The following is a 72,089-nucleotide window of genomic DNA, read 5'->3' as shown; positions in this document are numbered from 1 at the left end:
TCCACGCAGCTGAAATCTGCAGAATGAAATTATTCCACAATGATGAGTGATATGTTAATCTTGTTTATGGGACCACATATTTCAAATTTCATCTGTACCCTAAAACATTTACAGTAATAACAGATCATGTGGCATTAAAATGGTTGTTGTGGTTAAAGAATCTTTCCCAATAGGTTTACACAATGGGCAGTAAGACAAGGAATTTTATATTCAACTTATGCGTAAACGTGGGAATAAGCAAGGAAATGCACATAGCTGAAGTAGAAAAGCAGCATTATTACATATTACACAAAATATCAGGGAACTACAAACCCAAGAAGAAGTCTTACATAAGGAAGTAGTAATGATAAAATGGTTGCCATCCATAGAAGACAGTCTTTCAGATAGGCGTAAATTTGCTGCAAGAAGAGCAGTATTTAAAGGGTCTAAAGAAAGTACAAAAGGAACTATCACCAAAGTTGAGGTAGGTTTCGGAACTTGAGCTCAAAGACTTGCCCTTTAATTTGGAGTAGCCACAGCATCAGTGAGAACAGAGGGAAGAAAAGTTTACATTTCCCTTTCTGTAACAGTAGCAAGGAAATAAGTGCATCATGAATGCTACATAATTCGTACGGAATATTGAAGAAATTTGTGAGAGTAAAAACTCAGTGACTGTTATTAACTGCAAAACACACAGGAAGATATGTAGAAATAGAGGAAGTAAAGTTACAAAAATGCCACAGAGAAAATCAGTCTGTCCATATATGCTAATCAAAGTAGGGCACGACTCCTGTGCAGTGAAATTGCTAATGAGACAAAGGAGGTAAGAGAATGCAATGAAGAAGTGGTCTAGCCAGTATTGTACTTTCAGCAGGTCGAGGCACATTGGTTGTACTCTAGCTTTGACAAGATGATAGTAGCAGCTAGTTGTTTCCAGAAGCAGAGAGGTATACCAGCAAAGAGGCTAGAATGAAAGGTGAATGCTTTCTTATTAAATGGAACAGTGTGCAACATAATTGGGTCTACTTTCTGTCTGCGCACCTCATTTTCAGGGAAAAGTCACTCGAGTACTTCCCAGCTGCATTTGTACTGGACAGAGGAACCCATGAAAGTACCACCTCACACAACTCTATCCAGTTTAAATCAAACTCTACGGCCAGAACTAATGCAGTCTATAAATACACTTCTGAACCAACAGGAAGGACCAGTCTCCCTGGAAACATTATAGCAGCATGCAAATTCATATTGTGAAAATTGGCACCAGAAAGAGACGACACCAACTATTGTCATAGCAACCACTGCCGCGACACTTGTTCTGCTGAGCCTGGTGTTCTTTTGGTACATAAAAGACAAAGAACACGACGGACTTCGGAGCCAGCCATAGTTCAGATTTCCACTGGGCTGGATAACCTGAGCATAAAAGCAGCAGAATGAAGCCAAATGCACAGTGATACGGTATGAAGAATAATCGCTTTCAACTTGGGATTAGAGAGTTAGAAATGACTGTGCACGAAGCATGGTAATGAAATTAATTCCATAGTGTATGAGTTAAGGTGCAGGGCAAGAGGCTCTATGGAAATATGTAAGATTCAGTGAAGGGGTTAAGGTAACTAAACTACTGGCCATTAAAATTGCTGCACCAAGAAGAAATGCAGATGATAAACAGGTATTCATGGGACTAATATATTATACTATAACTGACATGTGATTACATTTTCACGCAATTTGCGTGCATACATCCTGAGAAATCAGTACCCACAACAACCACGTCTGGCCGTAATAACAGCCTTGATATGCCTGGGCATTGAGTCAAACAGAGCTTGGATGGCATGCACAGGTACAGCTGTCCATGCAGCTTCAACGTGATACCACAGTTCATCAAGAGTAGTGACTGGCGTATTGCGATGAGCCAGTTGCTCAACCACCATTGACCAGACTTTTCAATTGGCGAGAGATCTGGAGAATGTGCTGGCCAGGGTAGCAGTAGAACATTTTCTGTACCTAGAAATGCCCCTACAGGACCTGTAACATGCGGTTGTGCATTATCCTGCTGAAATGTAGGGTTTCACAGGGATCGAATGAAGGGTAGAGCCAAGGGTCATAACACATCTGAAATGTAACATCCGCTGTTCAAAGTGCCGTCAATGCGAACAAGAGGTGACAGAGACGTGTAACCAATGGCACCCCATACCATCACACCGTGTGATACACCAGTATGGCGATGAGGAATACACGATTCCAATGTGTGTTCACTGCGGTGTCACCAAACACGGATGCGACAATCATAATGCTGTAAACAGAACCTGTAGTCATCCGAAAAAATGACATTTTGCTATTTGTGAACCCAGGTTTGTCATTGAGTACACCATCGCAGGCATTCCTCTCTGTGATGCAGTGTCAAGGGTAACAGCAGCCATGGTCTCTGAGCTGATAGTCCATGCTGCTGCAAACATTGTCAAACTGTTCGTGCAGATGGTTGTCGTCTTGCAAACATCCCCATCTGTTGGCTCAGGGATGGAGACGTGGCTGCACGATCCGTTACAGTCATGTGGATAAGATGCCTTTCATCTCGACTGCTAGTGATACGAGGCCGTTGCGATCCAGCACAGCATTCCCTATTATCCTCCTGAACCCACCGATTCCATATTCTGCTAACAGTCATTGGATCTCAACCAACGCGAGCAGCAATGTCATGATACAATAAACTGTAATCATGATAGGCTACAATCCAACCTTTATCAAAGTTGGAAACGTGAAGGTATGCATTTCTCCTCCTTACACTAGGCATCACAGCAACGTTTCACCAGGCAACGCCAGTCAACTGCTGTTTGTGTATGAGAAATCAGTTGGAAACTTTCCTCATGTCAGAAAGTTGTAGGTGTCACCACCGGCGCCAACCCTGTGTGAATGATCTGAAAAGCTCATCATTTGCATATCACAGCATCATCTTCCTGTCACTAAAATTTCGTGTCTGTAGCACGTCATCTTCATGGTGTAGCAATCTTAATGGCCAGTAGTGTATTTGTTAGAATCATAATTAAGAGGTGAAATAAGGCCGGAAATACTGGTCACCATTAACTCTCCTGTAATGGGTAGTATAGCTTGGTCACAATGAGGGACAGAGTCTTGATAAATAGGTCAATGTAGTGTATCAACCATAATTGGTATAAAGAATATGCCAGAGAAAAAGTGAGTTGATACAGAGCCAGCTGCAGACAGGTGAGAGTGTTATGCATTGCAAAGCAAAACATGGCCAACTTCCTTTGCAAAGCAGAGCCAGCTCAGCTCACCATAGTATAACAACGGCCACTGCTGCAACATGCTAGTGGAAAGACAGAAGCTTTTCCTCACTTGCCGCCAGAGAAGTATTTATATTACATGCCTTAAACCCTAAACATAGTCTGGAATGTAGAAGTACTCAGGACTTCGTATACTACCTGATTCTTGTCCCACTATCACAGCCTGCACCACACGCCTGCCCTGAGTCACAAGTAAGCTGTCTGCTAACTCTAGACATTGCCTTCTGTGAAGATGTGTCAGAGGTAGACGTACAGCAGGTCTCCGACAATAAAGGCCACTCTACCAAAGCCATCTGCCCACAGTTTACATTGATACAACATGTCCAGTGGATGGTGCAACCACACATGCCAGTTGACGTGCAGTACTAAGGCGGTCTGTTGTGACCTTACAGCAAAAGAATGGTCCTCTCTTTTGAATTCACACTTGGGCAACCCTGCCCTGGACTTTGGGATATAGTTTCCATCTCTATGAACTGTCACCACATCCAAGGAACAATGGAACAATTCAAACTAAGCCATCAGCCCACATTAATTTTTTACTGTGCTGCTTCTTTTCTTCTGACAGCCCTCCACTGCTGAGTCTGGTAGGCATTTTTTCTGCGTCATACTGCACTGTCTGTATCTGTGTACACAGTGCTTGTGGATGTGCGGATACCCAACAAACACTACCTGATTTCATGTGTGCCCTGACATCATTGGCATAGTTGTCACTTGACCAGAATGCCATCTTCCATGCAGAACATGATCTTACGGACATCTGGTTGTCAGTTTGTATCAGTGTCTTGTGAGTTAAACACAGGACAAGGGAGTTGTCATTTGTTGCTTCAATTTTGAATACCAATATAGTTTTTGCCAGCTTGCATTCAGTCTTCAATTTGTGCATGTAGTCTTCTTCATTTTTTCAGTTCTTCCTTACTGGCAAGCCAATCATGAATAGCTCTTTTTGATGGAGGAGGAAAAAAATGCCACTCAGATGCTCTGTTTCCATATTGTTTTGCATATGCTATTTTCTTCAATTTATAGTCTACATCAGATGAAACCACTTTATTTTTTTCCACTATGAAACTATTAAAGAAAATGCTATTCTGTTACCGATAACACAAATCTCTTTCAGTTCGAGTTCATAGGCACTATAGACTGCAGTGACACATCATAGGCTAGACATGGATCTGGGTTTGTGTTGGCAGGGCAGGAGCAGGACAGTGTTAGCAAGCTTGTGAAGCCCTACTAGTAATGTTTGTTGCACAAGTGCACTGCTGCCAGCAGCTGAATCCAGTGTTGCCAGGTAGAGAGAGTTTTCCCCACAGTATTGAATATATGGACTGTTTTAAGCCTGGCAGGAATTTTAAATCAAACAGTCGGCATCTTTACAATAATTTTGAGTATAAGACACCTGAATGTCATGGGGAATTTTTTGAAGAAAAAAGTGTCATACTCCACAAAAATGGTATGCTTTTGTTCTTTCTAAAATATAAGGTCAAATTGATGTTGTTTCCTTGTGAGTAACACTCTTTGGGACTCAGTGACCTGCCCTCCTTTTCTAACCTTCCTGTACGTATTAGTAACTCTTTCCATATGAAGGAATTATAATTCCAAAAGCTAGGAAGTTCCTTGTACTTTAGTGTTTATTTATTGTCAGTACTAGTGATTTAACCTCCTGAAATTAAGTGAAGGGCAGCCATTTTGTCTGACAAATTTGTAGTTTTAGGCCATTCCAGAATGTAAGCTTGAGAGTAAAATATAATTTTATAATTTTCGAAGCTTTACTTTTTTTTCTGCCTCAGGCTTCATCTGTAGTACCTATTTTCCTGTGTGAGGAGGAAAAATGTAATCATTTCCCACATATATCTTTTTAAAGTTACAAGTAGAGGTTATAGTGTTAGCAAGCTTGTGAAGCCCTACTAGTAATGTTTGTTGCACAAGTGCACTGCTGCCAGCAGTTGAATCCAGTGTTGCCAGGTAGAGAGAGAATATGAAAAATGTTTGTCTTCACATTACACACATCTGTATGACACTTCCTGTGTGCTGATTTGAGCTGCATAGACAATGTTACAAAATACATTTTGTTTGGCTACAGTGTTAGAGGCATTTTAAGTTTAAAGTCATAATGTTTGATGTCAGATATGGAACTAAAAAAAATACTGATTAAGTTGTGATATCCAAAGAAGAATTTAACATCAAGGATTGTTAGTACACAGAAGGTAGGTCAGGAAGAAAGTTTACATTTTTTGTTAGTTAACTTCAAACAATTTGTTAATGGTGCTGTAAAGCAATGATTTTATAGGGGAATTATTCTGTGGATGGAACAATGAAAGTTTCATTCGCTGAATACTTTACATAGTAATACATCTGTATATGAAGACTGGAGATTGTTACACAATATTAATACTAGGTTTCTGCTAAGGATAATGGATAGCAAATTAGAGAGAGAGAGAGAGAGAGAGAGAGAGAGAGAGAGAGAGAGAGAGAGAGGAGAAATATAGCAAAACTATAAGCAAATCAATTACAATTGGTTCAATGTAGAGAAAAAGAAGAAAATATCACAAGACTTCAGAAGAAAGGGAAGAGAACAACTTCTCAAATGTCTAGATTTAAAATAAAGGTAAAGAGGAAGAAAGAGGTGTGAAGAGTATGTACAAAAAAAGTAAATGCAAAACCACTCTTGTCACTGGAGTGTAATCTTCAGAACCCTATTTAGGTTCATGCTAATCCCATAAATGTAAGGAAAACCAGTGGAATGATCAGAATAGTTACATCCTGACAGACCAACTTAGAAATACGCAGTAACAAACAAATTAATTGTTCCAGTGCAACAACTTCCATCATGTTTAAGTGAACAGTAGCAACACAAACTGAATAACAAGGTTTCAGAAGAAGAAAAGCAACCAGTTGAATTTTTTTACAACAGAGATGACAATCTGTCAAGCACCTGACAGATGGGATACTAAATTATTTTAAGATCCCAAGACTAAGCAGCACAGAGTTTTGCAAAAAACACTACATATTATTTTCAGCTCAGGGAGCTTAAAAGCAAATTTATGCAGACACAGAAATGGGGCAAATAAAAAATTCTTGCATTCATAACACTTTTTGTTGGTTTTGAATACACCTCAATGTATGTATGAAGGTATCATGCCAACTCTGATTATCTGGTGAATGCACTGAAAAATGACACTGAAAAGAGCATTTTTTTATGAGGTAAGGAGTTACTGGAATGTGTAGTCTACTGTAAATGAATGTGTACTATGAACTCATGTATAAAGTGTAAAAAATGTAACTCCTAAATTTCACTCCACATTAAATAATGAAGTTGACTGACAAAGAACTAAAATGGAAAAAATGGATTGATGTCGACAGGCAACTAAAATATGCAGAAGTTAATGGTACCGTTGCTGATGTAGAGTCAGAAATTGATAAGCAAATTTTATATTTCACTGCTTCATTAAAAACTCACAGTCCACTGAATTGGGGATATGTGCAAAATGGATCTCTCAAATCTGGAGATCTACAGACAGACTTTGTAGATAATTTTTCTCTGATTAATGAAGACAATATTCGAAGTGCTCATTCATCACATGAACAAGTACAGGCTTCACAGGTCATCCCTGGATTCTGTGGAAACATTTTATCATGTTCTGTGGAAACATTTTATCATGCCATAATCACTAATGAGATCTAACACTTGTTGCTGTGTTCTTGTACAAATTATAGCTGATGTAAAAAAGAACATCTCATGTTTCAAACAAGTTGACAATCTGTTGAGATGGCTGTACTTCGCTATTTTAAAACAAGTACACATTATCCAGTTTTTGTTTGAAAGTATTTGAAGTGGAAATGGACTGCTATTCTTCGCTGCGTGTCATAGTAAAGTTTTGATGGATGCAACTGGTGGTACAAAGAGGTGAGGAGTGTGGAACCAGATGAAACACAGAAAATGGTATGCTGGCTGAGCTACAGAGTTTTATGAATCCGCACAAATTCAGATTGAAGCAAGAACCATCTTGTATGGTAATGGAAGATGGTTTCTGGAGAACTGTGTGATCATAACTTACATTCAGGTCAAACTTTTTGCTCATATTCAAAACTATTATTCTTTTCTACCTTGAGCTATCATAATATTCTTGTAACAACAACCCTGAAGTTTGAGAAAACCAAACATCTCATAACTGAGGATGCAACCCATCAAAGATGTTTTGTTTTGTTTTAGGATGCGAAACACAAGTGGGGTCATACGTGCCCCAGTCAAAACTATAGAACACGAACACAGAAGTACAGTGGTTGTTCAGCAGCTTCAACATACAGACTCTCAAACTGGGCTGGTGTAAAAGGTGGCCATGGCCAAATGGATGCCATTATGGTGAATAGTGTTGAGATGGCATAAGAGACTGGTACAAATGGAGGAGGATGGTTCAATCGACACCCCAGGATGTACCATTGAGGACATGTAGGATATTGAGGGATCGCATACAGTGGGCAGCCAGGTAAGGCACCCAGAGTGTTTCCTATTGAGCCTGAGCCCAGGAAATTTCGTAGTTTCAATGAACAGAGAGGCAACATGCCAAAGATTGAGAGATGGTGGGAGAAACCATTTGCAAAGCCAGAAATTCATACACACTGTTCTGTCAGGGGATAGGCGAAAGCCATAATCGATGCTCCACGAGTAAAGACGATTAAGACAGCTCTGAAGATGCCGTTCAGCGAGGCAGGTGCATGGAGAACTGCAATAGATGGCACAATCGTCAACAAAAAGAGCCAGAGATGCCCAGTGGGAGACAGGCCATTATAGGGTTAATGGCGATAGCAAATAGGACAATGCTCAGGATGGAACCCTGAGGCACACCGTTTTACTGGATAAAGGTGTCCGATAAGGCAGAACCCACATGCACCTTGAAAACTGTCTTGTGAAAATATCTGAAGAAAACAGGACAGACACCCGTAAAGAGTACGGAGGATACCAGTTCTCCAGCAGGTGTCGTAGGCCTTCTCCAAATTGAAAAACATGGCCACAATCCAGGATTTCCGCAGAAAACCATTCATGATATGCGTGGACAAAGTAATGAGATGGTCAAATGCAGAACGCCATGCTCAAAATCCATACTGTGCATTTGTCAGTAAATTGCGAGACACAAATTTGCCCTCTGCCCAAATGGGGTTGTACGTGTTAAGCAGAAAGTGATTGCCCACAAGAGAAAGGAGCTGCAACTTCTGAATGTGGATGGCATCTGGCCCTGGGGTGGAGGATCAGGATGAACTGAGAGCATGGTCTTGCTTCCTCATAGTATGGCATTATAGCACCCAAGATTCAGCGAAGAGAAGGGTATCGTCCAAGCCTCCTCTGCTTGCTTCTGATGGAGGAAGGCTGGGTGATAGTGTGAAGAGCTCGACACTTCCAAAAAACGGCGGCCCAAGGTGTTGGAGATAGCAATAGGATCCACGACAACATCGTCAGGTACTACCAGGCTGAAAATAGGGGAATGGATCTTGGTTTTCGAGAGTCATTGGAGGTTGCCGACACAACAGAGGAAGGTGGAACTGTTAAAAGACCTAGTGAATGAAATCCAGCTAGCTCTTTTGCTACCCCGAAGAACCCGATGACACTTTGCATGTATCTGTTTATAATGAATGCAGTTTTCTAGCCTAGGGTGGCATGTCTCCATGAAAAGTTCCATTGCAGCATGCCTCAGTCCACCAAGGGGCTGGGACACGATGTGGTAGAGAGGAAGTGCAGGGGATGGAATGTTCTGGAGCAGTAAGGATAACAGGTCCTGAGAGAACCCCAAAGGGGTTTCTGTGCACTGAAGTCACCGAGTAGCAAAAACGGGGGACGTAGCTGCCCAATAAGTTGAAGGAAGTCTGCCTTGGTGACATCAAATGACAGAGGTACATAAATGGAGGGAGAAAGTCAGGTATTGAAAGAAATGGAAACTGCTACAGCTTGAAGATTGGCAGTCAGCAAGATGGATTGACTATGAATGTCATCCCATATAAGCACCATTACGCCCCCATGAGATGGAATGTCAACCTCAGGGGGGAAGGTCAAAACGAATCAATAAGAAACGTGGAAGCTCAAAGCGGTCATGAGGGCACAATTTTGTTGCCTGAAGGCAAAGTACAAGGGGACATTGCGATGAATGAAGCAGCCGTAAATCCTCTCTGTAGGACCAAAGGCTGCGAATGTTTCATTGGAAGAGTGTCATGATGAAGAGACGTGGGGGTGTCACCTTGGTGGCTGCCGAGTGGCAGCTGGGGAAGAGGCGCTGCTATGGGGCACAGAAGCAGGAGGATCCTGATCCAAGGGATTCATGGAAGCATCAGCTTCCTTGTGCGGTCGGTCTGTGGAGTCTAACTACAAAAAATAGTTGTTGGCATGCACCGGTGACACAGAAGCTGTCTAGGCTAAGGAACCACATGCCAACACCATCAAAGACGATCCTCGAGGTGGCGAAGGAGAAGACTGTTTGTCTTTGGTGGACTACTTCAAGTCTTTCCAGTTAGATGAAGACTAGGGTGTTGTTTGGCTGGAGGGATGGAGAAAGTCTTCACAGGAATACTCCTTCTGTCCTTTCCTGCCTGCTGGTTGTGTAGTAGGTGGCTTCGCCCCTTTAGGGCAGAGTTTGACAGTTTGTTGCACAGTGGGACGGAGGGACAGCAATGCTACCTTGACACTGAGCGATTTCACAACCTCAAGCCAAATTTGAGGTCACATGTCTGTGTGGCCATGTCCTTCATGGAGCGAGAGGTAAGAAGAACAGAACTATAGGTACCAGATGGGAGAACACAGGGTTTGCGACTAGTCAGTAACATGAAAGCAATTGGATAAGGTACCTTTTCCTTTATCTGGATATCTTGAACAGCCCACTCATCTAGTTACACAGGAGACTCCCGAGAGGCAGAGGCATGGCCACCATTGAAGTTGATACAGCGCATCCGTACCACAGGTGACATATGTGGCTAGGTGTGAACTGTTCTAGTGTGGTTAAAGTGATGACACTGGTAGAAATGCATTGGATTCGGAATGTATGGCCGGATGGTGATAATTTCATAGCCTGCTTTGAGCTTGGATGGAAGCACCACTATCAAATGTGAGAAAGAGTGCGTGTGGGCACTAAGGAGGAATTACCTTCTTCATTACACTATGAACGGCAATGACAACCTGATCAGAGAGGTAAGATTGTATTTCAGCCTTTGTTAGACCATCAAGCAGCCTGGCATAAATCACACCACAAAAAGAATTCAAGATTCTGTGGGCCTCGACACAACAGGGTAACCATGGAGAAGCAAGGCAGCAAGCTGTTGTGCTTGAGAATCATAACTGGTCTCTCAAAGCAAAGTGCCATTCCATAAATGAGAGCAGGATTTCACAGGACCAGAAATTGCATCTACACCTTTCTGAATAATAAACTGAGTTACCGTAGCAAAGGACTGACCATCTTCAGAATGTGAGACCATGAGGAACCATGGTGCAGCAGGCAGTGTCTTTGAATCATTAGCCTCACTGCGTTAACATTTTGTAGAAGTTGGGTGGGAAGATGATTGACTCATCATGAGGAAATCCCCCATTGTTGCCAGTGTCTCCAATGCAGTGCTCCATCCAACTGGGGGCCCCCCTTCACAAGGGGGCACACCCACCTTAGATGATTGTTCACACCTCAGGCCACATCTAGAATAAAACAATTTCTATGGCATCTTTGAAGACAAAGAAGCCACTGTAATGTTTCTGAAACCCATTTCAAAGGCTACAATTTATTCACACAATACAAAAGTGATAGCACTTTTTGTTAGAACTAAACCAATTTGAACATTAATAAAATGACCAATGACTGTTCAAAAGAGCAATATATATTATGTCTTTAGAATTGGGACCTATGACTGTGTTGCAAGATGATTTTTTTTTTAGTAATAAAATGTAATATAATAAAAAATTGAAAGACTTATGTATTTAAATTGTATGATTTATGTAGAGTTTTAGTTTTTTAGAGTATCAAAAATTGCATTAAGAATGACACTACTTGTGCAAGTCGTGTACAGAATCCATGGTATCCCAAATGCTATTAGTTTTTGACATCTATCTTCAAGTTTTAGATACAATTATTGCATGGCTAAAGTAACTCATTCTTTATGTATTTGTATTTTAAAGGAAGGGTGTAATTCAAATAATTTATGATTTAAACATAATTTGAAAAAATTCTTTCAGGAGTTACCTTTAATTCCACACAGCCCACTGTGTGAACACATTATCAAATAGAAAAGGAAATGTTAGTATAACAATTAATGAAACTCAGATTTCATATATGTGATTGCCCAAGAGGAAACTTGGAATCACTATTTCCTCAGCTGAATTGTACTTTAAATTCAACTGACAGTTAATGAGTAGGTATACTGTTGTATTCCATTAAGACAGAATTATATCCCCATCCACTGCAACTCCCAGGTATACTGACCATGCAAACAAATTCAAATTATTTCCAACATCAATTGGTGGATATTTAGTGCTTCAGTCATTTCCACAATGAAGTAAACAAATTTACTAACTAATTTATAGGTTCTGACAGTTCTTCATTGCATTTTCTTCATACAAAATTTCTTTTAGAAGCTATGCTCATTTGTTGATAACCAACAAAATATTTCAATCCACCTTTTGTGTTGTTCATTAAAATTATCCAAACCGATAGCTCAAATCAAGAGTAATTAGCTTTTATGTTGGATAACTGTCACAACACAGCTGACCCACACACTACTATCCAAATGTTCTAAGACTCAACAGTGCACAGATTACATTGACCTCTCAACAGAGCCACAAATTTATAGAACCATATTTTCGCGTTTATCTGTAATTTAACTGACTTACTCTCAATAAACTATTACGTTTATCATGAGTTAAAAGTGATTGACTTGCTGTAGAATTGTTAGGTTGGGACTTTGGTGTGACAAGTGCTGTAGTTTTCTCCATGTGGGTGACTGTAGTGGTGTGGAAAAGGGGAAGTAAATGGGACTCATCAGTGGTTTTGTAGGATATGTAGTAGAGATAGGAAGATACTAGAACAGGAGGGGAAAATTGACACCCTTCAGGCTGAGTTAGGCAAGGCCAGGGGAGATCTTGGCAGGTTAAGGAGGGAGAAGGATAAAGATAGGTGGGAAGTGGCAACAGGAGGCACAGGCCTAGAACTTTGACAGTTTCATGGTGAATGTAGAAAATAGATTTGACTGTTGCTTCAGTTAGAAGCTGGTGAGCCTCAAGCAATTGCAGGAGCAGACAGGGCACAACAAACTTTCAGCAGCAAATTGAAAAGTAGGAATGGAGGGAAATCACTAAAGAGAAAGAAAGTGTTGTTGTTAGGTAGTTCCCACCCAAGAGATGTTGGCCAGCTTTTGCAGGATGAACTAGGATCAGAATACCAGGTCACCAATTTTTTTAAACCTAGTGCTGGGTTGGAGCAGGTGACAGGGCTTAGGATCATTTTGCAAAGATTTCACTAAGGAAGGCATTGTGGTTATAGTGGGTGGGGCAGATAATAGTACTGACAAAGATCCTGGGTACAGTATAAAGTGTGACCTGGCAAAGATTGCATCAGCATCAAAGCATACTAGTTTTGAGTTTGTATCTGTCCTGGGTGCCATCACCAACCTCATTTGAACTCTTCTGTCAAGAGAGTTAACTTGGAGTTGGAACGGCTGCTTATGTCAGGTGCAGGGTCACACATTGGTGTGAATCCTGTTGATTCTCTCAATAGGTGGGATTATATTAGGCATGGCCTTCACCTCAACAGGAAAGGGAAGGGTAAACTGGCTGGGAAAATAGCGGGAAAGTTAAAGGGAGGAGGCACTGTCATGACTGATAAAATACCAGTGATTATAGGGTTCAGAAAAGACTCATTTTTAGGTTAGGGAGGACAGAGAGAAACTAAATTTTAAGAGAGGTTAAGACTGAGACAAACATTCAATTTGAGAAAGAAAAAAAAAAAAGGATTCTAGCTTATTACATCAGCATAAACAGCTATTGGTTAAGATTTTCAACAGTTAGCAGATATTTCAACTCTACCCAATTTTAACTCAGTCAATGTGGAATGTCAGCTATCTTTATTGCATCAAAATATTTGAGGACTGATAAATAAAATTAATAAATTAATTATTTGCATAGATGAATTAGAGTTTTCAAACCCAGCTGACATAATCTGCCTCTCTGAACACCATGTGACCACTGGTGTAGAACTTTTAAGGGTTTATGTTAGCATCTCACTTTTGTAGATCAGAAATGGGGAAAGGAGGAGTTGCCACATTCGTAAGAAACTGTCAAATTTAAGAACACAGACATTCATAAATTTTGCCAAGAACAGCATATGGAAGAATGTGCAACAGAAGTAGAATTTCACAAAAAGTCCTTCATAATATTAAGTGTATATCAAGCACCTGCAGGTAACTTTAACCTGTTCATAAACCACCTTGAAGCAGTACTGGCACATTTAACAACCAAAAACAAAGAAATAGTGGTTGCTGGTGATTTCAATATAGATTTCCTTAAAGAGTCTCCCAATAAGAACTTATTTGAGTTAGTAACACTATCATTCAACTTAATTCCCACTGTAAAGTTCCCACTAGGGTAGCCCATTGCTCACAGCCAGCCATTGATAATATATTTGAACTAAATTATATTACAAAACCAATAGTTAATGGCCTCTTGGAATATGACATGCAGTTATTTCTGTTAACTGTTAATACTGAACAGGATATAAAATCTGTTAAATCTGAGCTAAAGAGGGTAATCAATAAGCCAAAAACTGATCCTTTTAGGACACTCCTCAGAGACATTCACTGGAATGATGTTTACAGTGCTCATGGAATGAATGAAAAATATAACACTTTTGCTAATAAAGTGCTTACCTTATTTGAACACTATTTTTCCCCCAAAACTAACCAAGGTTAGAGCAAAGTCTACAAAGAAGCAATGGATTACTCAAGGAATAAAGATATATTTTCAAACAAAAAGAAAGCTATCTGTCGATCTGAAACAGTTCTGATGTTGATGCTATAGCACATTACAAGAAATACTGCAAAATATTAAAGACTGTTATATGGACATCAAAACAAATATATTATGAGGAAAAGACAGTCATATCAGATAACAAAATAAAGACAATATGGGATATAGTGAAGGAGGAGACTGGCAGAACCAGACATGAAGAGGAACAAATAGCATTAAGAGTAAATGATACATTGGTTACAGATGTGTAGAGAGTTGCAGAACTTTTTAACAAACATTTTGTAACTGTTACTGAAAAGATGGCTTTGTCAGGTTCTGTAGATGCTGCTATGGAATACCTCAAACCAGACATTTCAAGTAACTTCCATAATATGAATTTGACCCTCAATACCCCAGCAGAAATAATTTCCATCATAAACTCTTTAAAATCAAAAACATCTAGTGGGTATGATGAAATATAAACAAAGTTAATTAAAGAATGTAATTCTGAGTTAAGTAACACATCGAGCTATCTGTGTAACCAGTTGTTAATGGTGGAATATTTCCTGGATGTTTGAAATATGCTGAAGTTAAGCCACTGTTTAAGAAGAGATGTAAAGAAATAGCATCAAATTTCCGTCCAATTTCTCTTTTGCCAGCATTCTTAAAAATTTTAGAAAAAGTAATGTACAATTGGCTTTATAACCATTTTATCTGAAGTAACATACTGTCAAAGTCACAGTTTGGATTTCTAAAGGGTTCTGATATTGAGAAGGCTATCTACACCTACAGTGAAAATGTGCTTAATTCATAAGACAAAAAATTGCAGGCAACTGGTATATTTTGTGATCTGTCAAAGGCATTCGACTGTGTAAATCAGAATATCCTTTTAAGTAAATTAGAATATTATGGTGTAACAGGAAATGTTGCAAAATGGTTCAAATCTTACATATCTTGCAGGAAACAAAGGGTGTTATTAGGAAAGAGACATGTATTAAGCTATCAGGCATCATCCAACTGGGAACTAATTACATGTGGGGTCCCACAAAGTTCCATTTTAGGGCCCTTACTTTTTCTTGTGTACATCAATGACCTTTCATCGGTAACATTACCAGATGTCAGGTTCGTTCTGTTTGCTGATGATACAAATATTGCAATAAATAGCAAATAAAGTGTAGTCTTAGAAACATCAGCTAATAAAATATTTGTGGACATTAATCACTGGTTTCTAGCCAATTCTTTGTCACTAAACTTCGAAAAAACACACTACATGCAGTTCAGAACTTGCAAGGGGTGTACCACAAGTATATGCCTAACATACGATGACAAGCAGATAGAAGATGTGGACAGTGTTAAATTCTTGGGATTACAGCTTGATAATGAATTCAACTGGGAGGAGCACACTACAGAACTGCTTAAGCGTCTTAACAAATCTCTATCTGCAATGCAAATTGTGTCAGACATAGGAGATATAAAAATAAAAAAGCTGGTATGCTAATTCCATAATGTCATATGGGATTATTTTTTGGGGTAATTCATCAAGCCAAGCTAAAGTTTTCTGGGCACAGAAATGTGCACCAAGAGTTACATGTGGTGTGAACTCAAGAACATCTTGCAGAAGCCTGTTTAGGGAACTAGGGATACTAACTACTGCTTCCCAATATATTTATTCCTTAATGAAATTTGTCATTAAAAATATATCACTTTTTCAAACCAACAGCTCAATTCATGGACTCAATACTAGAAATAAGAATAATCTCCACAAGTATTTAAAGTCACTTACTCTTGTACAAAAAGGTGTGCATTATTCAGGAACATACATTTTCAATAACTTGCCTACAGCCACAAAAAGCGTAACAAGCAATGAAATTCAGTTTAAGAGAAGCCTAAAAGATTTATTGGTGGCCAGCTCCTTCTATTCCGTCTAATTTCTCAGAGTAGAACCAACTGATTTTTGTGTGTGTGTGTGTGTGTGTGTGTGTGTGTGTGTGTGTGTGTGTGTGTGTGTGTGTGTGTGTGTGTGTGTGTGTGTGTGTGTGAGCTCCTTCTATTCCGTCTAATTTCTCAGAGTAGAACCAACTGATTTGTGTGTGTGTGTGTGTGTGTGTGTGTGTGTGTGTGTGTGTGTGTGTGTGTGTGTGTGAAAAATAAGTACAATCTAACTTTGTGTAACTTCTGCACCATTTCAGTGCAGTAATGTGCTCATTGTAAATAAGTATTACAGTAGTTCTATTACATGTTTATTATCTTATAAATAAAAAAACATTTTTATTTTAAATTCAGTGCATTAGTGTTTGTAAAATGATTCTTTCATATAGTGTTCATTAAAAAAAACGCAATTATTCCACCTGGGACCTGTGGAAGGTACATTAGCTTATTTATTTCAGTTGTAAATATTTGTCACATATTATTGTTTTTCTGACATGTTTTGCATCCTGGAGGACCTCCTCACTATGGATTAATTGGAATGAAAGTAGATCTAATCTAATCCAATCCTTTTATGATAAGAAATTAACAATCCTCTGACATTTACTCAGCCATAACCTCACTTGGGGATCAGAATTATTTTGAGAAAATATGAAATTCTTTATAAACTTGACAACTAAAGACAATATGATTCATCATCAAACACTTAGCATGCACCGAGTTAATTGCATTGCAAAAGATACATACAATACCAATCCATGTTTGCAATGTCTGCACTTGGACACTCGGCTTAACAGACCAAGTGTTATTTTGAACATTATACATACTGGTTAGAGATGAAAGGAAACACAGTTTACCAGCAAAATGAAAAAAGTTATGCATATGTACCCATTTGCAGCAAGTATTTGGTTGGTGTATGGTTCATGGCATTTTTCCATAAGTTTAATGGACACAATGGATACAAGCAAGAGAGCCTTTAATAATCAACAAAATGTTCTTCACTATTTACAGCAGTCTCCCAATTGTGGGACGAATTTTTCACTCTGTAACTGTGGAAGTCACGTGGTTTTAAGGCAAAGAACTCATTGAGCATGGCTCAGAATGCATTTTCATCTGGAAAGGAAGTTCCTTGAAGGTTTTTCAATAGAGAGCAAGAAAGAAGAAAATCAGAGGGTGCTACATCAGGTGAATAAGGTGGGTGTGCAATGACGTCAAAACCCAACTCCTGTGTACTGCTTTTTGTCAGTCCAGCAGATTGCAGGCGGGCGTTATCCTGGAGTAGTGTCTTCCTGGTCATTGTTCAAGAAACTTTGTTTACAACACATTGCAGTTGTTGACAAATGTCAGCAGTAATCAGTGGTTACACCTCAAGGAAGCAATTCATAGTAAACCACAAAGGATGTAAAACATTATCTTTTGTGGATGCTTTTTGTGGATACTACTTCTTGCTGTTTTGTTTGCGCTCGACCATTCCTTTCTTTTCCTTATTTTAGCCCAAAGCCATCATTTCTGATCAGCGTAATGATACAGGGCACAAATGATTAGTGTTCTTCAGAAGCATCTGATGACAGGCTAGCAAGGATCCACATATGGCCACCTGTTTTTGTGATTTTGTTTTAGTGCATGTGGTATCCATAGACCCTATTTTTGAGTCATCCCCATTGCATGCAAATTTCAGGTCATGACATGAACACAGTTCATTGAATTTGCTAGTTCTCCGGTACAATGACATGGATAATTGTGAATTAATGCACTTAAATGATCATCAAACCCCAAACATCAGTCAGTAATGGCACAACAATTATCCTTAGAATGACAAAACCATTTTCTTGCCACACTCTGTCCAATGGCTTTAAAGACAAACATGGTGCAAATGAGATTTTCACTCTGCAACGGAGTGTGCGCTGATATGAAACTTCCTGGCAGATTAAAACTGTGTGCCCGACCGAGACTCGAACTCGGGACCTTTGCCTTTCGCGGGCAAGTGCTCTACCATCTGAGCTACCGAAGCACGACTCACGCCCGGTACTCACAGCTTTACTTCTGCCAGTACCTCGTCTCCTACCTTCCAAACTTTACAGAAGCTCTCCTGCGAACCTGCAGAACTAGCACTCCTGAAAGAAAGGATATTGCGGAGACATGGCTTAGCCACAGCCTGGTAGAGCACTTGCCCGCGAAAGGCAAAGGTCCCGAGTTCGAGTCTCGGTCGGGCACACAGTTTTAATCTGCCAGGAAGTTTCATATCAGCGCACACTCCGCTGCAGAGTGAAAATCTCATTCTGGAAACATCCCCCAGGCTGTGGCTAAGCCATGTCTCCGCAATATCCTTTCTTTCAGGAGTGCTAGTTCTGCAGGTTCGCAGGAGAGCTTCTGTAAAGTTTGGAAGGTAGGAGACGAGGTACTGGCAGAAGTAAAGCTGTGAGTACCGGGCGTGAGTCGTGCTTCGGTAGCTCAGATGGTAGAGCACTTGCCCGCGAAAGGCAAAGGTCCCGAGTTCGAGTCTCGGTCGGGCACACAGTTTTAATCTGCCAGGAAGTTTCATGGTGCAAATGTTTCTAGCTGCCTCCACTGCTGTTACCCCACTATAGAACCCAAACAGGTGAGTGTGTCAAAAGTTCTCCTGTTTCTCCATTTTGCACTCCACTTTCTAGTGTCTACTGTTCTACTCAGTATCTCCAAATAACAAAATGACAATATGTAAACTCAAATATATGTGAACTGAATGAGCAAACAGCAAACTACAAATAAAAATGACAATTGATAAATAAACCCTCAGCAACTGGAATATGAACATGAAAACGAAAGTACTATCAACTTATGCACCAGCCTAAAATTTAGAAAAAAAAACTGAAAATATCAGGAAAAGAAAACAATAATTTCTTAACAGTAGCTGAAAACACTGGGGAGAAAAAGTGGCCATTGAAATTAGATCCATCATACTGGGTCAGGAAGTGTATACTTGACCAGACATCAGTTTCATCAGATGACAGAAGCAGGAACTCTTTTTTTATGATTGTAACAATCTAATTACTAAAATATTGTGCTGACCTTACAGCATGACTGAAATATGCAGTGGAAGTGGAGAAAACTTATTGCCATCCCATTACACCCTTCATGAATCTTAGCTTAGGAACAAAACATTGGATCATAGTAATCAATTATATTTGGGAGGAAAACTGAATAAAAATGGGGAAACAATACAGAGGATGTCCCACAAGATTCAGCATTTGATTTATCCTGACCTACATAATTGTTGTGCTAAAACTGTTTGAGAGGCCTTCAAAATCTGCAATGTTTGCTGATGGCAAGTGCACTGATAACTGGCAAATAAATTCATACTAGAAACTGCCAGGAGAATAATGGAACAGGCTTGCAACTGGCTTACAGGCAACAGAACAAAAATTCAACCTTTATACTTGCAAAAACACACATCATGCAATTCCAAAGAAATCCGAATGTCTTAGAGATATCAATGACACCCTGGATGAGGATCCATGAGAAGTTCTTGGGCATTCGGATCAGAAATAGATTAAGGAGGCACCTGCATGAGAATGAGTTAACCAAAAAGCTCCTATCTCTCTGCCTTGCAATTATAAATGTTCCTCCAGAGTGTCAACTTGCAGAAATGCTTCCTAACTTTCTTTCACTCAGTACTATCCTATATGATAACCTTACAGGGCATTGCATCTATGAAAAAATTAGTACTTAACCTATACAACCCTGTAGTAGGATAGTGATGGGAAAACCTTGCATAAACCTCTTCATTGACCTACGGAATCTTGCACCTACATGTCACTATGGAACTCTCTATTGGTTTTTTCATTAAACAACACAAATATTTTATATATTTCTAGTTGGCACGATCAAAGGCAGAGCCACGTGTGAAAGCACCCACGTGATTTACCAACTGACCTGCCTACACTGTGACGCATTCTATGTGGGAATGACCAGCAACAAACTGTCCATTCGCATGAATGGACACAAGCAGACAGTGTTTGTTGGTAATGAGGATCACCCTGCGGCTAAACATGCCTTGGTGCACGGCCAGCACATCTTGGCACAGTGTTACACCGTCCGGGTTATCTGGATACTTCCCACTAACACCAACCTATCCGAACTCCGGAGATGGGAACTTGCTCTTCAATATATCCTCTCTTCCCGTTATCCACCAGGCCTCAATCTCCGCTAATTTCAAGTTGCCGCCACTCATACGTCACCTGTCATTCAACAACTCTTTGCCTCTGCACTTCTGCCTCGACTTACATCTCTGCCCAAACTCTTTGTCTTTAAATATGTCTGCTTGTGTCTGTATATGTGTGGATGGATACGTGTGTGTGTACGAGTGTATACCCGTCCTTTTTTCCCCCTAAGGTAAGTCTTTCCGCTCCCGGGATTGGAATGACTCCTTATCCTCTCCCTTAAAACCCACTTCCTTTCGTCTTTCCCTCTTCTTCCCTCTTTCCTGATGAGGCAACAGTTTGTTGCGAAAGCTTGAATTTTGTGTGTATGTTTGTGTTTGTCTGTCGACCTGCCAGCACTTTCATTTGGTAAGTCACATCATCTTTGTTTTTACTATGTAGACTAAAATACTAACAAGGTAAGAACCAGCAACCTCCTATGGAGGTGGGCAGGTTGATGTGAAGAGAGAAAGGGAAGAACTACAGAGAGAGAGAGAGAGAGAGAGAGAGAGAGAGAGAGGTGGCAGGAACAGATGGACAGAGAGAGGGTAGCAGATGGACAGAGGTCGTTGGCTGAATGAATAATTGGAGGCACCAAACTTCTAGGTCATCCACCCCTTCTTCTTCCTCCAACAGGCAGGCTGGCCTACCTGACTGCTGGTAAAAGAGCCCACCACACACAACCAGAGGAAGAAAACCCCAATGGCTATGAAAAGTCCGTGAAACCAATATAAGGGACAAAAAGAAAAAAGGAAGAGAGAGGACAAAAGACAGCCAAGGTGCCCCATTTAGGGAGCAGCCAGAAGCACTGCAGAGCAGAATGCAATGAGGGGACATACATCCCCCAGTCATCACCACTTACCAGAGATACTCTACTCAGAAACTGCCTAGGAAAGACTAACAACACCGACAGGGCAAGAGAAGTACAGAGACAAAAGATCAAATGCAAGAGGGGGGAAGAAGAGTTAAAGAGCAGGTAGGGTGAGAACCATGCTGGTCCACCAAGCCCAGATAGCCGCAGCTTGGTCTGGGCAGAGAAGGCAATAGGGTGTTCTGCCACACCCTCAATGGGCCAATATGGTTAAGTTGCCCTCCCTTAAACAGAGTGGTAAAAGATCTCCTCATTAATAAAATGTAAAACTAAGCCATCCACTGACAAATCGTCTCCTAACACCAGGGGTAGCGAGTCAGGGAGATTAAGATACTGCCACTGTTGAATGGGCGTGAAGACTGTGGGGTGGCACTGGAGGAGATGACTGTATGTCAGCCAGGTACAGCTGATGTGGAGCTGGATGAGGACAGTAGAATCCTTGTGAGAGACATGCATGGAGGACCTCAACAAATTCATCATCTCCTTTATCACTGGTAGGCTGAAGTCAGAGTGATCCATTCCATATTTCAGGTTCCTAAAACTTGATGGTATAATACCAATCGGAGGTCTGTTTCCAGAATACTGATTACCAGTTTACTGGTAGCCAGTTTAGCCAAGCTATCAGCAAGTTCATTCCCAAAGATCCCAACATGACCCAGAGTGCAAACAATTGCCACTGAGCATCCACATTGCTCAAAGGCATACTGTGAATACTGATTAGCAATGATCATGGGATACTGAGGGTAATGCTGGTTGAGAGCTTTAAAACCGGTCAAGAGGTTGCTGCAGATGAAGGGCCCACCACTGGAGGAAAGGATATGCTCAAGAGAATAAGAGAGTGCTAGCAACACTACAGCTCCTGGCACAGAAGGCAGTTCAGCATGACCTGCAACTGTGTCAGCAAAGCCCATGTGATCAGCAACCATCAATCAGTATGGACTACTGCTAACTCCACAATGTACCAAGGATGGAGAAAAATTGGTAGCAGAGGGCCTCAAGAGGGACTGTGTCTTTCGGACCTAATGATGGGTTCCCCACAGAGGTGTACAAGTGGGCCCAGAGGAGAGGTGGAGAAAGAAATAACTGGAGTTCAGAGGGGAGGGACAGCATGTGAACTGTGATCAAAATCCCTGTTTGGGCCACCATTGTGAAAGATGGGTTTCTGTGTTTGGAAAGAGGGAACATTAGTTTAGATGCTTAGGGGAGTTGGAAACATAGGTAGCGTAACTGAGAAGCTGTTGTTGGCACCAGATACACAATGAATCGACCCCAGCCTCCATGAATAATCTGTCCATAGGTCTAGTTCAAAAGGCCACTGTTGCAAATCAAACCCCACAGTGGTGTATCAGATTCCGTACCCACAATGATGACAATGATGACGAACCATATGCCACACTCCCATAACCAAGACAGAGTGGTATTATGGCTTTGTAAAGCTGCAGAAGGGTAGTGCACTCTGCATCCATGCTGATGTTACTCAGGGGACAAAGTGTATTGTGGTGTAGCAAGCACTTTCACTTACACTGCCGAAGAAAAAAGTGGTAAGTTACTGCCACAATTAGTAGTTCATCATCAAGATAAAGTTCTGGTTGTGGATGAACCATACGATGTCGACAGAAATACATAACATGAGTCTTGGAAGCTGGAAACCAAAGGCCATGGGTGAGTGCCCATGACCACATCTTTTGTATGGCACCTTGCAGTCTACATTCAGCAAAACCCACACTAGAGGAGCAATAGTAAAAGGCACAAGCAGTCAGCGGAAACCACTTTGTGATGGAGCCAGAAGACCATGAGACTCAAGGAGCCACACAGCTGCCAGCTCATTATGCATACAAGCAGTTTATGGAGAACATTCGTGAAACTGACTTAGCAATAACTGCCCATCTCTAGAAAGTGCTTACCCAGTTTCAGCACTGTGACAATGATGCTTTCTAATTGTTGTGATGGGAACTGGCCCTCAATCCAGATCCAGTTACAGATGGCAAGTATATGATGCTGACAATCCACTGATATGTGCCTGATCATTTGGTTGTGGATGTGACCTGGACCTGGGGCTGTATCAGGGCAGACGGCTAGGACACTGATGAATTTCCACTTAATGAATGAAGATTTATACAGCTCCAGATGGCATGTAGTAAAAGATAATTGCTTTTGCTCCACCCATTGCTTGAGAACATGAAAGACAGGTTGATAATTCTCATATGCTGAGACTCTAGCATATGCAGAGCAAAATTTTGGGCAATGGTGTCTGTGTCAGTGGAGACAGTGCAATTTCAAGGTAATAGCAGATACACCTGTTAGTGTTTGGTATATGTAGACATGTCTCTTCTTAGGTCAAACCTGCAAAGGAGAGGTTAGTGGGCCAATGGTTGAAACATTCTGTTACCAGAGTTCTTGCTTACGTCAATTCATCAGGTAGTAGAGCTGAGTATGAAGCCAATTAAAGTCAACAGGATGCTCCAGCGATTGGTGCCACTAACGATGCTGGACAGCGAGCCTACAATCGCTAATGGCCTCTGGAATTGCTGATGATCGCCAAGGTACACTCTTGTGTCAGAGCAGGCCCAAGGAAGAGGGGACTGTGAAATCAGCTGTCAAATGAATGGCTGTAATTATATTCTGGACAGCCTTGTTGATGTCTCCATGCAACGGGGAGTCGAGGCCGACATGAAGGGCAAAAGCACTCCAGTCAGCAATGCTGATAGCGCACATACAGAGTAGTGATTCTGAGGGGGGGACAGGAAGATTATGGGTGGGACAGGAAGATTATGGAATGCTCACTACCACACAAGTCATGATTAACTTCCCAGTGGATGGATGGGAGAAGCCAAAGGCTGTAAATGAAAATGTTAATGACAGAAAATCCTGTGTATCATGCTGAAGTGTGGGGGGTATCAGAATTTAAGGGGCAAAGTTCAAGTTGTGCCATTTAGTTTACGAGGTCCTTACAACCACCAGTCATCATGGTTAAAACCGACAAAGGGTTGTGTGTATTGAAATTGCCCAAGATTAGGAAAGATTGGGGGGGGGGGGGGGGGGGAGGGCGCTGAGAAACCAATGCAAACAATATGTCATGAGATGCTTTATCTTCAGAAGGGAGGTAAGGGCAAAGCCTCCAAAGATGTTCAAGAGCCAGAAGTTTGCTACACAATGTATCCAGAACGTATGTTTGAACTCTATTATGGGTTTCATTGTGTGATGCAAACTGGGGCCTCAAGGGTTGCTTTAATCTCTGCCTTGGCCACAGGAGTCGAACAGGTGGGAGGTTGTGTGCTGGAAGTTCCTCCTCCTCAAAGCATTTTTCTTGTCTTTCCTCTCCTTAAAGGATTTTGATGATGGCAAGGGCTTCTCTGAATCAGTTTCATGTAAAGATGATGATCATGAAGCAGTGCAACAACCAATCTGTGGCTCCTTCAGCCACTTGCTGGTGTCTAGTTGTAGACCTGTGCAACCCAGGGAAGGAAGTGTCCCTGAGGACCCCTTCCTGGGAAGAGAAGCAAGAAGAAGCTTATTCATCTCAGGCTGGGAGGTGGGGACAAATGTCCTTGATGGATGGGAAGCTATCAATCCCAAAGCAGGTGTGGAGAAAGCAGCAAAAGGGGAGCCCCAAAACCATCAGGGAGGGAGGGATGGTTGAGTGGCCCTGAGGGCTCACTACAAAAAGAATAAAACACAGGAGTACCATTGCCAGAGGGGCAATGTCTTTTTAGCTGTGGCATGTGACATTGTTGTACATGATGGAGCAACTACTTGAACTACCTTTTTGGCCTCTTTGTCAGTAGGTTTGTCCTGTGTCTTTTATTCTTGTATCTTGTTCACTTTCTAGAAAACAGTGTAAACTGGTAACCAGGGAGCATTGTGCTTTCCACAGTGGACACAGATGGGAGAAGAGGCACACGGGGTGAGAGGTTAGAACTGGAGTAAATGCATACCCAGGTGAAGCCAAGAACTCTACTACTTTTCCTTAAATAAAAGTTCCTTCATTCTGAAAAACAATGCCATATCATTATTGTACAAAATATAAATCATGTAAGATACCTAGAAAACTTTCTGCTACTCTCCAGAGGAGAGGATGCCATATAAGTTACAAATTTAATTATTTTACATTTGAATGTAATAGTGAATTTGTCCTAAATCTGTACAAATAAATATTATTGTTTTGCTTGCACCACTAGCAATCCTTCAGAAGTCACAGAAAACAAGTCACGTATATGCCATATGGGCACCCATGGTCTTTGTCCTAGTACCTCAAAACCAAAGACAAATTTTCCACTATATTGAACATGCACAAGTAATGGCCTTTGATGTAAATAGCAGTGACCACTTGTTTGATGTGCAGTAGAGTACAAATTCACAGCCAGTTTACTATTCACTACTTCACCTAGTCAAATGGTATAACGATGCAGCCACACTCTTTGTACAATTATAGCTGTCAGTGAATGCCTAGGTGTGCCACCAAAGTAAATTTTACTGCAATTTCCCTCTTGTTACATTTATATTTGTTCTTTAATGATTTTTGTGAAATCTCCTACCTGATAAGTGGACTTTCTCTGCATCCACCATATCCAATATCACTAACTTATCCCTAAAAAAGTACTGGCACAACAAATTTAATTTTCGGGCTACTCAAGTGAAAGATTCTCATGGCATTTGCTGTAAAGAAAGAAAGAAAAAAGCTAACTCAGTGATACAATGTGTGCAGAACAGATACAGCACTTCTGCAGTAGCAGTATTAGTAGGTGTATAAACATATTTGTGTTAATTTTCTTTTACTGTGTGGAAACCAATATTGTAAGCTTTTCTCTATCTGTATTTAGCTTTTCCTTATTTGTGGAAATGTGAGAGCCCTGCCCTCATTTACTAACTTTGTCATTCATCTTAACCCTGCTGTAGCTGTCACTGCCATGTGACTTAGACAAGCATCTGTTGAAAACCTAGCTCCGGGGGGGAACATCACCAGTGTGACTTAGAAGTGGCCAAAAGTACATTTGCCATTCTGGCAGCGAATGTTCAGATTGTTGGAACAGGATGAGAGCACATCGCCATGCCTGAAAGAATGGACACCACATATATAATTAAGGTGATGTCAACCAATGAGCCTTTCGGAGTAGATGCACACCACACTAACTCTTACAGGATCCGTTGAGACACCATGTGTAAAGAGGATCATGAGCATGAGCGCTGCATCAGTACCGGGTCTGACAGGAAGAATGCTAGAGTAGTCCATGCAGATGTGATGACCACTGTGTCCAGATGGCATAGTCGTCAGCGCATCTGCCTAGTCAGCACAAGACTCTGATTCAAATCCCGGTACAGCACAAATTTTCAACCCTCCCCATAGATGTAATTAATGCCCACAGACAACTAATGTCTCTACTTCCTTTGTGCCCTGAGTCACTGTGACTGCAGGATCAAAATAGTGTCTGTCCCCTTGGACATGTCTAAAAGAATGGACGGCTGATGCAGATTTGATCTATGTAGAGATTACATATGAATAAAAATTTATTTTGCAGTTATGGTGACTCCTATTTACATTTAGCAAAAATATGTAACTTTACTTTGGGCTAACTTTCATGACCTTGTTTACTTAAAAATCTCTGCTCCTTGAATGTAGCATTATTGAGCAGCCCAGTTCTGGCTGCAACATACCCATAGCAGTCAAAACCAATTAGCATGTACACATTACGTTACAGTTTTTTTTTAAAAAAAAAGATTAAGCTGGTACATTATTCAACTGCTAACAATACCATAATTTAATTGGTGTTGTTTCTGATGCATGTTTTGAGGTGCAATCACATATTTTAGTAACATTAAAGCGTATTTGCAGTATGTTGCACAGTTCTCAATTCTTTTGAACGAACAGCTACACAGCACAATAGTGCATTAGCCACAGGCAGGCCGCATTAGCGAAACACCAGAGCAATAGCAAGTTAGATATACTGCTTTCTCTGTGTGTTTTAGAGTTACTTCTTGAACAGTAGTACTAGAATGGATATAACGTGTCCACACCATTTGCAGATGGAGCTGGCCTCAGTTTACAAACAGCTGAAGATGCTTTTTGCCATGTTCAACAGCATTCAGACTGCTGCCTATTGTACTAGTGGTGGCAAAGAATCTAGATCGTCACATGGGATGCCTAAAATGCCACCTATTTTGCCCACTGGCTCTGCTGTCAAGATACCTTGTGGTGTACCCAATGTGGGTCAACTGTCCTAACCAAATGATGAGGGATGGGTGGTAACTGATGGCGCTGTTTGAGGAAGAGAGTGAATGTGGAGGCTGGCGTCACCCATTAACCCTGTGAGTGGACTGGCTGGTGTTCATTCATCAGGGTCGAAACAGCCACAAATGGAGACGCATTTTCTAGTTAATCAGGAGCTCCAGTGTCAAATGCATTATGAAGATCCATAGGGAAATGAATCCAATGTTTACTGAATGTCTGTCAGAGAGCCTAATCTGAGATGTGGAGAACGTCCTGCCTGTGGCTATCAAACATGTAGCGTGCAGCTGTCTGCAAGCTGTGGCACCAATGATGCCCGTAGTTTGGGTTCTGAGGCCATCTTAAGTTTATATGGAAAAGTAGTGCTAATGGCAAAGAGCCCTTCACCCACACATGGAGTGAATGCAGCACATACAGTTTGCAGCAGCATTCCCAGAATTGATTCGAGTCCTTTGATTTGGAGTGAGTGGAGGGTCTCAACTAAAGGCTTCGTTGATTACTCAACTGTCAGGATTGCAGACCGCTGAACATGCAGTATGAAGTGGAGAATTGTAGGAATACTTAATGGGTTAGGTGAGCACTACACAAAGCAAGCTTTTTTAGGCTATGCAGTAGTTTGAGGTCCTCTGATGAATGCACATTAGTCAGTGCAGAGATACAGAAATCACACTGCGTGCAAAGTAAAGACTATACTACCATCAACATGTTAACAGTAAATTCTTGATGTACTTGTAGTTCCTGAATTTAATGCCCTCCAGGAAAGCTGTCATGATCAAAATACTCTTGGAATTGAAAGCTGGCTGAAACCTGAAGCAGAAACCCTTGAAATATTGAGCAAGGCAAGGAATGTACACTGAAGAGACAGGTGAGACACCACTGGGTTGGGAGAGCCAGAAGAGGGGAGGGGAGGGGAGGGGAGGGGAGGGGAGGGGCAAGAATGAATATGAAATTTGTGCAGTAAATGTAAGCACATGCTATAGGTGGTAACCCATCAAACACTTGTGAAAGTAGGATTCTCAGATTCAATTATATTTATATATTGCCAATGTGTAATTATACTTAAAATACTTTTTGTCACAAATAAGTAGGCAGTTATGGAAACATTCATTTTCAGTCCATATGTTGTATGTGTCAGCTATGAACGTTGGACATCATCACAAGAGAAAGTATTTGTATAGTTTACATGTGGTAATGGCTGGTACTTCACACCCATCCATTTGTACCATTCAGTTCAAATGAATCTTACTGCTTGCATGTAATTTAAAGTGTAAGGTAACAACTAACTGCATAGCAGAACTGCGGAGCCATTGAAAGGCACATCAAATTAGCTACCTTTCCCACATATACAACTTCAGAACTACGGCCTCATTTTACAGGCTGACTACATTGTGGCAGCACTGTGAATAAGCAGCCTAAACAGTTTCACATGACCAGTAATTATGGGATCCATTTCCATTGTTGCAGATGAATTTAATTTTTTTCAAGAAGAGCATTCATACAGAATTAAAATATCATTTAACAAGATTTTTACACCAACTAGGCATGTCTGCAGTTTTGCACATATTCCCTGTGACTTTTCTTACAGACTGGAATGGCCTTTGCTTTTTTCTATCCATGTGACAAACCACTGTTCCATAAATGAATAATTCTGATGGCAGAGAGGGGACAGTTCAGTACTGTTTTTCGTGTGCCTGGATCTACTAACTGCACTTCATATTCATGTGGCCTCCCCTCTGCTCAGCATTTACTTTTGGTGTGCATTCCATATGGAATCTAAGACTATGTAACTATTTATTCCAGTTTCTTTTTTTTTCGTATTATGTCCCCAATGCTATTATTACCTAATGCAAATAACTCTGGACTTCACTGCCAATTGCTTCTGCCCCTTTCTTGTAGCTCGATGGGTAATTGTGATGCTACAAATTCAGATGTCCTAGATCATCTAGATCATTGAACGGCAGGTACTTTGTAACTGACTGGGTAAATCAGTTTGAAGGTGGAGATGGCAACAGCATATGGTAGTCTGTAGGACTGTGTGTAGCAGAGAACTGCAGTGCTTAAAACATCCAGGCTGATAACAGTTTTACCTCTAGTTTAGTTTTATGTTTACTTTTCTCTCATCTATTCCCTTCATGCCACAATCAGACAACCGATCCCTGGCTCGGTCACATACTCCAATTAACAACTTATTAGCCTTACAAAGGGACTTTCCAAACTTAAAAAGCATGAGAATGCATTCCACATGGAATCTGAACTTGACTAGCTTCTTTTTGGCTGCTGTACATCTATGTCTACATAAAAACTCTGCAAGTCACCAAATGGTGCATGGTGGATGGTATCTTGTACTACTACTACTAGGCATTTCTATCATGCTATATTTGGTCTCCTTTGCAAATGAACCACAGTTTTCCCAATACAAAGAAAGTTAATCATTCCCTATTCTACTACCATCCTTATGTGCTTGTTCCATTTCATATCATTTTGCTATGTCATACCTAGACATTTCATTGACCAGACTATGTCAATCTGAACGATATTGGTGTTATATAACATTATGGGATTGTTAATCCTATTCATCTGCATTCACTTGAATATTTCTATACCTGCCATTCATCACAACAAATAAAAAGTTTGTCTAAATTATCTTGTATCCTTTTAAGTCAGTGATGACCCTTTCCCACACACAATGCAATCAGCAAAAAGACACAGAATGCTGCTCATCAGATCATTTCATACACAGATAGTAAGAATGATCTTATAAAACATCTTTGGGAAACAGTCACTGTTGAGGTCAAAGTACTGGCCTCTGTTACTTGAGAGGTCTTCATGCCAATCACGGATCATGGAACCTATTCCATATGCTCATGCCTCCATTAACAGTATGCAATGGAGCACTGTGTCAAATGCTTTTCAGAAATGCAGGAATGTGGAATCTAGTCTGTTGCCCTTCATCCATGGTTAGCAGTATATAATATGATGGAAGACAAAAATGAGTATTGCACAATATCCATGTAGTTTTGCAGAAAAACCTATCTGTCTCAAAGAAAATAATTATATTTGAACTGAGGATATGTTTAGGAAATCTGGAGCAAATAAGTGTTATGATATTGGTCTGCAATTTTGCACGTACATTCTTTTACCATTCTTACATACAAAAACCACCTGAACTTTTTCCCAGCTACCTGGGTTTTTGCACTAGGTGAGAGATTTGCAATAAATGCAAGCTAAGTAAGAGGCCAATGCTGTAGAGTACTCTCTGGACAAATCATTTGTGATTCCGTTTGGACATGGCAACTATTTTGTTTTCAACTCTTCCAGTTGCTTCTCTACTCCAGAGCACCTATTACTATGTCCCCAATACAGGAGTCTGTGTGACAGTGAAACAATATGTTTATATGATCCTCCTGCACAAACTTTAAAACTCAGTACAGAGAGGGGTTAATGATCATTTTCTGCTTTCCTCCAAAGCCATACCAGGCTGGTCAATGGCTGCCTGGATAGAAGTCTTTGACTCAGTGATTTTATGTAGAACCAGAAATGTCTCATTTTATCAGTAAAATCTGTTGTTCATGTACAATGGTGGTAGTTGTAAGCTTCACATATTGATCTTTTTACAGACACATATATTTCCAATAACTCTTGCCTGTCACCACTATGCATACTTTTTTGATCTGAGTGCACAAGTCAGTTTCCTCAGCATTTTCAAATTCTGTTATTAAACCACAGTAGGTATTTTCTGTCTGTAACCAAGTTACTCACCATACAATTATTCAGTTTGTGATTTACAGATCATCTAACATTTGCCCATATTCCTCTATGTACACCATATTTGAAGTAAATGACATTCACCCATTGTCTAAATGGGGTGCTAACAACTACTTATTTGCTCTTTCTAGCAAATTATTCTCCTAGACTTCGTTAAGGATTCATTAATTTCATTTAACATTGTTGCTGTACTGGCATCATGATCGCTAACCCCTCTCTGCACTAATACCATCTGTAAGGACACACCTGTTCATAGTTACAAGGTCTGAAGTATTTCAATTCTGTGTGGGCTGTCAAAGTTGCAACTTATGACAGCTTTCAGAAAACTGTTCAAAAGCACTTCATAAGACTGCCTGTCTACACCACTTGTGAAGTATGCACAGACATCTTAGTCTCTACTCAGTAGGTTATGATCACCTACTTTTTCTGCACTACTTTGTGTATATTTTCCTTCAATGATTCTGTAACTGTCATAGCAATATCACATGGTGAATAAAAACATCCAATGCTGGAGTTCACATACACGGAACCATTAAGGGAACTGGTCATTGAAACAGGAAATCACAGCTTGAGTCTTCGGACTTGGTACCAATTTTCATATAACTTCATCAATGCAATCTCATTTACTTCTTATCTGTGCTTATAGTGTAAATAAGCAATTCTATAAACTCACAAGCTAAACTACTTCACCTGCTCAAAGATGATGTTTAAATCCACATGGGGGTAAAGTGTAACAAAATAATCTCTTTTACCTATTTCCTCATTTCCAACATGGGGCATACTATAATACTGTAAGTCTGGTCATCCTTACCCTAAAGTAAAAACAGGACTGCTGAAGTGAATACACACACAATCGATAACCATCTCATTTTTTCAGCACAACACAGCAATGATTAATTTCATGCAGTCATATAAATTCTAAAACTACCTCTTTATTTGCACCCTCCTCCAACTCTTACTTTCATGCTGGATGGGTAAACCTGAGTCTGTGGTAAAAATTATCTGTAATAAGTGCATTTAAGCACTTATCGTCTTCCCATATTATATAAAACTTATCACATATATGAAGCCCAACCGTCGTACGTGTCAACAACTAAATAGTAGTTCTGGTTAAGTGCTCCCTTTTCAGTTCGAAATTCTGGGTGACGAGTCCACTATGGTATAATTCAGTGGGTGGGAGCAAAAAATTGACTGATTAATGACAACACCTTTGAAAATTCATTATCTTCAACTTCAGCCTTCTCCTTGAGCAATTATTTTCGATCATATTTTCTAGCTTCATTATCTTCACATGGATGTCATCACGTAGAAGAATGTGTAAGTAGATGAATCATTTAACGAAGGTTTATTCAGCATTTGTACATACTAGAGCACAGAGCGGACTACCTCCGGCCAGAACACATACAGTATATATACAGCTACAGATCCCAGTACAATGATTCTTGCCATTTGTGGATACTTCTAGATTGTACTCTAACCAAACACAGAAATTAAAATTTTGCAGTTCAGGTAAGTTTTGAACTCAGGACTCTCCATCTAACAGTCTAGTATTGTAACCACTACACCACGGTGACTGTGCTACTCAGATGCTTCTGCAACATTGCTCCCTCCTTAAGAGAACAGCGTCGTCCTAGTCCGGGAATGAGTTGTCAGTCTTGCATACTCCAACTCCCGATGTTCGCCCTGCACATGATCTTAGAAGTTCCCTTGCCGCTTCTTTCTTCATCACCTTTCCGCTTGTTGCCTGTTGCTGGAGCTTCGAATTTACCCTGGGTTGCAGCATCCTTATAGGGCTTTATTCAAAGGACATGGACCATATCTCTGATCTTTCGTTGTCTTATGCCAGGGTCGAAATCTTCAACTTCGTAAGTAACATCAGAAAACTGTCTTACAACTTTATAAGGTCCAAAGTAGCGCCTGAGGAGCTTCTCAGAGAGAATGAGCAAAGATCCAGACGAGGTCTCCAGGCCAGTAGACAACAGGGCGGTGGCTTACATCATACCCTCGGCGATCGTTTTCTTGAGCCTGCAGCATGTGGAGTCAAGCCGACTGCCGAGCCTCCTTAGTTCTAGTTAACACCTGGCCGATGTAATCATCATCCACGTCATCAGGATGTAATGGAAACACAGAGTCCATTGTCGTAGTCGCCTCACGCCCATGCACAAGGAAAAATGGCGTAAACCTGTGGTGTCTTGTTTGGTGGTGGTGTAGGCAAATGTCACAGAAGGCAGCACCTCATCCCAGTTGCTCTGCTCAACATTTATGAACACTGATAGCATGTCAGCCAAGGTCTTATTAAGGTGTTCAGTAAGGCCATTAGTTTGCAGATAGTAGGCATTTGTCATGTGATGGGTAATGGTGCACTGACGGATTATCTCTGTCGCAAGATTCGATTGAAAAACTTTCCCTCAATCCGTAATTAACGTCCTTGGGGTGCCGTGTTTTAATAAAATACTTCCACTATGAATTTGACTACTTCAACTTCGGCTGTTTTCACAGCTTTTGTAATGGCATAGTGTGTCAGATAATCAGTGCAAACAATAATCCATCTATTGCCACTGGTAGATATTTGAAATCGTCCAAGGAGGTCAATCCCATGATGCTGGAAAGGCATTTCGGCTGGTGGAATTGGTATGAGTTGGCCAGGTGGTTTCTGAGGAACTGCCTTTCTTCTCTGGCACTCTTGACAGCATGACACATAGTGATGGACACTCCTAAACAAACCTGGCCAGAAAAATCTCTTGCAGATCCTATCATATGTCTTAATAAATTCTAAATGTCTGGTCTCACGTGTGTCATGGACATTCTGTACTGAATTTAACTGCACGTGTTTAGGAATCACTGGTAGCCACTTCTTTCCAAACAGATCAAAGTTTTTCTTGCAAAGTAATCCATTAACTACGTTTAATTGTCCTTTCACATCCTCTGACCGATTTAAGGCAAGCATAATTTGAGATATCTTGACGTCTTCCTTCTGCTCAGCAGAGATCCTGGAGTGAAGGGAGACAGTCACTATCTTCATTAGTCTTGATGGTCTTGCACGGGGTTTCATGAGTGACAGTCGACATCTTGGTGTTTTCTTCCACTTTTGTACACTATGGTAATGTCATGCTCTTGAAGACGTAGTGCCCACCTGGCGAGTCATCATGTTGGATCCTTAAAACCTGTCAACCAACAAAGTGAATTATGGTCTGTAACAGCTGTGAATGGCCTTCCATAGATATACTGGCGAAATTTTCACATGGCTCAGGTCACAGCAAGATATTCTTTTTCTGTAGTTGAATAGTTTTTCTTGGCTTTTGTTAAGTGTCCAAGAAGTGTAGCATATAACCTCTTTTCCATCTGAAATATGCACCAGGACAGCGCCACTCCTATACCTACTAGCATCTGTGTGTAGTTATGTAGGTGCTCTCTCATCATACAGACCAAGTACAGGGTCAGTCATCAACGATTTTTGCAGCACATCAAAAGTCTCTTAAGCACCACCCCAGATAAATTTAGCATCGGGTTTTAACAGCTCTTGGAGTGGTCTGGCTTTGATACAAAAGTCTTTGATGAACCAATGGTAATAAGAACACAACCTGAGGAAGCTTCTCACATCTCTAATACTTTTAGGAACAGGAAATTTCGTTATAGCTCTCACCTTTCCTGGGTCTGGCCACACAACTTAGTTTGACACAAGGTGTCAAAGTATTTTGATTTATTTTACTCCAAAGAGACACTCTCTTGGATTAAGTTTCAGTCCAGCTTGTTGGAGACACTTGAGAGCCGCCTTCAGTCTTTTTGTGTGTTCATCAAATGTCTCTTAACACTATAATGTCAAATAACAAAGACACATAGTCCTCTTTGGGTGCCTTAGAATATTATCCATCATTCGTTCAAAAGCTGCTTGTGCATTATACAAACCAAATGGCATTAGCTTAAACTCATACAGGCCCTCAGGGGGGTGATGAATGCAGTTCTCTCACAATCAGCCTCATCTACTTCGATTTGCCAGTATCCTGAGTACATGTCCATGGTTGAGAAAACTTAGCCCCCTTCAAACAATCTAGCATATCGTCCATTCGTAGAAGAGTTATTAAGCTTCCTGTAATCAACACAAAAGCGCCAACTGCCATCCTTCCTGACGATAACCACTGGTGATGACCATGGGCTCTGCGAAGGCTGAATGATGTCATTCTTAATCATTTTCTCTACCTTGTCGCGAATTATTCGACGTTCTGTTGCTGACACACAGTATGCTCTCTGGCTTATTGGTTGATGGTCTTCAGTGCTAATCCGGTGTTTCACTGTCGAATTGTCTAATTTGCTCTTCACCTGTGGATTGAAGCATTCAGAGAACTCTTTGAAGAATGGCAAGTAGCATTTTCTGTTGTTCCTTAGTGAGATCTGGTGACAGTCGAGCTAGAACATCTCGTCTCTTAGTGGTAGCGCTAATTTCGCCCACAGACTCGGCATGGGAAGTTTTTATGATGCTCAGCTGTTCTGCAATTAATAACTCAGCATTTGCTACACACATGCATCTTGGAAGAATCTGCAGTTCTTTGCGACAGTTAACTATCCACAATTCACCGAATCCGTTCTTAAACGAGACGACAGAGGCTGGTATGACTAAGTTATTCTTCAGTGGTAAGCTCCTCTTACATTCCACTGCAAGATACATGGGTTGATGCATGGCACAACACATGACAGCTACCCTTCTAGCATTGACTGCAGTAATGATTACGTCATCCAGCACACAGTGTCCAAACACTCGGATGGCCATCTTCCTATCCACAGCATCTCATCTTGTCTAGCATAATCTTCATGCAACCACAGTCTACAATTGCCTGAGAAGCTTTTAAATAGTCCCATCCGAGAATGATATCTGAACTATACTCTCGTTAAGACGACGAATTCTAAGAGCTGTGTATGGCCACTTATACCTACACAAATGACATCTTCTGCAGGTTTTACATATTTCCCATTAGCCACCTTCAGCAGAGATGTTTGTTGTTGAATATGGCTTTCTGCAACCGGCGATGGTACTTCTCCAAAATGACTGAATATGATGCTCCAGAGTCCACAAGAGCTTGGGCTGGTGGCCATCCGTGAGGGTCTTGACATAGTTTCCCATCACTTATGTAGTGATCGACAGCGGAGGATTTCTCTTTTTGGAGGCCTCACCTCCAAGTAATGTCACACTCTTTAGTTTTCCAGGTTGTGGCGGCTAGGTGATCAGCTGTAGCTTCTGAACAGCAATGAAGACCTTGATCAGCGTGTTGGGGAGTGTCCTCCCCAGCAGCTAGCTTGCAGCGATTGTGACCTACATCATCCTGCACCCACATCATCTTGTTCATCTTCGTTGTCTCGGAGTTGGCGTCGGCTAAGATCAGTCTGCTGTCTTCTGGCGTGAGCATCATCAAATTTCCACCTCCTTTTCCGACAATAGCACACCACAGGTCCCACTCGTCCACAGTGGAAACATACTGGTTGGTTATCCTGGGTCCACCAGACGTCAGTCTTCCTTGGTGCCCAAACAGGTTTCTCTTGCAGCACTGTAGGAACGTAACTTCGCCTGGGTCTCTACCTTTTTTTTTACCGTTTTAAAGGGAAATGAAGGACGAGAGATTGGGTTCAATGTCTGTTCCATTTCCTACCTTATGACCTCTTGAAGCGTCTTGGTTTTTTGCTTGCTGTGCAATCCAAGTGCCTTCTGAACTTCCTCTCTTACTATCTGATGAAGTACACTTGTGAAATCAGTTGCTTCCTCCATCACAGACATCAATACGACGTTTGGAAGCCGTTCAAACTTCTTTTGTGTAATTCATTTTTGATGCACTGTCTTGATATACTGGCACCATTTTATGAAGTCGTCTACTATCGAAAGCTCATTCAGGTGGGGCTTGATACACGTCCTCAGCAACACCCTTCATGAGATGTGCAACCTCGTCTTCCCCTTTCATTCTAGGATCCACTATTTTACACAGCTCCAAGACAGCTTGAGTGTAGGATGCTGTAGTTTCTCCTGGACACTGTGCCCTGCACTTTATCTTCAGCCTTGCACTTCCGTCATCGTGTGTCGCCAAAATACTTTTGCAGTTCCACCTGGAATACTTCCCAGCTTGTGAACTTCTACTTGTTCTCATACCATTGCTTGGTAGAGCCCTCCAAGTAGAAAAATATGTTAACCAAACACACAGTGTCATCCCATTTGTTATATTTGGCTATATGCTCATATACCTTCAGCCACTTGTTACGATCTTGGTCATCGCCACCAGAGAACCCGGTAGGATGTCTCATGTGGTGGCACACAGTTGCTGTCACGGTAATGTCGGTCTACGTCGTCGTCGTCCACGTCGTCGTCTACGTCGTCGCCGTCGTCTACGTCGTCGCCGTCGTCTACGTCGTCGCCGTCGTCTACGTCGTCGCCGTCGTCGTCGCCGTCGTCGCCGTCGCCGTCGTCGCCGTCGTCTACGTCGCCGTCGTCGCCGTCGTCGCCGTCGTCGCCGTCGTCGCCGTCGTCGCCGTCGTCGCCGTCGTCGCCGTCGTCGCCGTCGTCGCCGTCGTCGCCGTCGTCGCCGTCGTCGCCGTCGTCGCCGTCGTCGCCGTCGTCGTCGACTACGTCGTCGACTACGTCGTCGTCGTCGTCGTCGTCGTCGTCGTCGTCGTCGTCGTCGACTACGTCGTCGTCGTCGTCGTCGTCGTCGTCGTCGTCGTCGTCGTCGTCGTCGTCGTCGTCGTCGTCGTCGTCGTCGTCGTCGTCGTCGTCGACTACGTCGTCGTCGTCGTCGTCGTCGTCGTCGTCGACTACGTCGTCGTCGTCGTCGTCGTCGACTACGTCGTCGTCGTCGTCGTCGTCGTCGTCGTCGACTACGTCGTCGTCGACTACGTCGTCGTCGTCGTCGACTACGTCGTCGTCGTCGTCGACTACGTCGTCGTCGTCGTCGACTACGTCGTCGTCGTCGTCGACTACGTCGTCGTGGTCGTCGACTACGTCGTCGTGGTCGTCGACTACGTCGTCGTCGTCGTCGACTACGTCGTCGTCGTCGTCGACTACGTCGTCGTCGTCGTCGACTACGTCGTCGTCGTCGTCGACTACGTCGTCGTCGTCGTCGACTACGTCGTCGGCGTCGTCGACTACGTCGTCGGCGTCGTCGACTACGTCGTCGGCGTCGTCGACTACGTCGTCGTCGTCGTCGTCGTCGTCGACTGCGTCGTCGTCGTCGACTACGTCGTCGTCGTCGTCGTCGTCGACTACGTCGTCGTCGTCGACTACGTCGTCGTCGTCGTCGTCGTCGACTACGTCGTCGTCGTCGTCGTCGTCGTCGTCGTCGACTACGTCGTCGTCGTCGACTACGTCGTCGTCGTCGACTACGTCGTCGTCGTCGTCGTCGTCGTCGACTACGTCGTCGTCGTCGACTACGTCGTCGTCGTCGTCGTCGTCGTCGACTACGTCGTCGTCGTCGTCGTCGACTACGTCGTCGTCGTCGTCGTCGTCGACTACGTCGTCGTCGTCGTCGTCGACTACGTCGTCGTCGTCGTCGTCGTCGACTACGTCGTCGTCGTCGTCGACTACGTCGTCGTCGTCGTCGTCGACTACGTCGTCGTCGTCGTCGTCGACTACGTCGTCGTCGTCGTCGTCGTCGACTACGTCGTCGTCGTCGTCGTCGACTACGTCGTCGTCGTCGTCGACTACGTCGTCGTCGTCGACTACGTCGTCGTCGTCGTCGACTACGTCGTCGTCGTCGTCGACTACGTCGTCGTCGTCGACTACGTCGTCGTCGTCGACTTCTTCTTCTGTCTCCAACTGATTGTGATCTGTTGAATATGGCTCAAACTCGGGTTTCTCACCATGTAAGCGGCGGCTCTGTCGTGGCCTGATGCGAGCCACTGTGTTGATAATGTGTGGTATCACAAGTTCCCATACCCAGCACCTCCACCAGAATATTGTCACATAGAGGTGTAGGTAGATGAATCATGAACCATAACTTCTCTTATCGAAGGTTTATTCAGCACTTGCACATACAGGAGCGTGGAGCGAACTGCCTCTGGCCAGAACGCATACAGTACATTCCAGTACAACCATTCTTGCCATTTGTGGATACTTCTAGATTGTACTCGAACCAAACACAGAAATTAAAATTTTACAGTTCAGGTGAGTTTTGAACTCAGGAACCTCCATGGAACAGTCTAATATAACCACTATGTCAACTATGCTACTCAGCTGCTTATGTGACAATATACTGGCAGTGTAATCAAATACTATTACAGCTACTACCGGAAATCTATGTTGTTCATAAAATCAATGTTGTTCATATCAAATGACAATACAGTGCACACCAACTGTGTGGGGGAGCAGGAACTGAACTGTCAAGTTCCACATCACTCTTACTACTTTTATGAGTGTCAGATCGTCAGAGAGCGCATCGCTAGTTCCTGCTACTACTAAGGCGAGTACACCGTTCGCTTTTTACATATTTTTATGAGCTTCAAACAGGAGGAGTGTAGGAACTCTCATTGTGTACAGATGCGAGCTGAGATGGCAACCCTTCACTCACAGCTTCAGGCTGCATTGGCTTCCATCACACAGCTTGAGGCTGCTGCCAAAGGGCATCACTGTGGGGGATTGGACGCGGGGATGTGAGGGACGTTGAGCACGTCTTATGTGTCCTCTGAACGCTCCACTGCCTCTGGCCAGAACGCATACAGTACATTCCAGTACAACCATTCTTGCCATTTGTGGATACTTCTAGATTGTACTCGAACCAAACACAGAAATTAAAATTTTACAGTTCAGGTGAGTTTTGAACTCAGGAACCTCCATGGAACAGTCTAATATAACCACTATGTCAACTATGCTACTCAGCTGCTTATGTGACAATATACTGGCAGTGTAATCAAATACTATTACAGCTACTACCGGAAATCTATGTTGTTCATAAAATCAATGTTGTTCATATCAAATGACAATACAGTGCACACCAACTGTGTGGGGGAGCAGGAACTGAACTGTCAAGTTCCACATCACTCTTACTACTTTTATGAGTGTCAGATCGTCAGAGAGCGCATCGCTAGTTCCTGCTACTACTAAGGCGAGTACACCGTTCGCTTTTTACATATTTTTATGAGCTTCAAACAGGAGGAGTGTAGGAACTCTCATTGTGTACAGATGCGAGCTGAGATGGCAACCCTTCACTCACAGCTTCAGGCTGCATTGGCTTCCATCACACAGCTTGAGGCTGCTGCCAAAGGGCATCACTGTGGGGGATTGGACGCGGGGATGTGAGGGACGTTGAGCACGTCTTATGTGTCCTCTGAACGCTCCACTGCTGTGACCTCCCCGGCTAACAGAAATGGCAAAGACTGCCAGTCTTGCTTCCAAGATTAAGGCGGAGCTCACCATATGCAGCATTGTCGATAGAACTGACTGTGGTCCTTTGGTGCAGAGCCGAGTTTAGGGTCTGAATCAGAGGCTCAGGTGGTTCTGTGACCATGTAGGCTGCAGATTCCTTGACTTGCGCCATTGGGTGGTGGGTTTCCGGGTTCCGCTTAAAAGGTCAGGAGTCCACTACACACAGGAGGCAGCTTCAAGGGTTGCGGGGGCTGTGTGGAAGGGACTGGGCGGTTTTTCAGGTTAGAGGGTCCCAGGGAACCACAGAAGGGGCATCCGTCAGAAAGTGGGTAGGTAAAACACAGTAAGGTAGTTGTAGAAACGATTGGTATTGTAGTTGCAAATTGTCATAGCTGTGTTGGGAAAGAACCAGAGCTCCAAACCCTAACAGAAAGCACTGAATCTCAAATAGTTGTAGGTACAGAGAGCTAGCAAAAGCCGGAAATAAGTTCAGCCAAAAATTTTTCAAACGATCTAACAGTGTTCAGAAAGGATAGATTAAATACAGGTGGTGGTGGTGGAGTATTTATTACTGTCAGAGGTAGTTTGCCTTGTAGCGAAATTGAAGTAGATAGTTCATGTGAAATAGTATGGGTAGAGGTTATACTTGACAATCTGACTAAACTATTAATTGGATCGTTTCACCGACCCCCCCCCCCCCCCCCCCCGACTGAGAAAACATAGTTGCTGAACAGTTCAAAGAAAACTTGAGTCTCATTTCAAATAAGTACCCCGCTCATACAATTATAGTCAGTGGTGACTTCAATCTACCCTCAATATGCTGGAAAAATTATACGTTTAAAGCCAGCGGCAGGCATAAAACATCATCCGAAATTGTACTGAATGCTTTCTCAGAAAATTACTTTGAACAATTAGTTCATGAGCCCACTCAAAGCGTAAATGGTTGTGAAAGCATACTTGACCTTTTAGCAACAAATAATCCTGGACAAATAGTGAACATTGTGACGAATACAGGGATTAACGACCACAAGGCAGTTGCTGCTAGGCTGAATACTGTAACACCTACAACCATCAAAAAGAAACGCATAGTATATCTATTTTAAAAAGCTGATGAAAATGCTCTTAACGCCTTTTTAAGAGACACAGTCTTCACGCCTTCCGATCTGATCATGTAAGAGCAGAAAAGTTGCGGAATGTTTTCAAAGAGATAGTATCAACAGCAATTGAGATATATATACCACATAAATTAATAAGTGATTGTACTGACCCCCATGGTACACAAAATGGATCAGAATGTTGTTGCAGAAGCAACGAAAAAAGCATGCCAAATTTAAAAGAACGCAAAATCACCAAGATTGGCAAAGTTTTACAGAAGTTCGAAATATGGCGCATACTTCAATGCGAGATGCTTTTAATAATATCTGCAACGATATTCTGGTAATACCTAAAGCACACCAGTGGCAAGGCGCAATCAATACCTTCACTGCGCGATAACAATGGTGAAGTCACTGATGACAGTGCCACTGAAGTAGAGTTATTAAACATTGTTTTCTGAAACTTCTTCACCAAAGAAGACGAAGTAAATATTCCTGAATTCCAATCAAGAACAACTGCCAAGATGAGAAACATAGAAATAGATACCCTTGGTGTAACAAAGCAACTTAAATCACTTAATAAAGGCAAGGCTTCCGGTCCATATTGTATATCAGTCAGGTTCCTCTCAGGGTAATCTGATGAAATAGCTCCATATTTAGCAATTATATACAACCACATGCTCACAGAAAGATTCGTACCTGAAGACTGGAAAGTTGCTCGAGTCACACCAATACTCAAAAAGGGAAGTAGGAGTAATAAGCTGAATCACAGGCCTATATCACTAACATCGATTTGCAGTAGGGTTTTAGAACATATACTGTATTCGAACATTATGAAGCACCTCGAAGAAAATGATGTATCGACATACAGTAAGCATGGATTCAGAAAATATCGTTCTTGTGAAACACAACTAGCTCTTTATACTCATGAAGTAATAAGTGCTATCGACAGGCGACGTCAAATTGATTCCATATTTTTAGATTTCCAGAAGACTTTCGACACCGTTCCTCACAAGCATCTTCTAATCAAACTGCATACCTATGGATTATTGCCTGTGCGACTTGATTCGTTATTTCCTGTCAGAAAGGTCACAGTTCATAGTAATAGACAGAAAGTCATCGAGTAAAACAGAAGCAATATCCGGCATTCCTCAAGAAAGTGTTACATGGCCCCCTATTGTTCCTGGTCTATATTAGCGACATTGGAGACAATCTGAGTAGCTGTCTTAGATTCTTTGCTGATGATGCTGTCATTTACTGTCTTGTAAAGTCATCAGATGATCAAAACTACTTGCAAAATGATTTAGATAAGATATATCTGTATGGCGAGAAAAGTGGCAATTGACCCTGAGTAAAGAAAAGTGCGAAGTTATTGACATGAGTACTAATAGAAATCAGCTAAATTTCTGTTACATGATAAGTCACACAAAACTGAGGGCTGTAAACTCAAGCAAATACTTACAGATTACAATTAAAAATAACCTAAACTGGAACGATCACATAGATAATATTGTGGGTAGAGCAAACTAAAGACTGCAATTCATTGGAAGAACACTTAGAAGGTGCAACAGGTCTACCAAAGAGACTGGTTACACTACGCTTGTCCGCCCTATTCTGGAGTACCTCTGTGCATGTGGGATCCGCATCAGGTGAGACTGATGGATAACATCGAAAAAGTACAAAGAAGGGCAGCTCGTTTTGTATTATCGCGAAATAAGGGAGATAGTGTCACAGACATGATATGTGAATTGGAGTGGCAATCATTAAAACAAAGGTGTTTTTCATTGCAACGAGAGCTTCTCATGAAATTTCAATCACCAGTCTTCTCCTCCAATTGTGAAAACATTCTGTTGGCACCCACATGCAAAGGGAGAAATAATTATCACGATCAAATAAGAGAAATCGGGGCTCACACGGAAAAATTTAAGTGCTCATTTTTCCCGCGTTCCATTCGAGAGAGAGACAGCTTGAAGCTGGTTCATGGAGCCCTCTGCCAGGTACTTTATTGTGAATAGCAGAGTAATCACGTAGATGTAGATCAGAATCATAAAATGTCTATGACAGTTACATCAAAACCTTTTGTTACACTGATCACTTATTTATGTAAAAGTTACTAAAAAACACACACATCCTACCTTGGCACACTACCTACTACTACTACTACTACTACTCTAACTTCATGAATTCCTTTTGGTGAGACAAGCACATTTCTAACAGCACAAAAATTGAGCGTAGGCTACAGGCTACAACAGTCCTATTCCATGGACCCGTACTATGATCTCAAAAGGAGAAAAGGTCCTGGAAACGCTATTTATGGAGCACAACCAGCATATCAAGACAGAAAAACCCATAATGTTGAAGTAAGTTCTGAAATGAGAACAAATGAAACAGTCATAGCATAGAAAAAAAATAATTAAATTAGTATAGGCATCTGTTGAGAATGTTACGTAATTAGTAGCCAGACAACAGTTGTTGATTAAAAATCACCTTACTGACAGAAACAAAGTAGACCACTGAACTTACAGAAAGAGTGTAGCAAGGAAATAATGAAGCAAAAAGAATGCTTTAAGAGAGATGCTGGGCAGAGGAGACAAAGAATACAGCACATTATTAATTGATCTTTGTATTAATTACCTGCCTACAATAATGCTAATATACTAGTACAAATAATGATAATGATTTTATATTATTATTATTATTATTATTATTATTATTTCCTTCACTTTCTCAGACATTAAGTCCGGTTAAAAATGGAGTGACACGGACCTTGATCAAGCGTCACTTCCTTTTAACTGTACGGTATGTGTTATATTGCATTTAGGAACTTTCGGGTAATTGAACATGTATCAATAATTACGGATTTCTGTAGCTGTATATATATGTTTGGATGTAGCTGTATTGCATTGATGTACTGGTGGATATTGTGTGGTATGACTCCTGTAGTTGATAGTATAATTGGTATGATGTCAACTTTATCCTGATGCCACATGTCTTTAACTTCCTCAGCCAGTTGGATGTACTTTTCAATTTTTTCACCTGTTTTCTTTTGTATATTTGTTGTATTGGGTATAGATATTTCGATTAGTTGTGTTAATTTCTTCTTTTTATTGGTGAGTATGATGTCAGGTTTGTTATGTGGCGTTGTTTTATCTGTTATAATGGTTCTGTTCCAGTATAATTTGTATTCATCATTCTCCAGTACATTTTGTGGTGTATACTTGTATGTAGGAACGTGTTGTTTTAAAAGTTTATGTTGTAAGGCAAGCTGTTGATGCATTATTTTTGCAACATTGTCATGTCTTCTGGGGTATTCTGTATTTGCTAGTATTGTACATCCGCTTGTGATGTGATCTACTGTTTCTATTTGTTGTTTACAAAGTCTGCATTTATCTGTTGTGGTATTGGGATCTTTAATAATATGCTTGCTGTAATACCTGGTGTTTATTGTTTGATCCTGTATTGCAATCATGAATCCTTCTGTCTTACTGTATATATTGCCTTTTCTTAGCCATGTGTTGGATGCGTCTTGATCGATGTGTGGCTGTGTTAGATGATACAGGTGCTTGCCATGTAGTGTTTTCTTTTTCCAATTTACTTTCTTCATGACTGTTGATGTTATGTGATCTAAAGGGTTGTAGAAGTGGTTATGAAATTGCAGTGGTGTAGCCGATGTATTTATATGAGTGATTGCCTTGTGTATTTTGCTAGTTTCTGCTCGTTCTAGAAAGAATTTTCTTAAATTGTCTACCTGTCCATAATGTAGGTTTTTTATGTCGATAAATCCCCTTCCTCCTTCCTTTCTGCTTAATGTGAATCTTTCTGTTGCTGAATGTATGTGATGTATTCTATATTTGTGGCATTGTGATCGTGTAAGTGTATTGAGTGCTTCTAGGTCTGTGTTACTCCATTTCACTACTCCAAATGAGTAGGTCAATATTGGTATGGCATAGGTATTTATAGCTTTTGTCTTGTTTCTTGCTGTCAATTCTGTTTTCAGTATTTTTGTTAGTCTTTGTCTATATTTTTCTTTTAGTTCTTCTTTGATATTTGTATTATCTATTCCTATTTTTTGCCTGTATCCTAGATATTTATAGGCATCCGTTTTTTCCATCACTTCTATGCAGTCGCTGTGGTTATCCAATATGTAATCTTCTTGTTTAGTATGTTTTCCCTTGACTATGCTATTTTTCTTACATTTGTCTGTTCCAAAAGCCATACTTATATCATTGCTGAATCCTTCTGTTATCTTTAGTAATTGGTTGAGTTGTTGATTTGTTGCTGCCAGTAGTTTTAGATCATCCATGTATAGCAAATGTGTGATTTTGTGTGGGTATGTTCCAGTAATATTGTATCCATAATTTGTATTATTTAGCACGTTGGATAGTGGGTTCAGAGCAAGGCAGAACCAGAAAGGACTTAATGAGTCTCCTTGGTATATTCCACGCTTAATCTGTATTGGCTGTGATGTGATATTATTTGAATTTGTTTGGATATTAAGTGTGGTTTTCCAATTTTTCATTACTATGTTTAGGAACTGTATCAATTTAGGATCTACTTTGTACATTTCCAATATTTGTAGTAACCATGAGTGGGGTACACTATCAAAAGCTTTTTGGTAATCAATGTATGCGTAGTGTAGCAACCTTTGTTTAGTTTTAGCTTGATATGTCACCTCTGCATCTATTATCAGTTGCTCTTTACATCCTCGTGCTCCTTTGCAACAGCCTTTTTGTTCTTCATTTATAATTTTGTTCTGTGTTGTATGTGTCATTAATTTCTGTTTAATGACTGAAGTTAATATTTTGTATATTGTTGGTAGGCATGTTATGGGGCGATATTTAGCTGGGTTCGCTGTGTCTGCTTGATCTTTAGGTTTCAGATATGTTATTCCGTGTGTAAGTGTATCAAGGAATGTGTATGGGTCTGCAATGTAACTGTTAAATAATTTAGTTAGATGTGAATGTGTTGAGGTGAACTTCTTTAACCAGAAATTTGCTTATTATTATTATTATCATTATTATTATTATTATTATTATTATGTGAGCTATGGAAGGCCTCCTCTCTAAAATCCTGCCGACACCTGGTGTATTTCACTTCTTTTGCTTGGAACTTCTGGCATCATCGGGCATAGCAGAGCTGCGCAGGGTATGTAGAAAGTATTTGCCATTCAGCCAAAATTGACAGAATGGAGTTACTGGTAGCCCTTTAAAGGTTCTACCGAGTTAATAGTTGCAGGCACAGGTGTTACCAGAAGACAGGACATTGAAGGGGTCTTCACTATCTGTATTTGCTGTTGGTTCTTCTCTATGGAAGTCAAATTATGCAAGGAGCTTTCTCATCTGAAAAACTGTGCGATTTGAGTTGTGTTGCACGACTTAATACCTTGTGGCGTTGCCTTGGAAGGGGTTAGGGTTATGCCTAGCAACCAAACAAGCTTGTTATTGCTATTCAATTTCCCACATTTAGCAGTGGATTCGATCATTTCGTAATCCTGAACACAGTTTTAAGTGTGACCATGTTTAGCCTTAGACCAAGTTTTTGATGAGAATCATCTGAAGAGTCCATTGATCTGTATATGTACTGTGGTCATGTGGTTGTATTAAGAATAACAGTGGAATTTAGATGCTCCCTTAGTCCGTTCCAATTTTCAACTGCTGTGGCACACTTTGGTTGTCTTGGACCTGTACTCTGAATGCTCATCATACTGTAGGTGTTAACATTGCCTCTGTACATCAGCTTCATGGAATGCACCACTGCCAGCTACCCCTGGGCTGCCTTCACTGAAGTTATGTAAATTACTGTTTGAAATTTGTACTAAAATTTTGTACATTTTGATGTTTGGGGATTTGTTGGGTGAGTGCTCGTCTTATACATAGTGTCGAGGCCTGTTAGCATCAGCACATGCTGATCAGCTCTATGTGAACCAACATATCGTATTCAGATTTCATCCAGACTCGTGCAAATATGGCCTGTTGGTAACTAACTGGCACATTCGAGGTTCACAGGCTGGAACAAGCAAAAGTGTGTAAAACCATCTAGTGTTACTGTTCAACTGTTTGGTTTTCTGAAGTTGACATGGGGTGATCTTTCCTCACCTTTTATTCATTTATTGCTACAAGTTCATTCTGAATACTTATTACAGGTTTTCCTTTTTAAATAGCATTTCTAAGCTGCTATGCATGCACATTCACTTACTAAATCATTTATGCTTCTTCTACAGTACATCTTAATAGAATTTTCACTGTGTCTGAAGCCGGTTATATCAATCTGTGCACACTAATTCTCTATTAATTACTTAACTGCTCATTGGGAGCAAGATTTAAAGATACTTGCTCTGTATGCCTGAAAGCAGCTCTAGAAATCAGTGCACCTATTTACTTTATTAAATGATCTAGATGCTCTTGGAGGTGTATTTTAAGAATTTGCTTTTTATAGTGGTCTCGATGCAGCTGTAAATTGCTCTGTGTTCCAGTATCGCTATTCAGTTTTAACCTTTGAGATGAGTTCTGCTACTGTGTTGTCTTACAGAGCCACCTGTTTCCAAATAATTATTTGTTCATTTATTGAAGCATTTTCTGAGTTGCAGTTTGTAAAGGTGGAGATTTTGAATATAAAAGCTAACGACTGGTGTCAGACACAATATTGCCTTATTTAAATTGTCACTAAACTAAGGTGTGTAATGTCTTAAATTTTAAAAAGTTCAGAGTGTTATTTTCCTGGAAGTAAAGGGGGGAGGTATCCTCACACTGTCATTCACCATAAGGTGTGTGCTTGCAGGTATCCAATGTTGAACATGGGGTCCCGTGACTGTCACAGTTTGTCCTTATTGAAGAAGCAACAGTTAATCAATGAATTAAAAGTGTGTCAGCTTCTACGTAAGGGCAGTGTTGCCAAACTTGTGGCTCATCTGCATGCTGGTGTGGACAATGCCTTGGTGATTAGTACAAACTGCACTGGGAAGGTGTATGTTGCACTAGCTGACTGAGCTCCACCCATGACAACCTTGTCTCAGAATGTAGAGTGTTTAGAATGTAGTCAGCCCCACCATAAGCAAATACATACAATTCAGGCACAATTTTTATCCATTGGGATAATCGCTTGTGGGGTATTCCACAATGTAATCACTATTCTGAGCATGTTACATAACCTCTGCAGTTACAGGGGCAGGTGATTGACTTGCCAAGTGGTGTCATCTGCCTTATTTAGACAAATTAGGATCAATAGTTTGTGAACAAGGTTCTCCCACCAACAGACAACTGCTGGAAGTATTAGCAATGCTACAGACACCTTTAAGGACCACATGGTAATCCATCTGGGAAATTACCTCACCAAATACTATTACTGCTTCAAGCTATAATGGAACTTTCAATTGAGAGTTTAAGAAAGGTGAAATCCATCTTGTGGCTTATGGTCAAATTTATGTTTCATGCCAATGGTCTTCCTATCTCCAATATTGTTGTTGTTCAGGCATTGTACCCACTGTGTTAAGCAGTGCTTTAAGTCGAATTTTACATGAAAGTGCAACATCAAGGGAGTTGTGAAAATCAATTGTGTGCTGAAAGTGTCACTTTGTATTAAGAGACTGCTCAAGTATGAACATTTTTGGTGAGTGCTGTTTCCTCATGAACCTTTTCCTAGGTACATATATGAATGTGTATGGTCATTCTAGCCTTGGAATTCCAAGTGACAGAGATATAAATACTCAATAATATATTAGAGAAAATGCAGCCACAACACCGTTCATGGATTACCTTTGCTAATAAATGCACATCTTTTACTGAATTAGAGGCTTTTGTGTACACTATTTAAGCCTCAGTTTCACAGACCACTGGTGATGGGGGTTTAAGTGTCATTATCAAGATGGGGATCAAGGTTCCAGGAAATTTAAAAGTGAACAACCCATAAGGAACAAGCGTAGGATGTGCTTCCGGTGTAACAAAGAAGGGAATTCTGTATGGTAATGTTCGGTTCCTTGGAAAGAGAGTCAAACAGCTGATGTCATAAGGAACGTAAGAGGCACAGTAGTGTTCTACTGTACAAGTGCTGTCTCCGTGTCAAGTCCAAGGTAGGGAAACTCCTGCCTTGCCTTTGGGAACAACTTAACTAGGAACCAGTGTGCACCCTCCTCAACTCTGGTAGTTGAGTTTCTCGTTTAGATTATCTGTGATAGTTCAAGTTCTGCCATACCTGTGAATAGCCTTGTTTGCATCCATCCTCGCAACGTCGAGCTCTCACTGGGCAGACGTTGCCTCTGGTTTGCGTAACTGAGTACTGGAAAATTTTCTTGGCCTGTGAAATGAATACTAATTAAAAATCTTTCAGTGAATTTAATTTTGGGGTGTGTTTTTGTAAATGGTAGTGGTCGGTGTTATATAGCCAGGGCAGGGTTGTTTACTTTAAACTTAACTCAGCTGAAAAATTCATGTTTTTCTCCTGTCAGGTTGCCACAGGAATTCATAGTGTGTTACTGCAATGTTCGCCATTTGAGCTCAGTCACCTTGGTCCAGTAGAAGTGAAGCAGGTACTAGAAGTTCTTGATTGTTTACCGCAGATCTTAACTAACAAATTGGATGTCATCAGTAACATCCAGTACAAGATTCATCTTACAAATGACATTCCAGAGAGGCAGGACCTTTACAGGCTTTCTCCATCAAAGATGAAATGTATCCATGCTTTGATTACTAATACATTGTTCGATAGGGTAATCAGGCCCTGAACCTCAGCCTTTGCATCTCCCATAACTCAGTATCTATGGGCAGCAGTGGGTTGTTTCATCCAGTTGTGGGTTATCATGCAGTTAATGAGAAGGTAGTTTTGGAATCTGTGAAACTTGCCAATCTACATAATTCTTTTACTTGCTTCAGTTGGGCTCAGTATTTTACTGTCCTGGATCTCAATCAGGCATATTATCACATAATGTTAACAGAGGATTCCAACAATATTACTGCCTTCTGTACAGACTGGAACTTCTAAGATTTTAACAGGGTTCGGTTTGTCAGTGGGAGCTGCCATTCTGTTTTGCCTTCTAGATTGTATTTTGGGTGATTTCAAGTTCAAGTGTGTCTAGAATTACCTAGATGACATGGTTGTTTAGGTTGTTTACAGTGCTGGTCTGTCTGAACATCTGCAACATTATGAGGCAGTCCTGGTTTACCAGAGGGAGGCAGGACTTATTGTGAAACTCTCTAAAATCACACTGGCACACTGGTTTCACTCTTGGGACATCTTAGTTCCACCAATTGCATTAGAATTGACCAGGAGCATACTAGTGATTTGCGAAAATTACCAGCTCCTAGAAATAAGGAAGGTGTGGCCTGGTTCTTAGGCATGGCAAATTTTTTTCGCAAGTTGTGCCCAATTTTACTAAATTAGTGGGGTGCCTTAAAAAATTTCAAATGGGATGAAAGTAACCCACTAGTATTAGCCACACCCAATTTTGAGCTCCTGTTCTTGCAGACTGACACCTCTAATTCGTCTGGAGTAGAAAGTGGCAGCTGTCCTCCTGCAGGAGCAGAATGGGAGGGAGTGTGTGGCAGGTTGATGCACTATAGCCTATGCACCTTGGAAACTTTCACCTGCAGAGATGAAACATTCTACATATGAATGGGAAGCCTTGGCAACTCTGTTTGCCCTTGTGAAATTCAGATTTTATTTTGAACACTGGGAATTCTGTTTAGAGACTGACAATCGAGGTCTTAGGTTATGGCTCGTTATTTCCGTAACACCCTCTTAGGCAGTCACTTGTGCATTTATAAAACTGTTGTCAAAATCATACAACACATCACCTGGTCCTCCCTGTATAAGGACGTCCACAGGTTGGTGGGGGAGTGGGAGTGCTGTAAGGGAGCTGAGCCCTACCAAAGTTCCCTCAAGGGTCTTTTAGAGTTTACCCATGAGAAATGCCTGATGCATAAATTTCTTTTTGGTTATATAGGTCTGCTTCCACTGTGTGTGTGGGTATTGGGCACCTATTAGTTATCATGGATGACTTTTCTCGTTTTTCTTTACTCATTCCAAGCACAGGAGTGACCATCCTGGTAGCTATCCAGCAATTATTATGAATTCTTTCTGTTTATAGGCCACCCATGATGCTTGTTAGCTTTTGTTTCCCAGCTATTCATGAGGTTCTGCTTTGCTGACCAGGTGAACTGCAAGTTGAAGGTTGTGCTCATCTTTCACAAGGCTCAGATGAAGTCTGACATGTCAGTACCATGGCTCAAGTTTGTCTTTAACACTGCACAACCCAAAACCCTGGAGGCTGCTCCAGTATCCCTTGTGGTAGCACATACAGTAAATTCTCTTGTCAACCTGTGGTCAATCAATGATTTGCTTCTAGAACAAGTCACCCTAGCAGTAACACAGCACAATTGGAGCCAGGCTAGGCATAATACCAAAACTGCCCATCACAGGCTAGCCATCTGCTAGTATCAGGGGCTAAATGGTGCAGTGCAAAGGCTGGGGACAGAGTGTTAGTCCAAAACCCTAATATTGCTCAAAAAGGGGAGCTAGGGGAGTTAGGGTTCGCTAGCAAACTGGCTCCTCAGTTCTTGGGACCCTGTGAGATTGTCAGGGTGGTAGGCCCACAAATCACCTGATTTTGAATTTACACACAAGTAAAGTGTCATGCATGCACATTACCCAGGTGAAGGAGATTCAGATGTAAAGGGGTCCTTAATAGTGGGGAAGGGGGATTTTGGTTTGGTGGGGGAGGTTGAGCCATGGTGGGCTCCCTCTTTGAATTCCAGCCTCATGTGCCTGGCAGATGTCACTTCTCACAGCTCAGAGCTCGTGGCACCATTGGGTATTGTGGAGCCACAATGGGTAGCAAGGAATGGCTATGGATCTCACGGGCAGTCGGTGTCTTGAAGCTGGACTGGAGGATGAGCCATACAAGACTAGTAGGCAGCATGTGGTGTTTGCCCGAACTTTATATGCCATTATCATTATCACCATCACTATCACTACAGTAAAACAATCTTCTTTCAATAATGGTTACTGCCATTCTCTAATCAGCCCCAACATAATTATCACCCATCTAAAAGCTGGTATGTCCACCTCTGGTACTGATAACAGCAGGGAGACATTGTGGCATGGAAGCAATGATTCCTTGGTAGATCACTGGAGGAAGTTGGCACCATATCTGTACACTCAGGTCATCTCATTCCCATAAATCCTGGAAGGGGGGATGATCTCTGATGTTATGTTAAATCACACCCCAGATGTGTTCGACAAGGTTCAGAGCTGCTGAGTTGGGTGGCCATCACATCAATTGGAGCTCACCACTGTGTTACTCAAACCATTCTACCACACTCATGGCATTGTGAAATGGTGCATTATTTTGATGAAAATTGCCACTGCCAGTGGGAAACACAATTGTCATGAAAGGTGGACCTAACACAAACCACTGACCTTGCCACTGGTAGGGAGGATTGCGTGCCTCAGCGATACAGATATCCGTACCATAGATTCAACCACAATGGAGGGGTATCTGTTGAGAGGCCAGACAAACGTGTGGTTCCTGAAGAGGGGCAGCAGCATTTTCAGTAGTTGCAGGGGCAACCTTTGGGATGAATGACTGATCAGGCCCTGTAACATTAACCGAAACAGCCTTGCTGTGCTGCTACTGCATACAGATGATGTTAAGGGGAAACTACAACTGTAATTTTTCCCAAGGGGATGCAGCATTACTGTGTGGTTAAATGATGATGGCGTCCTCTTGGGTAAAATATTCTGGAAGTAAAATAATCCCCCATTCAGATCTCTGGGTGGTGTAACTCAGGATGACGACATTATCAGGAGAAAGAAAACTGGCGTCCTACAGAGCATGGAGTGCCAGGTCCCTTAATCGGGTTGAGAGGTTAGAAAATTTAAAAATGGATATGGATAGTTTAAAACTAGATATAGTGGGAATTAGTGAAGCTCGATGGCAAAAAGAACAAGACAGAATTATACAGGATTATAAATACCAAATCAAATAGGGGTAATGGAGGAGTAGGTTTAATAATGAATAAAAAATAGGAATGGAGATGAACTACTACAAACAGCATAATGAATGCATTATTGTAGCCAAGATAGACATGAAGCCCATGTCTACCACAGTAATACAAGTTTATATGGCAACCAGCTCCGCAGATTATAAAGAGATTGAAGAAATGTATGATGAGATACAAGAAATTGTTCAGATAGTGAAGGGAGACGAAAATTTAATAGTCATAGGGGAGTGGAATTCCATATTAGGAAAAGCAAGAGAAGGAAAAGTGGTAGATGAATATAGAATGTGGGAAAGGGATGAAAGAAAGCCATCTGATAGAATTTTGCACAGAGCAGATCATCATACACTATGTGTTCAAAAGTATCCGGACACCCCCAAAAACATGTTTTTCATACTGGGTGCACTGTGCTGCCATCTACTGCTGGGTACTCCATATCAGCGATGTCAGTGGTCATTACACATCGTGAGAGAGCAGAATGGGACACACTGTGGAACTCATGGACTTCGAATGTGGTCACTTGTGTCATACGTCTGTACAAATATTTCCACACTCCTGAACACCCCTAGGTACACTGTTTCCAATATGATCGTGAAGTGGGAACATGAAGGGACACATACAGCACAAAAGCATACAGCCTTATCTCGTCTCTTAACTAGCAGATACTGCCGACAGTTGAAGAGGGTCGTAATGTGTAATGGGCATCTATCCAGACCATTGAACAGGAATTCTAAACCGCATCAGGATCCACTCCAAGTACTATAACAGTTAGGTGAGAGGTGAGAAAACTTCCATTCCATGGTTGAGCAGCTGCTCACAAGCCACACATCACACCAGTAAATGCCAAATGACACCTTGCTTAGTGTAAGGAGCATAAACATTGGATAATTGAACAGTGGTAAACACTGTGTGGAGTGACAAATCATGCTACACAATGTGGCAGTCTGACGGCAGGATGTGGGCATAGTGAACGCCTGGTGAATGTTATCTGCCAGTATGTGTAGTGCCAACAGTAAAATTATGTTGTGGTCATGTTTTTGCACCGCTTGTAGTTTTGTGTGGCACTATCACAGCATCTTCTTGTTTCCCATTGTGGAAGAGCAATTCGGAGATGGTGATTGCACCTTTCAACACGACCTGTTCAATGATACAGGTCATGTGGTGGAGTGGTTACATGACAGTAACATCCCTGAAATGGACTTCCCTGCACAGAGTCCTGAACTGAAGCCTATAAAACACCTTTGGGGTGTTTTGGAATGCCAACTTGATGCTTCCCCTCAGTGCAGCCCTCTGTGAAAAATGTGCTGCCATTCCCCAAGAAACCTTCCAGCACCTGACTGAACGTATGACTGCGAGAGTGGAAGCTGTCATCAAAGCTATGGGTGGGCCAACACCCTATCGAATTCCAGCATCACTGATGGAGGGTGCTATGAATTTTGAGTCATTTTCAGCCAGGTGTACAGATACTTTTTATCTCACAGTGTAGCTAACACTTGGTTTAAAAATCATGACAGAAGGTTGTACATGTGGAAGAGGCCTGGAGAAACTAGAAGGATTCAGATAGATTATATAATGGTAAGACAGAGATTTAGGAACCAGGTTTTAAACTGTAAGACACTTCCAGGGCCAGATGTGGACTCTGACCACAATTTATTGGTTGTGAACTGTATATTGAAACTGAAGGAACTGCAAAAAGCTAGGAATTTTGAGAGATGGGCTCTGGATAAACTGAAAGAATCATAGGCTGCAGAGTGTTTCAGAGAGCATTAGGTTAACACTGGGAAGAACATGGGAAGTAGAAGACAAAAGGGTAGCTTTGAGAGATGAAATAGTGAAGGCAGTAGAGTATCAAGTCGGTAAAAAGATGAGGGCTAGTAGAAATCCTTGGGTAACAGAAGAGATATTGAATTTAATAGCTGAAAGGAAAAAATATAAAACGCAGTAAATGAAGCAGGCAAAAAGGAATACAAACATATCAAACAAGATCGATAGGAAGTGCTGAATGGCTAAGCAGGGATGGCTACAGGACAAATTTAAGGATGTAGAGGCACATATGATTAGGGGCAAGATAGATACTGCCTACAGGAAAACTGAAGAGATATTTGGAGAAAAGAGAACCACATGTAAGAATATGAAGTGCCCAGATGGAAAACTGGTTCCAAGCAAAGAAGGGAAGGCTAAAAAGTGAAAGTATATAGAGGGTATATACAAGGACGATGTACTTGCAGGCAATATTATGGAAATGGAAGATGGTGTAAATGAGGATGAAATGGGAGATATGATAATGCACGAAGAGTTTGACAGAGCACTCAAAGACCTTAGTTGAAACAAGGCCCTGCGAGCAGACAACATCCATTGGAACTACTGATAGCCTTGGGAGAGCCAGCCTTGACAAAACTCGACCATCTGGCGGGCAAGATGTATGAGACAGGCAAATTACCCTCAGACTTCAAGAAGAATATTATAACTGTGATCCCAAAGAAAGCAAGTCTTGACAGGCGTGAAAATTACCAAACTATCAGTTTAATAAGTCACAGCTGCTAAATACCAACATGAATTCTTTGCAGACGATTGGAAAACTGGTACAAGCCGACCTTGGGAAAGATTAGTTTGGATTCCGTAGAAATGTTGGAACACATGAGGCAATACTGACCCTACAATTTTTTGTAGAAGATGGATTATGGAAAGGCAAACCTACATTTCTAGCATTTGTAGAATTACAGAATGCTTTTAACAATGTTGACTGGAATACTCTCTTTCAAATTCTAAGTGTGGCAGTTGTCAAACACAGGAGTGAAAGGCTATCCACAATTTGTGCAGAAACCAGATGGCAGTTATAAAAGTCAAGGAGCATGAAAGGGAAGCAGTGATTTGGAAGGTAGTGAGACAGGGTTTTAGCCTATCCCTGGTGTTGCTCAATCTGTATATTGTGCAATCAATAAAGGAAACAAAAGAAAAATTATGAGTAGGAATTAAAATCCAGGGAGAAGAAATAAAAACTTTGAGGTTTGCTGATGACATTGTAATTCTGTCAGAGACAGCAAAGGAGCTGGAAGTGCAGTTGGACAGAATGGACAGTGCCTTCAAAAAGGGGGGGGGGGGGGTGTAAGATAACCATCACCGAAAGCCAATCAAAGATAATGGAATGTAGTCAAATCAGGTGATGCTGACAGAATTAGATTAGGAAATGAGACCCTTAAGGTAGTAGATGAGTTTTGCTATTTGGGGAGCAAAATAACTGATCATGGTCAAAGTAGTGCAGATTTAAAATGTGGACTGGCAATGGCAAGGGAAGTGTTTAAGAAGAGAAATTTGTTAACAAACTATAAATTTAAAATGTCAGAAAGTATTTTCTGAAAGTATTTGTATGGAGTATGGAAGTGAAACATGGACGATAAATAGTTTAGATGAGCAGAGATCATAAGCTTTCGAAATGTGATGCCATAGAAGAATGCTGAAGATTAGAGGTTAGATCATGTATCTCATGAGGTACTGAATAGAACAGAGTAGAGGAGAAGAGAAATTTGTGGCAGAACTTGACAAGAAGAAGGGATCACTTGGCAGTACATGTTCGGAGGCATCAAGAGAACATCAGTTTAGTATTGGAGGGAAGCATGGAGGGTAAAAATAGTAAATGGAGACCAACGCATGAAGACATGGAACAGATTCTGGAGGATGGTCAGAGTTGAAGAAGCTAGCACAGGATAGAGTAGCATGGAGAGCTGCATCAAACCAGTCTGAGAACTGAAGATCACAACAACCCAAGGGGTGGATGTGGTTTACCACCAGTTTTCAATACTCCTTCTATGAGATAGTGCCTCGCACAAGCTCCATTAGACCCATGGGTAGCCACATGGATGTTTCCCGGAGTATAATGGAGGCCCCGCCAGTACAGGAGTCAAGGAGCTGTTCCCCTTGTGGGTGATGGAAATGCACCCTCCCAAAGGCATGATGAAGGTATCAAGATTCATCAGACCATGCAGTGATCTGCCATTGCGCCAAAATCCAGTGCCAATAGTTACATGCCTATTTCAGTTGTAGTTGACAATGTCATGGCGTTAACACTGGCACACTCGTGGGTCACCAGCTACACAGACTAATCATTAGGAGTGTTTGGAGCATTGTGCATTCAGACACACTTGTTATCTGCCCAGCATTAATATATGATGTTTGCTGCCTGTCTTATTTTACCATTCTGCCCAGCCTATGATGTCTACCATCTGTCATGAGGGGTGCTTGGCCACCCCCATAAAGTCTGGACATGGTTTTAGCTTTGTATTGCCAAGTGTTGAAGACAACAGCCACAGCACTCCTCGACCACCCAACAAGCTGTGCAGCTTCCAAAATGCTCATGCCAAGCCTTCAGACCATCAAAATCTGCTCTCGGCAAAACTCAACAGATTGTGTGCATTCCCCATTCTATACATGGACAGCATGATCACTGCTAATCCATGCACTGTACGTGTGTCTGACCAGCAGACAAGACAAGGAGCTATTGCCTGGATGAGTTTATATTGATAGCAAATTGTTGGTTATAATGTTTTGGCTGATGTGTATATGGATTTAGTATCATGACTTCCAAATGGATGTTGGTCAATGCCAAGGGAACCATACTGCAACATTCAATGCATTAATTTATTACAAGGGTGTACCAGAAAATAATGCCTCCAAAATTTTTATCCCATTAAGAATATCAGTTGAAGTATTACTTGTCATGCATATTACTCTGGCAGTGTTCCCACTTTGCTGACAATATGCAGCATCCTCCTGCTGGAGAGTTCTGAATTACAGTATGTAACATGGGTGTGTGTTATTTAACCATGTTAGCATGTGAGAAAACTCTCAGGAAACAGAGCACAAATTCAAATAGTTCATCCACATGTGGAGCACCGTCTCTTTCAGCATGACAATGCCAGACCATACACAACTTTTTTTGCACCTACAAGAGTGACACCTTTGATTCATTATTATTGATGATCTTCCACACTGACCCAGTTTGAGCAAATGAATTTTCAACTGTTTGTAAAACCTAAAGAACACCTTCAAGGAATTAACTGCAATAGTGATGAATTAGTGTGAGCAGAGGTGAGGCTGTGGGTCTGCCAACAAAGTCAAACATTCTACAGTGAAAACACCAACAACCTGGTGTCTCATTAGGAGAAAGGTGTTCAGTGCCAGGGTGACAATGTTTGAAATAAATATATAAACATGAAGAATGAAGATGTAAAATGTTAATAAAGTGTTTTCATTAAAATGCTTCAATAATTTTCAAGTAGAATTTTAAGCCATTACTTTCCAGCAAGTTCTCGTGCCCAAAATGTACAACAAATAAAACTTAGTTTTAATTAATTTGGCAAAGAAGGTGTCTTTCAATTGATATAACATCTACATGCATCTCTTAAAGTTATATGGAATTTCAGTCCATCAACTAACACAGCACACAATGTAAGAGAAGACTTCTTGTGGATGAAAGTTCCATTCTGGGCATCATTTGGATTTTTCGGTAAACATTAAGCTGTGCTACTGGTCAATTTGTTACCACATCCCTTATTTGGCTTCCACATTTCTAGGCTTTGTCAGCTCACAGCCACACTGCCACCTTTCAACCTAGGCTAGGCCTTGAGCTGCACTATGTAGCAGTCTCTCACCGCAACCAATATTTCGAGGGGGCTAACATGTTAACCTTGTAACCTTTGAATAGTTCTCAGGTTCAGGTCCAAGGTCAATGACTGTTCAAACTCCTTTTCATTCAACACAATGTATTCTGCATACTTATTCTATATGCCAAACCATCATTACGTCAAGGGTCAAATCCAAAGCCTGAACCACGTTGGGTCTACCCACTCTTACTGTATTTACTAGTATTTAGTATATTTACATTCCTATCATTTCCTCACAATGATGGTATAGGATTACTGTTCTGATACTGCTCATCAATTGAATTGCAAGCTGTTCACAAAGTTTGTATAAACTATAATGAAGCTCTCACATATATTCAAATGCTAATGCTGCATTACTGCTATCGCAGTACTTCTGCAGTTGCACCCAAGATGGATGTTGAAGCAGACTTTTTCAGCGCAGACAGTACACAAGTAGTTTGTGTGACTGTGTCAGAACCCTCAAATCTGGTTTGCAGATTAAAAATGCCAGTGGCACCTAGTGAATTTGTTTGCCTGCTGACAAATGGTTCAAATGGCTCTGAGCACTATGGGACTTAACATCTGAGGCCATCAGTCCCCTAGAACTTAGAACTACTTAATCCTAACTAACCTAAGGATATCACACACATCTATGTCCGAGGCAGGATTCAAACCTGCGACCGTAGCAGTCGTGCAGTTCCAGACTGATGTGCCTAGAACCGCTTGGCCCTGCGGCCGGCTGCCTGCTGACAGCTGAATACCCTAAAAACAGTTAAACTGTAACAGATTTTAAGTGGTGTGTGTATGTAAGATTACTTACAACAGTAACTGTAACATTGGCAGTTTCACTATCAATATGTGTAGCAATATGTGTAGCAATATGCAGCAAACACAGAAAGTGGTTATGAACAAACCGGTCAATATTTAATGTGTAACCCCTTGGCTTCATCAAAACTTTGCTGCTGACATACAAATTCATTCTGCACCTACAGGCTGCGTAACAATTTATGCTTCCATGTGATATTTGTCTAAAATTTAAGTTTACTGCTGACAGTTCTATCTACACTTTGTTCACATATTCAGAGTCAACACTTAATGTTAATAGTACTACAAAACATAGTTCACAGATTAGTGACCATGCCAATGTCACTTCAAAATTATTTTCAAATAATTTATTTTACTTCATTAATGACTAAATTATAATTCTCACTCCATTCCATGATAAACTGCCATAGGGTCAGTTCATGACAGTTCAACCAGGGGCTCCAGCTCATAGTCTCAGATTTGACTGAAATTCAGTACACTAATTCTACCGTGTGTGGAACACTCGTGTACAAAGTATTAGTTTCCAGTGCCAATTAGTTCCAGAATTATGACTTGTGAAAGAAGGTGGCATAACCCAGATATTGCAACCCACATCTGGCAATCTATCTTCAGACCCAACTTCAGGTCTTAACAACTTTGGAACTGTTCCACACAGTCCAGTGAAATTTTTACAACCCAGTAACATCCATTTGGAGAACACACTATGAATCAAAACACCAACAACGTATTTCTGAAGGAAAATGAAAAATTCCAAAATGTGATTAAAAAATGTAATACATTAAAAGGTACATATTGTAGGTGCCCTCTATGCCAAATATAATTCACTCAAAAAGGGTATAAATCTTTTTTGATGGTAAGCTTAATATGGCCTAAACACACATGGAACTCATCATGCCCATATCAGTCACAAAAACTGAGTTACATGCACATGAAAAGACAAAAATTTGAAAAATTACCTGAAAAACATGGATTTTAGAAGTGTGGTAGCACAAAAGGGACAAGTGCTATCCAAGCCAAATTTCACACACTGCATAAATAGGCCATAATATAATATGTGGCAAAATTTCAACTTCTTATTGCAGGACATTTGTGTACAATGGAAGTTGACAGATGTATTTGGTGATGTGGCCATTGTTCCACAACACAATTTTGTAAAGACATATTGTAAACTGTTCTGCCTCTTCTTATCCTGTCCCACAACTGTTTAATCACTAAGTAACAACATACAGACAGATTAACACAACCTATCATTAATGTTTACTGCACCTTAACTGCTAAAAACCAGTTGATTGTGCTTCAAACAGAAATTCTCCCTCACTTTAGCTACTGTACTCTGTACACTGAGTGGCAAATTGTACTGTCTTCCTGACACTGTGGTAGGACTGGAACTGTCATAAGAATATGTTCAAAAGGAATCCACCACCTGTCTGCCAAACATGGCCAATGAAATGATCTTGCTGGTCATGCTGGTGCCATGAAGTTCACAAATACATCACCTTCTGCTTCACAGTGCTCTGCAACACATCCTAAGTACCATTTGTCATCATAAACAGCAATAACATAGCATCCTGGTTGTATGCTACTGTTTTTGCTTCTGAATCTTGAATCAGACACACTGTGAAGACACATGTTGTGCATGAGCCTGTAGTTATAACCGGACAGTCTGCTCGTCTGCACATTGTCAGAGTCCACTAGAGAGAAGTGATGATGGCTCCTTGTGGCTGCAACAGTTTTAACGTGTTCTATTCTGCTTTTTAGCAAGTCTTTGACTGATTTCACCTCATCTTTTGTAACAGAATGATTGTATGCCAGAGATATTTTTCTGTACCCAGGTAAATAAGTGAAGAGGTGTTAGAATGCGAACTTCTGTAGGGTGCTGAAGACTAGCTCGTGATGCCATCTGCTTAATGGTAGCACCAATACCATCACATATTTATACCATGACTTGTTGCAAAAAATTCCATTCTACATGAATCTGAAAATCATGGTAATGTATGCATAAACTTGAGATTTTTACAGTTTTTGTACTGACTTGCTGCCCCATCACTGAAGTATTTCACAAAATGTATGTGAGGTAGCTTGTTTTTCGCATATGCCATGATAGTGCGAATGTGGGCGTGAACTGCAATGGCATCATGAATTAAACAGTCACTAAAAACACACAGGTTCACGACAGACACATCACCTGATTCACCTCTACAGTAAATCGCAAATGGCTGGAGAGTTGCTTGACTGTTGTCCCAATGATATCCTTGGATGGCATCTTGAACTATAAACGCATAATTTTCAGAAAAGTCTAGTATTCCTATAATTTCATCTTGTTTCAAATTATCCTTACAAAACTGGAGATAAGCCGATTGTGCTGTTGCTGTGAAGCTGTGTGTGGTCAGTTTGTCCATTTTTTGACAACACATTTCAACAGATTCTTCCAATGTACTTTTCTTTGTTTCAAGGCTTGTGTGATCCATGCGTGTCCATTGTTTATAAGAAACATGTTCATCATCATTCATAAGGAGTTCACCATACAGTTTGTTATTCATGTGTTCTGCAAGATTTGCCTTACCAGGACACTTTTCTCACCTGTGTATCATGCACTGGTAGGAACTGATGTCACACACTAGCAGCTTCATTGCACCCTTGAAATCCAGACCAGAATCCTTTATAGCAGCAAACATCAGCTTAACATTTTGATGGGTCTCACATACACAGACATTGTGTGTGTCCCTTGCACTTACAGGCACAACCCATTTTGGCCGAAGATTGAAAAAAGATGATAAACCTGCTTTGGTATTGGGATACTTTTCCTTGAATTCTACATTAGTTCTGATATATTGCACAGCAACAGTCTTTTTTGCATCTGTACACATACATTTCCCATTTTCACTGTTACATAGTGGTTTTTTTTCCAGGCATTATTCGGCTGTAGTCATTACTTTCATAAAACTCCGACACTAGCACCTTTATTTCTGAACTCAATTGCTTACCCTGAGCCTGCTGAAGTTGTGCTTGCTTTACCATATCTGTAGAAACATTGAATTCCTTTTCAGTGTAGTCAATAGACCAGCTGGAAGGTGCAAGGGTAAGGATAGCTACTTTTTTCTGGTGTGTGGATATGGCACATTTTTCTTTCAAATTGTGCACAATTTTGTCCAAATCAGAGCATTTCTGGCATGATTTCTGTTCCTTTGGAGCAGATAGTTCTTCCTCTTCCACCATTAGTGTCAGCTATTTTGTGTTTTAAATCCATTTGAGTTTTTTGTAGTTTTCTCCTACCATAGCTGGGCCTGTCTCTTTTTCCAACTTTGTGTGTCTTCATGGGAGACAAACCAAGAGCAGTCGCCGAAGTATTTAATTGCTCATCCACTGTGGTTGTAGGTGGCTGATACCTTTCATCAGTCATGTTTAAATTATCAGAATTTTCTTCATTTTTTAGCAGTGTAACACACTTGGAACATAACTTTTGTTCTGGTTTCATGTTAAGTCCTATGCACTGATGCATTTTCAGTACTGATTTTATATCAATTTCTCTGAGGCTACACTTCACTGTCTTCTTATGAATCTAAAATGGATCAAAACAACTTCTTTGTAGGAAAGAATACTTATCCAGAAACACTTTCATATGATAATAAACACTAAAGTTTCCTGGAACTTTACTTCTTGTGCCCACAAGGTGTATCCCAGAACTCCATAGCAACAAATCTTGGTCCTATTCATCCAGATCATACAGTACCAAGCGAATGCCACATTTTGTTCCATATGTTGTTTTATGACATTCAGACACTTGTGCTCTTGTGCTCTACCAATACTGCAACTTGTTTGAACAAAAGCTCCACTAGTACACTCTTCTGCCCCCATATGGCTTTCCACAACAGTACTGACCAGTCTGAACTAGAATCTTAAAAACATGAGTAACCTGTAATTGTTGATTGTTTCCTTCATTGTTCCTGCCTAACAATGACTCATTCTATTCCTGAAAACTACCATTGTTTAACTTTGTTGCCTAATGGTTCCCAACAATTGCTGCAGCTTTATCTGAAATAAGCTGTCTGCATCATCACTATTACTCGCTAAATGATGTTAAAAGAAACTTAACCAAATACATCTCTGTCAACTTTTATTGTACACAAATGCCTTGCAATAACAAGTTGTAATTTCGCCACATATTATATTATTTATTATATTATGGTCTACTTATGCAGTGTTTGAAATTTGGCTTGGATATCACTTGTCCCTTTTGTGCTACCACACTTCGAAAATCCATGTTTTTCAGGTAATTTTTCAAATTTTTGTATTTTTGTGGACATGTAACTCTGTTTGTGTGACTGATATGGGCAAGATGAGTTCTGCATGTGTTTAGGCCACATTAAGCTTACCACAAAAAATTTATACCCTTTTTGAGTGATTATATTTGGCATAGAAGGCACCTACAATATGTACCTTTTAACGTATTACATTTTTTAATCACATTTTGGAATTCTTTATTTTCCCTCAGAAATATGTTGTTGGTGTTTTGATTCATAGTGTGTTCTCTAAGTGGATGATGTTACTGGATTATAAAAATTTTACTGGACTGTGCAGAAAAGTTCCAAAGTTATTAAGACCTGAAATTGGGTCTGAAGATAGATTACCAGATGCGGATTGCAATTTCCGGGTCATGCCACCTTCTTTCACAAGCCATAATTCTGGAACTAATTGGCAGGGGAACTTAAAATTTTGTACGTGAGTGTTCTACACTTGATAGCATTGGTCTACTAAATTTCAGCCAAATCTGAGACTATCAGCTGGAACATTTTTCTCAAATTGGTTGAACTGACTTGGAATGACTCAATAATAAAAACTGAGCGAGGTGGCGCAGTGGTTAGCACACTAGACTCTCATTCGGAAGGACTACAATTCAATACTGTGTCCGACCATCATGATTTAGGTTTTCCGTGACTTCTGTAAATCACTCCAGGCAAATGCTGGGATGGTTCCTTTGAAAGGGCACAGCCAAGTTCCTTCCCTAATTTGATGACCTTGCTGTTTGGTCTCCTCCCCAAAATAACCCCAACCCTACACTGCAATAATGCATTAACTCCACCCACACCATTTATAAAGTTAATGGCACTGCTAACATTCACTACAGTCGCAGTTATTCTTAAGTTGCACATTAAGGTTGCCATTTAAAAGAAGCGCATCAGAGCAGGATATACCCACCTTATGGCAACCACTTTATCAATATAATTGGGTTGTGCATTAAAAAAGTTTTCAATGATTACTGAATGTTAAATCTAACCTCTTCCTCAGTTCTATGTGAGGTTTAATACAATGCTTATTTCAATGCACTGTGCAAAATGTATTTAAGACTGAAAGGTTATAAGTTTTATAGTAAACAGAATTACTCGTTTCCAGCAGTAGGACATCAATTGTATGTATTCACGTGCCATACTGCACACACAAATTAATGAAACACTGTTAAGAAATACAAGTAAGCCACTTACCATGAAGCATAACTCAGTTTGTACTTCATCCGTTTCCTCTTTTTTAATCCACATACTTGGTTCCTGGTCCATGGCTTCAGTTCTACAGTCTGAAAAAGAAAAGCAATCAGATAAGAATAGCTGTACTCAGTTCCCATTGTTACCATGAAGTATAGCTCAAAGGCAGTACTTTCACTCAGGAAAAAGATTCAAAGTGGCTGAGGAAAAGAGTGTTTAGTGATACAAGCTCACTCACATATCTCGTGTCATGAAGAGTGAGAACAATCATACAATAACATTCACTGGAACCGGAATATTTACAGTTGCTACTGCTCCTTTGTAACACTGGCTTATGGATACTGCCCTAAAGTGACAATTATGAAACATGTGTATTTTTTGTGCATGCACTAACTTCAGTATTACTAACAAAGCAGTCAATAGACTGCAGCGAAATTACTGAATAACTCCAAATATTTCATTCTACACTTTGTTCATTGCATTACTTAATTTCAGTCTGATAGAGGAATGATGAAAATCCAGACATACTGATTGATTGCTTATCAGTGAATATGCATTTTCAACATGGGTATTTCCTTGAAACTTTCTTCCTCTGTATTCATTCACGGATGTATACTCAATAAGCGCCATTATTTTGGAATCTTTACATGCTATTAAAGAAAACCACATACCTGCACTGTAGATTGCACACTGCAACGCGGAATTTCTCATTTTTTATTACTATCAAGATTAAACATTGGTTAGTTTTTTCTTACAAAACTGATCTACTGAAACGACTTCCTACTATCTGTAAATATGAAGAATGATCTAAGTTCTGGAGACATGTAATGCTTTATGTTAGACAAATTACAGTTAATTTGTACCTCGTATTTCGCCAGTTCCTAAATACTGTTGCAGAATTCCTACACAGAACTCCATTAAAACCCACACACCACAACACACTAGTATTTACACATGATTAGACGAATACTAACGACACGAATAATCAAAGCACAAAGTAAACTAAAAAAATGCAACAGAATTACAGCATTTACTTTCATGCGAACATACTCAGACCATGAAATGATGAAGTAACTGTGACCATCTGAAAAAATGCTTACGTTAGCCCTAAAATCTGAAGCCGCTATATGACTACATCAGATCACAGCAGATTATCATCACAAACGTTATTACAGCTAATTAAGTCAACATAACCGCACTAACATAGTGATTGTTCGAACTTCACTGTCCGCCTTTCCTTGTCAGTAACGAAATGCATGGCGATCATTGCAAAGACAAACTGCTCCTGACAACACGTCACAATCTCAGCTGATTCTTTTATGAAGGTACACGTAACGATTTTACAGGGCAGACCAAAACAGCAAGCACTAGTAACTCAGGTGTTTGATTGTTATGAACATAACCTCAAAAATTACAACTTTCACACACCCTCACCAACCATACTATAGGTGATGTGCTTACAATTAAATACAGAATAAAATCTCATACTTATATAACCATTCGTACCTAAAAAAAAAGGAAGAAAAAAAAAGGAAAAGAAAGAAGAAGAAGAAGAAGAAGACAGCAGCATCAAACATAGTTACCAAAGCGTCTGCGAACTATTACGCGTGAATTTACTTCGGAAACAATTTTTCACTTATTCCTGTTTGCAGTTTATAAACGCTTATAAATGACGTAGAGAATGTCACACAAATTTCCGCAAAACCACGAGAGTGCAGCTTATTGGACGCACGAACGCGCAAAACCAAAGGCTTACAGCAATACAAAGCACTGTACCGTGAGCTGTGAGAGAAGCAGTATCGAAGAACTGCAAAGATAAAGTGCGAAAATTAAATTCCATACGATATTCAATCGCTTTGGTAAATACGTATCGCTATTTCAGTACAACAACTAGATAACATAAAATAGCTGTTATTGCAGGAATGCGTTTGAAAATTTCTTGGAATTTTAGATCTTCAATGTACTGTGTGGGAACACTGATCTGAACAGGGACATCACATGATTGTAATTTTCCTTTGTTACAGGCAGCACGCGCATCTACAGGGTGCTTGACAGAGAGTCTTGTTGATTTTTTTTTTCTGGTTAGATTTATGAGCTCTAAACACTTCGTCAAAGTTTTCATTAAATCACATAACAAATTGGCGCTGTTTTATGACATTCCCATCCGAAGAAGGAAGGAAGATCGTATTTAACGTCACATCGACATCAAGGTCATTAGAGACAGTGCACAAGCTCGGATTGTGTTAAGGATGGGGAAGGAAATAGGCTGTGCCGTTTCAAATAAAACATCCTGGCTTTTGCTTGGAGCCTAAATCTCTATGGTCAGATACTGCTTTGAACCACCGTTCTTCTAATTGCGAGTCCAGTGCGCTAACTACTGCGCCATCTCACTTGGTATTAGTAATCTGACTGGTTTCCTGTTCAAATCTTCTTTTGTAACAGCAATGTAATGAATCGGATGATACAGCCAATTGGTAATCTTCTCACGGGCTGCTTAATGAACAATATAAGGTTAGTTACTCCCTTCTTATCGCATATTCAGCAACAATATTCCAGTCAACAGGCCAGTTCACTTTTACCAACTTTTTTTAAAATTCTGTAGTGACTGGCAAAGGCAATGAGATACATTCCATTTCACTGTGACGAATAAACATTAATTTTAAATCAATGAATTCTAGGTGAGATTTTCCAGTGTTTAATTAATTCTAGGTTAGAGATTTCCTGAATAGCAGACGAGCTTGTTGCAGCAACAAATTTGTTTGGATTCTGCCCTGCACAACAATCGCTAAAATGAGATTTACCATTGTTGGTAGAGACTTCAGCATCCATACAAACAGCTTGCTATCTCACATCTTCCTCGTTTTCCCTGTATTTCCGAGCACATGAAACAGTCTTCTTATTTTCACTTTATGGCATTGTCTGTAAAATTTAAAAAATGCAGTTGCTGCTTATAAAACAAAGTATTGTTCACAGGATCAGTTGTTGTCAACAAAACTTGCTGGAAACGGAAGTTGCAGCTTACAATTCTTTGATATAACTTTTGGGCCCACTCCATGTCTTGTACCTTCTCCTTTCGAGCCCTGTCTTTTTCTAAAAGGTGAGCATTATAATTAGGTGTAAATGCATCTTTATTGACCCCAGGCCATGTATAGACGTCACTGATATTTTTTTTTTTTTTTTAAGATGATGGAAACAGAGACTATAATCCTCTGAAACTTTCTTCCTGTAAATATGGTCTGTATGATCAGATTTGTACAGGGATTACATGAGTTTTGATGTTAAGTGACAATCTTAGGAATTTTTTTTTCCACAGTGAAAGTAGTAAGACTGAGCCACTGAAAAACGCTCAGCTTGATTCCTCACACCATCCCAAAGTTCTGGTGAACTAAATTTTCTTAGATGATGGTCCTTCTGTCTTCTTAAATTGGGTTTTGAATGCTCTTTTCTTCGTCGCTATAACTGCAACACCTTGACAGAGTCCAAGTTTAATCAGATACATGGTCTTACAGACGTTGATTCATTCTGTTCTTCATAGCAAGTAGAACATAACAGTGAAGTTCCTTTTTGAGTTCACTGAATTACTGCAAATAAGGCCACTTTTCCTCTCATACATCTCTAATTTGTAATATCTTTAAAAAATGTTCAGCATTTTCTGTATTGATAAATTTCTTATGACATTTACTTCGGCAGTTTTCCCAATGCGGATCTTTCATGTAAGCTCCTGGAACATGGAGTTCCCTGGGTGAAATGTAGGATTCTTTGCACTGGTATCTGATTTTGAAAACATTTATATCCCTGTGTTCTCAATGTTTATATATGTTTTATGGCGTTGCTTGTCCTTGAAAGCGTTTCTCCTGTGTCTCTAAATTCTGTCCTTTACTGGAGTGCCCATCAGTAATGTCACCTTCATTTCTTGTCTACAATAGCTCTGAACCTTGTTACCATCAGTTGGCTTTAATTGCCTCAAATTAAGATTTCCTCATTTTTGTTGCTCTTCATCTGATCCATTACCAGATGTTGGCTGCTATTCAAAAATAGGACGAGAGATACCCGATGGCGAATGTGAATCATGATTGTTATCACTGGCCAGGAGAGTATAGGGAAAGTGACTGATTTGTGTGGTATGTCATTCAAGAAATATGAAGAATCAAGGCTACTTACAGAAGAACAGAGACAAAGTCTTGTATCTTGTGCAGCCTGTATTTTATACTTCACTTACTTTTCACACTTGCAGAAATAAAGAAAAGGATTCCACTCTGCATCCATAGAAAATGAAGGGAACAGAAAAAAAAAATAAAGCGTTGAAATTTGATGTCAAAGCAATGGTATTTCAGAAGACTATTGTTATACATACAAGCAAGACACTGCAAATTCCACTATATTTTCCTGTGGAACTCATAACTAACAAATTGATAGTACATGAGAGCTCTGAAATCAAACAAACGCCCCTGATTTTTTAACTCTTTATGGCATAAATAGAACAAAACCAGAAATAATGGGGGAAAAAATGCTCACCAAACATTGTTGCCAATATAAACAGTGTTACTGTCACACACAGACAACATAAATATTTCTGTGTATGGAGTTTAGATATTACAGTTGTGTAGTTCAAGATATCTCCCTCAGGCATTACAGTTATGGTACCATTGCTAGTTCTTATTAAGAAACACCTGCACAATTCAAGATAGCTATTTGTAGCAGAGAAATGTTCACTGTCATAATATTTGCATATTTGTTGAAGGGAGTATTGCGATCCAACAGTACATCCTGAGAGATGCCTAGCTGTAGCAGAGGGATGAGTAATAGTGAGGACTCAAAGGTGCAAAAGATCGAGTTATTGTATTAATGTCACGATATTTTGAACAGTTGTAAAGATTGGTTGAAATACTATGAATAACTGTACAGCAGCTAAAGACACAATGACCACTCTAGTAAAAACGACCTTATTCAAAGCAGCCAGCAATTTTTGAAAATGTCAATTGAAAAAATATTACAAAAAAATGCTGTTACAAAATATATTACCTACAAAATAGAGGTTATAATCTACATGTAGTTTAATACGTATTAAGGTATGATAACTGAGCTTAACATTTTATCTGGAAGTATCTATCAGATTTTAAAGAATTTCAAGTAAAGCAAGCTTGATACCATTTTAACAATGGTATCCTCATTCAAAGAATCTTTCACATAGATTTTAAATTTATATCAACTTGAAACAAAACGCCGTTTTGAGAATTTTCAGAAGTTGCAATTGCTATGGTTAGAATATTTCGCAGTAAATTGGCGTTTGTGTTTATAAGAACAGTTTTTCGTTCTGATGGGATTCGATTTCATTTCAAATTTAGCTTTAAATATGTGAAAGCATTAATAAATTTTGTGTTGATATTTCATTATAACATTTGTGACCAAAAACCGAAAATGAATTTATTATACTGGAATTATGATATCTTAAAATACTGATAGTTGCACAGTAATGTAAATATCTACTTGCCTATACTGAGTGTTCTCTAAAATTATTGTCACTCTTTGGTAAGGAAAATGGAACTGTGTTACCTTACTAACAAGCACCAATTGAAAGCAATTGCTGAAATATAGAATAAGATTCCTTTCACAAAATTTAAGTATATTTTGCCACTTAACAAAAATTTTGTTTACATCTCATTCTTGCAAAATGATAGCTCAGAGAATATGTTAAAACAGTGACTATTCATAAATTAATTAGAATCAAAACCCAATAATAGAAAGTTGCAACATCCGCTACATCTATACTACTTTACTTAGTTCTTGTCTTTCCCTCTGGAACACAGGGCTGTGACGAAATTCCTCCACCTGGTACGATTTCTAGCAAGTCTCTTCACTACACTCCAGGTTTTCCCATCCTCTGCAGCGTCTCTCTCGATCATCCTTTTCCATGTCTGTTTGGGACGACCACGTTTTCTAACTCCTTGAGTGTTCGAGTCCAATGCCATCCTTTCAACAGCTCCATCTGGTTTCCTCCATGTATGCCCAATCCAGTCCCATTTTCTTTCTTTGATTTGTATATTGGTTGGATGCTGATTTGTCGCCCTCTAGAGATCTTCTTTTGTCATTTTATCCGGCCATCTCACATTTAAAATACGCCAATCAAAAACCTGTCTCCTATCCTCTTCCCATCCCTAGCCCACACTTTTTCATTTCCTTCCCATTTCCCCCACATAACAGATTCTGGAGTATAAACCACGTATAGGGGTGTCGGAGGAAATGCCAAGCGCATATGCCGAACGTCTGGCAAATCGTCAGTGCCTGGGCGATAAGGCAGCCCCACCAAGGCAATTGGAAGCGGTGGACTAATCACCCACACTCCTTAAATACTCTGATTACTGAAACCGAGACGAGAATATAAAACTGGATGGATAAACTGGTAATACATCTGTACTGACATATCTAATTTCTTTTTCCTGGAAAGGTTATAGGTTTCCTCCTTCTGTAGTGTTTAAAACAGTACTCATGCTCAAGCTCAGTGCAAAATACATACCACAAAGCTACTCAAACT

General features: G+C 40.6%; 1 protein-coding gene across 1 annotated transcript; it reads left to right on the top strand.

Moving 5' to 3' along the window:
• Nucleotides 1–37,563: 37,563 nt before the first annotated feature.
• LOC126442756 (uncharacterized protein DDB_G0271670-like) lies at nucleotides 37,564–52,051 on the top strand (the record flags this gene model as incomplete). The annotated part of the gene is made up of 2 exons (XM_050090790.1): nucleotides 37,564–38,979; nucleotides 51,770–52,051. Coding segments are annotated over 2 exons (1,698 nt in total), but the record flags the coding sequence as incomplete, so codon positions are not given.
• Between the last annotated feature and the right edge of the window lie 20,038 nt (nucleotides 52,052–72,089).

Source organism: Schistocerca serialis, unplaced genomic scaffold (assembly GCF_023864345.2).
Source record: "Schistocerca serialis cubense isolate TAMUIC-IGC-003099 unplaced genomic scaffold, iqSchSeri2.2 HiC_scaffold_1402, whole genome shotgun sequence".
NCBI lineage: Eukaryota > Metazoa > Arthropoda > Insecta > Orthoptera > Acrididae > Schistocerca > Schistocerca serialis.
Note: the sequence above shows the minus strand (reverse complement) of the source record. Positions and strands in the feature narration are given on the sequence as shown.